We start from the raw sequence: 72,089 nt of genomic DNA, 5'->3' as shown, positions 1-72,089 counted from the left end.
GATGCCATCATCTTCATGCTGAACAGAGCTTACTCTCACCTGGAGGAGGCAGGCAGTCAAGTTCTTACTTTTCCAGTGCATTCAGCACCATCTGGCCTTACTTGCTCAGCGTTAAGCTATGGGACATGAATGTGGAGGCTTCACTGGTGGCCTGGATTACCAACTACCTCACAGGCCACCCACGGTATGTGAGGCTTCAAGACATTACATCCGACACCATCAGGAGCAGCTTGGGGGCACCACAGGGGATGGTCCTGTCTCGCTTTCTGTTCACACTCTGTTCACACTCTACACCTCAGACTTCATGTTCTGGTCACAGTCCTACCACCTGCAGAAGTTTTCGGATAACTCTGCCATTGCGGGCTGCATCGGCAGTGACCAGGAGGCTGAATACAGGAGTGTGGTAGACAGGTTTGTTGAGTGGTGTGGACTCAGGCACCTGCAGCTCAACATATCTAAGATGAAGGAGCTGGTGGTGGACTTCATGAAAGACCCATCCGAACCCAGTTACCATTAATGGAACTGAAGTGGACAATATGTACTACTACGACTTCCTGAGTGTCCACATAGACAACAAACTGGACTGGACTGTAAACACAGATGCTGTGTATAAGAAAGGTTAGAGCTGACTGCACTTCCTCAGGAGGCTCAGCTCTTTCAATGTCTGCATCAATATGCTGCAGATGTTTTATCATTCAGTCATCCCCAGCCTCATCTTCTATGTTGTAGTGTGCTGGAGCAGCAGGCTGAAGGCAGCTGACATGAAAAAACTCAACAAGCTCATCAGGAGAGCTGGCTCTGTCCTGGGGGTGGAGCTAGAGTCTGTGGTGGAGGTGTCAGAGAGGAGAATGTTGAGAAAACGGCTCACCATCCGTGACAACACCTCCCACTCCATGCTGGGGGGTTCCCATGATGCACTGAGTGTTTCTTTCTCGTTTTGCTCTGTATGCACCACTCTGCATTTAATCATTAGTGATCGATCTCTGCTCCCCTCCACAGCATGTCTTTTTCCTGGTTCTCTCCCTCAGCCCCAACCAGTCCCAGCAGAAGACTGCCCCTCCCTGAGCCTGGTTCTGCTGGAGGTTTCTTCCTGTTAAAAGGGAGTTTTTCCTTCCCACTGTAGCCAAGTGCTTGCTCACAGGGGGTCGTTTTGACCGTTGGGGTTTTACATAATTATTGTATGGCCTTGCCTTACAATATAAAGCGCCTTGGGGCAACTGTTTGTTGTGATTTGGTGCTATATAAAAAAATTGATTGATTGATTGATTGATCTTGTGCAAGTGTCTTAAGTCATTTTGCACAAACATGTTGTACTCACTGTTCTCACTTTTTTAAAAAAAAGCAATGTTTAGGGCCCCTTCACAGATACACAACTGAAGCCAACTGGTGCACGAAGGAGGAATCACATGCCACTATTGAAAAATCGGAGCCGCCTTGAATGCCTCGTACAGCTGTCACCACAACCATTCGCGCACAGCACATGCACTCGACATTCATGTGCTGCTCACACCTGCAACCCACTCAAACAGCAGGCAAGATGAGGTCGCATTGTCAGCTGATCGTGTTCACAGCATTCGCACAGCATGTCATACTCAGGTTAGACATATCTTGCCATGGCACAATATGCTGCACAAAAATCATCACCCATTTCAGCCAGAGTCCAGCTGCCACCCACAAATATCCAACACCACTCTCAGGGCACTTAGAAAAGGCAGGGCTATTCATGCAGCTGGCACGAGAGTAGAGAGCAGGTGACCACATTCGAGCTGTGCTGTGCAAATATCCAAGTACCCCACGAGTGTGCCATAATCAAGCAACACATATGTCATGCAAGTGTGCCCCCCAACACATGTGGCGCGGGAGTGTGTCACGTGAGCCCCCGCAACATGTGATGTGCGAGTGTGCCACACCCCCCAGCACCACAGATGTGAGGAATATGTGGTGAAGGTGGCTGGGCTGCGATTACTGTCCAGGGCAGAGCAAATCTGAACGGCTGGAATGTCCAGCTGAGACAGGTGGCCGCTGTTTACTCACAACTCAGCTGGAGGACATATGTCGTGCCATCAACAACATGAACAAGACTCCATGTACTGTACATGTGTGGGTGGGCTCCCATGCTCTCATGAGATGGTGATAATTATGTACAGAAAAGATCACATGGGGACCGGCCAGCCACGTCTGAGCACGCACACAGCACGGTGTGAACTTTGTCATCAGCCGACCAGCCAGGCTAATGAACCTTCTACCACATAAATTGTACTCTACTTGACAGACAGAAAGAGTGGAAAATAAATATAACAGGAGGAAAGGCGTGAATTATTATATTTAATATGATGCAAGCGTACAAAGCTCTTCTTTCATCCATGATTATTTCCCATCTTTAACTTCATAATGAAAGTATCTGGTATCAGACTAGTATCACGTGTCGTGGCAGACATAGTGTGCTTGACAAACTGATGGTATTATTTTCTATCTGGACTGGGATGAACAAATTCATTCAACTCTATTCTATAAATAGTCTGATCCTCTTCTGCATTTGTTTTGACAAATATTGACTGCACAAATGTGGGACTGAGTTTGAATAAATGTAACAGCATAGTAATAGCATGGAAAATGCAGATTTATGGTGAAAGTCTCTTGGAATCATTGATCATGTCCACACTGATTTCTATTTATGTCTGGTTGTCAGATGCTAACCAAGATGATGGCGTTCTGGCAACAGCCAGTGAATGAATAGATCGGCCTGGTCCTCCATCTAGTGATTCAATGGATACCTATGATTGCAATACTCAAGTATCATCATCATTAATGTGCAAAAGAGTCCAGGCAGTAAACTGGGATGTGGAACATTATGTAAGAGCTGCCGCAATGCAAGGTTTATTCCACAGTTCATGCAGTGGTGGAGTGTGACGTGTGATGATGGATGGTGGGTGCAGAAAGAGGAGGGACTATTCAAAGAGTAGCCGCACTGCCTGAGGATGGAGGCTGTGGGCCAAATGGTGGTTCTGGCATGTAATGACCTATATCTCCCCCAGAGGGCAGCATGTGAAACAGGTGTTGTGCAGGGTGGTGCCAATCACACAGTATGCTGCCCACATGATGTAGACAGCGAGTGGTGTAGAAGGTTCTTATCTCCAGGAGACTAGACCTGATGAAGAAGTACCAGTCTAGCTAAAACTGTTTCTAATCAGAAATTACAGTGGGAGTGCAATCCCTGTAATAAGTAATTATATTGTATGGCTGCGACGCTACACCAGCTCTGATTGGCCGATCACCAGTCGGATATTTTCCCATATCGGACCGGTTACCATGACAATCGGTCCGCAATGTGTATTTTTGTTACAAACCAGAAAGCTAAAAACACAATTCCAAAAACCAAGTCGGACATAAACAAACTCCATAAATATCTAAACAGCATCAGAAAAAAACACACAGATTGAAAGATTACCAGCTAACGACCAGGCCATCTGTTAAGCTAGTGGGGGTGAAGAAAGCAACCAAGCCCAACACTGTCAACAGCATATTCAGGTGATACTGAAAGTTTGCATCTTGGCTTGGGACTCCGACGAGGGCGGGCTCATCTCCTCCACTCTCCCTTATCTCTGCTCTCTGCCTTTAACCTTCAAGTCCCTACTTCACCAGACTGTGAATTCCTCAAATTATATTGGATACTGGCTTTATTGGACTACTATTGGATTAACCATGGAATTGATCAGCTTGTCGATGAACGCTACTGACACCATCTTTTCTACAAGAAGGTCAGGACCGGGGGATCCTACCTGCCCAGAAGGAACGTATCCTGTGGGCTATGTTCTCGACTCCTGGGGGTCTTGGCGTATTGCATGCTTTGCGCCTTACTCTGTGGAGGACGTCGAGGATTTATTCATATTTGGTCTTATGGTAGCAGGGCTGGTACTTTCTGGCTTATGTGCTGCCCTGATCTACCAGAAAATTGGCAAGACAGACGGCGGCAACAAGAACCACGGCCCCTCGCTTCTCTGTCATGATTAATGAGTTGGGCAAGGCAATGCATTCTCAGACTGCGATGACTCTTGAATTCAGATGCAAATTGGATAACATCTTGGAGCAGATGAAGTTGAAGATTTCAGAGGCCGGGGAATATTCTTAATTCATAATTGGGAATATTCTTAATTCATAATTGGGATTTGGTTGTTCAAGTGAAGTTGTAAAAAATGTTTTTCACTGCTCAAACCACAACACAGCAGGCTTATCAGCCTGAAGGACAAATTACCCTGTTGTTTCTGTCCTCCAGAGGAATGTCTTCGGCCTTGGTGAACATTTGGCTGTTTCTTATCTCAATTCACAAAGACAATAAACTGTTTCACAGGATTGAAGCATGCTCCACTCCCTCTCCCCACCCCCCTCCTACCCCCATCACACACACCCCACTCCGGCTTCTGCTCACGTCATCCCTTCCCTTCTGCAGGGGCGGCATGGCTTTAGCTGCAGCAGGTCCCCCCCCCCACCCCAAAGCTGATGGTGGCACGACTCAGGGTTGCTGCGAGACCTTCACCCACTTGCCTCAATTCGGATAATGGACGTCTTCAAATTTAGTGCACATAAACAATGTCAAATGTGTATGTGCTGTCTTTAATTCTGATGTGTGCCATTATTACGGTAAACAAGTAATAATTGTGGACTAATTGCTGTCTGAGGTAACTGGAGTGTAAACATAATTTCTCTACTGTGAGATCAATAAAGTATATCTCATCTCATGTTTATATATATATAATAGCCATATAATAAACAAATTAACCTCGCTTGCTCAGTCTGTATGGGGATATCAGACCCCAGTGTTTTTCGCACAGACATTGCTGATGCTCCATCAGTACCGTTAACACATCGGTCTGATATTTCCCCGTACAGACCAAGTGAGGTTAATAATCCTTTAATATTGTCTGACCCCATTTCAAACTGCATAATTAAATTAGGTTTTGTGCAAAATTCAGTTTTATTCAGAACTCCAACATATCAGCGACGCTATTAAGTGCTCAGTCAGTGCCACAAAAGAGGTGTCCTTGTTAAAATGTTTTTACATATAATGTGCATGTGGGGGCAAAGCTCTTGAATTACCAATTGATCTACGTTCCGACCCTCTCTATGGTCATGAGATTTGGCTCATGACTGAAAGAACGAGATCGCAAGTTCAAGCGGCCGAGATGAGTTTCCTCCGCTCCCTTAGAGATAGTGTGAGGAGCTCAGTCACTCGGGAGGAGCTCGGAGTCGAGCCGCTGCTCCTCCACGTCGAAAGGAGCCAGCTGAGGTGGCTCAGGCATTTTTTCCGGATGCCCCCTGGACGCCTCGCTGGAGAGGTGTTCCGGGCACGTCCCATCGGGAGGAGGCCCTGGGGAAGACCCAGGACACGCTGGAGGGACTACCTCTCTCAGCTGGCTTGGAAACGCCTCGGGGTTCCCCCGGAGGAGCTGGGGGAAGTGTGTGTGGATCAGGAGGTCTGGGCGGCTTTGCTTGAGCTGCTGCCCCCGCGACCCGACTCCGGATAAAGCGGAAGAAAATGGATAGATGGATGGATAGATGTGTATGCCCATGGGGATTAACAAACTCCAAAATGGGCAGTGTTTATAAAATAGGTAGCTGAATTTTTTCAAGGGTGGTAATAAGTTATACAAAGTTTCTGCAATGAGTTGGAATGGTGTGTGAGTCCAGAATGTTTTTAGAACCTTAGACCTTAGATGATAACAATTTTTAGAAAAAGGACTCAACCCTTTTATTTCCTGTTAATTGTGTACTTTTTGAATGCAAAATTACAGTCTTAATGTATTTATAATGTGTTTAGGTTCTTGTTATCATATTATTATTATCACACTGTTATTATTATTAATTTTGTCATTTGATTTTTAAATGGAAATAAGCATTTTCACTTTCTTGTGTCATTCATGTATTTTTAGCGCACTTACAATTATATTATATACTTACATTTAGCTTACTAAATAAAATCACGCATACATGCACTCACACTTTTAATGTAAAGATGATTTACCATCCCCTGCTGGAATGGCTTGTTAGTCCAGAATGTAATTAGCAATATTAGCTAATATCCGTAGTTTCTCCAAAAATATTAGTCCTATCAACATACCGTTTTCACAGTATTCATCCTTGACCCAAAATACATAAGCATACCAAACTGCAAATGTCAGCGCTCCAGATTGTTTGTGATCAAAGTTATATATACACACACATGCACACATGGAGAGTTTTTTTTTTTTTCCCCATTCTGCCAAAAACAGGTGCTTCTATTTTAGACATGCACAGATATGATGACAGAAGACATCAAATGCAATACACTTTTCACTCATGGTAAAAGCAACATGACACTTAACTAAACTAACTAAACCAACTGAACTACAAACACAATAAATAAATAACACTAACAATACTGTTCAACTAACATGAACCACAATAACAACATTTAAAACCCCCAAACTCCCATGGTGCATTGCACCACAGCGTCCATTGTTTACTGGTTAGCTAAACTTGTTAATTTCTTGAAAAATATTTGTCTTATCAACTTTCTGTTTTTGCACCATTCATCCTTGACCAAAAATACATAAGCATACAAAAGGGCAAATGTTAGCTCTCCCCAGTTTCTCTATGATTGAAGCCATACACACACATACGCAACACAGAGGGCACTTGGCTATTATAATATAGATAAAAAAAGAATAATATCATTGGAGAATGTTAAACTACAGTGACAATAATTAACTGAAATGTTAACATATTTCTTAACACAAACTTTCATCATCCAGTATTTTCAGCATTCTTATGGTCAAAGTGTTGAATGTTCAGTTGTGTTTAATGATTTTAAAAGAGGAAACAGAAGTAATAAACACAGAAAAATTGTTCATGTCTCTTTGTAGTGCCGAGAGCATATAATGAAAGGGGAATCAGAACTTTTAATAGAGAAATTTGCCTTGCTGACATTTTCCCATTTATCTACAAAGATGACAGACTGCACTTTGTTTGCCTGTTGGACTACTTCCTCTGTCAGTTTGAGGTGGTTTGACAACAAATGCTGGCACCAAGTACTAACTGACAGGCGCCCAGGAAGCAGGGGCATAGGTTTTCATATGGACCATAGGGACAAGTCACAACCAATATTTTGGGATGGCAAAATAGTCCCTACCAATATTTAGCATTTTTGTTTATATAACAAAATCATTCACTATTTTTTTTTGCGAACTCGATACTATAATTTTAGTTGTCACGTTTTGTGTTTTCGACGTGCCAGAGTGACAGGGTTACCCATGTTGCAATTTCATTGGCTCACGTTCTTCTCACATGGACGTAAACAAAGCGCATCTCGTGGCAGGCAGTGCTTAATTTGTAAAGTGGGAGGTCCCGGAGCACAGAGGATGGGTGGCTCCGGTGCAGTGTTGCCAGATGTACGATAATTATCGTATTTGTACGATAGTTTTGCCCTCTGTACGATGTACGATCAATAATGGGAAAACATCCAATATGTACGATAATTTCAGTTGTTTGCCCAAACACGCATCTCTCTCTGACACCCAAGAATCATTTTGCAGGCGTTGCACTCAGGCGGCATCAAAGACACAACACACACAGCTTTGGCCGCCCGGAACAACGTCATTTGAAAGCCTGCCCCCTCTCCATACAAACGAATGAGTTCCCATCCAATCTGTGCCGTGACAGGAAGATTCCCCAACCAACATCTTTTTTTTTTTTAAACTTTATTTCAACAAATGCAACAACAAACGAACAAAACACAAGAGCAAAGAGATATACAAGAAAAATAAAAAAAGTTCAAGTTCCTTATGGAGGTGTCAACATTTTTTCTGTGTTCAACAAAATCTGCACAAGTGGCCATGGCATCGGATGACGACAGCCACCTCGAGGTTGAATTTGACTCTTTCTAGTCTGGTAATTAACACGTTTGTGTTGGGAAAGTGTCGGTACACGGACCCACAACAGGGGGCGCAAAGGAACGGACAATGGAGTAGGTCAAATAACAACACTTTACTGTTGTGAATGTGCACAACAAATACAACAGATTACAACAATAGATCAGAATCAATTCACAAAGGTGTCGTGTGGGCAGGCTCGAAGATAGGAGACACCTGTCCAAAGCAGAACCGGAACCACACGATTTCCTCCGCCACCAGACCCCGGGAATACTGGAGCCGCCAAGTCCCAAACTCCCAGGTGGCCACTGCCTCCGCGTGTCGGACCTGGTACTGCTGGCGAGGAACAAAAACACAATTAAAGGTGGGTGCGTTTGCACCCAGTAATCCGCACGGCAGGAAAGCTACCTCCACCTCTCGTTGGAAAAAAGGTCTGTTATCACTCACAAAAATCACAAAAGGTTACTGTCAAGCAGTCAGCTGAGAATATTACCTTCCAGGTAGAACGATATCTCGGCAAAGAGGTGGAGACGTCGTCCTGCTGATGTACCCCTGCTGATTGGTAACAGCTGTTGCAGGTGATGCGTGTCAGCTGTCACCCCGGCTGCTCCTGTGAGGCGGCTGCGCCCTCTGGTGCCTGGAGCCCGCACTCCAGGCAGGGCGCCCTCTGGTGGTGGGCCAGCAGTACCTCCTCTTCTGGCGGCCCACACAACAGTTTGTGTCCCTTCACAGAAAAAAAAAATATTTCTAGTAGTGCGTTCTAGTTTCCCCATTACTATAATTACTGTTTAAAAATGTGACATAAAATTCTTTGGAAATTAAAAAAAACAAAAAAAACGCTAAAATAGCTACATTGTATGCGTTTTGTTTGTGTACGATCATTTCTCCCAAAATACGATAATTTTGAGGTTTTGGTACGATAGTTTCATATTTCATATCTGGCAACACTGCTCCGGTGCAGAAAAACAAGAAGGGCGGGGTGGAGGGCTTGCGAACAATGCTGTGCGCCACACTTAAAATAAACTGCACACCCACACACACCTTCACAAATGACACTAACATCCTGCCTTTTCCTCAGAAATTACTACATTTATGTTTGCTGTCTGTCTCTGTACTTTTTTGTCACTTTTGCGCTCTTTTTCATACTTTTGCCTCGTTTCAAAAGTCACCGAACGCACTTTACCGTAATATATGCAACATATAGCATGCTGTTGGAAAGCACGGGTTCTTGGCTTGCTGTCAGTGTTAAATTTTTCAGAGTGAGGGCTTACATGAGAACTTACGGTAATGAGAATCAGCGGCGCATTAGTGTGAAACTTCCGTGTTTTTCCTCTGCGTTATGACATCACAGGCTTCATTTACCATAATACACCATATATATCATTGGAAATCCCTTTTTTGTTTTTTTTTAATTAGGTTGCCAGATACCTACAACTGCATTATTGATGAAGAGAATAAATTATACATCTTGGTTGCAAAAACTTTTTTTTTTTTGTTAGCTCCACAAGTATTTTTTTGTTGTCTTGTTCTCTCAGGTGTAGGCCTATCGAATAGATTCGTGATTTTGGGTGCAATTTTTTTATTTAAGCTATTTGTTTGTTTGCCTACACGCTTAATATTGTAAATAAAGTGTTAAATTATTCAGCATTATGTCGTCATATGTTATGTATTATGCTGTACTTGTGCGTCTAATGGTATGAGTGGGTTAGGGGGCGGTGGTGGTGGGCAGGGGGGCCGGGGGGGTGGTATTGTCCCTACCAAAGCTGAGACCAAACCTACGCCCTTGCCAGGAAGTCTAAGGATCCATCTTCAGGGTCCAATAATAATTACAGTTTTTTTGTTTGTTTTCGTTTATATATACATGTAATTTGGAGGTGACAATGGGCTCTACACAAGAAAGGTGAGTGTGTCACTTATGGATTATTCATGTTATGCAGTTGTGTTGCAGGTGTAACAGTGATGGGCATGTTCTCCTAAAACAAATCACCACAAACCAACGAATGTGCCTGGATGTTATTATTATTATTATTATTATTATTATTATTATTAATTGAGCATAATTAAAAATGATAGCTGATACACTTAGCTTGGGCTTTTTAACATTTACTTTTCATACCATTTCAAACAATTTTTTAAACAAATCATCTCCAATCCACATAGGATCACAATTATATCTACAGGCACAAACATATTCATATACCCAACTAATACTTGGTAAGCTGACCAGATGCAAGCTTCTGGCATATTTCTGGTTGGATATTTGACCACTCTTCTGGGCAGAATTGGTAGACTTAATTTAAATTGATTGGTTTCCTGGCGCTGCCCTGGCATTGTCCACAAATTTTCAATCAGCTTTAGGTCACGGCTTTGGCTAAACCATCCAAGATGATTAATGCTAGCCTGCTTTTTCCAACCCACAACCAGTTATGATGCATGTTTGAGATCATTGTCCTATTGGAACACTCAATTTTGGCCACGTTTCAGTCATATAGCTTTTGATTTAAGGTGACTCTGAAGAATTTGGAGGAAGTCCTCCTTCATTATTCTGTTCACTTTGTGCAATGCACCAGTACCACTGGCAGCAAAATAGCCCCAGAGCATGATGCTACCACCAACATGCTTGTTATTTGGCATATATACGGCATTTTGAAAGCCTCACCTTTTATGAAGATGCTATGGAGGAGCTTGGCATTTTTATGAGGGTGCTATGAAACAGGGGTTCGTGTGTCACGAAGGCTCTCTGCTACGCCTCTGCTACGTTCACAGGTATGCGCACATGTAGCCATATTCTCACCTGCAACAGTCACTGATGACATGCAGAATGAACAAAATCACACACAAAATTAGGCTACTGTTCAGTACAAATATCCACAGACATAGGCTATAGGCTACATGTATATGGGAGAAAATGGCCATGGCAGGCAGAGGAGAAATTCTTTCACTAACCATTGTTGTCTTTATAACAGCACAATACGAGTTCTGTTAGAAAAGTATCGGACCTTTTTATTTTTTGGAAAAACTATAGGGATTTGAATCATGTGTGCTTGCATCAGCCAAGCTTGAACCTTCGTGCGCATGCGTGAGTTTTTTCATGCCTATCGGTTGCGTCATTCACGCGTCGGGACGAAGCCGCAATGGCGGAGAACAAAAGCAAGTCTGTGTTGGAAGTCTCATGGGACATGTTGTGACATGCCCAGCTCTCCAAAATTTCTCGGATACTCACTCGACTAAGCATGAATATTTCATGAAATATTCATGCCATTGAAAGAATGAAAAAATATTCATTATTTGTTTTATAGAATGGCAAATACAGATCCTTGTCATTTGATATTTTATTAATTTATAAACAACAGAAAAGGGACTTACATTTTGCTGTACATCACTGGTGGTTTCACGTCAACAGTCCAACACGAACTTTAGGAACCCCTTCACACGTAACACAATTGAAGCCAACTAGCGCACGAAGGAGGAACTGCATGCCAGTCATGAAAAATCGGAGCCACCTCTAGCACCTCGTACACCTGTCACTACAACTATTTGCGCACACCAGTGACCGAAAGACAGAGAGTGTCCTGTGAGAGTCCATTTGATCCCTCTCGTGGCAGGTGTCAGCCAAATTCCAGGTGACACACATGAACATCCAACACTGCTTGCAGGACACTCACCATTCGCGCTGTCAGCACAAAAATAGTGAGAACACGACCACTTTTGAGCTGACTGTGGAATTTGTCTAAGTGCCCCCACGATTGTGAAATTACCAAACAACACACATGCGACGTACCAGAGTGTTGGCTCCCCCCTCATCACATGTGCTGTGCGTGTGTATCGCGCATGTGTTGCACCCCCCTGGCCGCAACACGTGAATGTATGTACAGATGGGGAGCGGCCAGCCAGAATGCACACAGCAAAGCAAGGCACCTCTCAGCTGATTGCTGGCCAGAGACTCACTGACAGCTAGAAATGATGGCTCAGTGCACACGATGTGTCACTTTACAAACACAGAGACCACAGCCAGGACAGGTAAAGAAATAATTACTACAACAACTACATACACAATTAAATGGTTAAATAATGAAAAACAAAATGATCACATAACACAGAAACAGAGAGTGACACTTTGGTCTTTGCACTGAACGGACAGGGGGTGTGGCTGGCTGCCAACAGCAGCAGCTGTTGAGATGTTTGGTCCTGGATGGTACAGCTGTAGAACACGTACCGTGTTTTGACGGACATGACCTTACAACTGTCCACTGTGACGCACGTGTGTGTCTGTGCACGCGCTTGCTGTTGTCACACGGAAATACATAAAACATATATTCTTCTGTGATGGGCTGGAGCGCGCACATTGACAGGCTGTCTCAGGTGAAATGGACTGTCAGATCATGTGGACACGCAGCAGGCGATCTGAATGTTACATCTGTCCGACAGGACACGCTAAAGTGCATGTTCAAATCCTGTGAGTGGCATTTTTATTTAACCAGGGTTATTTAACTACAGGGTTCTGTATTGGGTCCCCTTTTATTTATTATTTACATCAACCCAGTGATTTTCACTAATTATACGCCAATATCTAATCTATCAGTGTCCGATGATTGTAGTAATTATTTATATACCCGGCTGGACATGATAAGACATAATGAGCACTGCTTCATTCATGTCATTTCATGATTGTACGTCTGTGACCATGGGTCATATACAGCAGCACAAAGGGATCATACTTGTATTGTCCGGTCGATAAGAGGGATTAAATATTGGACATTGCAATGTTTTTTTATGATGTGTAGTTTTTATTTCTTTCATCTCCACAGCAGCAGCGCAATGTGGTTCCACACATTCCAGCTGCTCACACTGTGATCATGCATGCGCACAGCGGGAATGTTCACGCTTGCCCGATAGAGTGTCCCCCCCGACGTCGGCTTGATGTTTTTGTGGTTCGCTCATTCGGGCTGTTTTGCCGTGATTCACCCTGATTCCCACTTATTCATGCTATGTGTGAAGAGGCCCTTGCACTGACTTTGTATACAGACTGCCATCTGCTTTCCTCACTCCAGCGAAAATTCGTGTCAGGAATTTGTCCCGCTTTTCATCCTAACTTCATCCTCTTCATCCTAACAGCTCTTCATGCCTCCAGATGGCTTAGAGCGTGGTGGATTGTTTTTTTGGGTTTGAAGAATTAGCACTGTCAGTTAGCTCCTTCAAATCGTCGTCTGCCCCCAAAACAATTTCCGCCATGTTTAGCTAAATGCAAGCATGTACAGTGGTCAGGGCGTGCAATAGCACATTTCATATAGCATCAAAATTGCACACTAAAAAGAACTATTGCACGGTCAGTGAAAATGATATGAATAATCCATGTCACGTGACATACCAGCCACCAATCAAATGACAAGGATCCACTCAACAGTTATGTAATTTACATTACATCATAATCAAACATGCCCCACTCACTCTCATATTTGAAAGTAAAGTGCAGACTGGACCTGACAAAGTTTGATCCAGCTCTGATCCAGATTATGGATTTTGTGGACATTTGAATTTAATATTGAAAAGCCAATTTGATGTACAGTTTGCATTTTATCTCTCAGAAGTGCCTCAATCACTCCCTGGTGCAAACTGGCACTCCCAATGAAAAGACTAAGTTTGATCCACATCCGATCCATATTGCGGATTTATCAGATATTTCAGATTAACGTTGAAAAGCCCTTTTGATCTACATTTTGTATTATATTTTTGATTATGAAAGTTACTTCTAACAAGAATTTGACCTTGAAAATTTTACCAAGGTAAAAATTTGTGGAACTGGAAACTAGTGTTGGCGGAGGTTTATGCGCTATGAGTGCGATGCTCAAGTTTAACAAGTGACAAGAAGTAGAGGTTACTCGAAGATGTTTTATTTTTCAAATTAATGTCAAAGAAACATATTGGATGTCTGCATTTGCAAACAGTTTTATGAGATCTATTAATAATTACAATCCATTTCAGGGTTGTGGGTATGCTGGAGGAGCTGTTTCAGAGGTTGTTTGGGTTGTCCAATTAATTCCAATGCAGTTGATCCCACTAATAAAACTCTCATGCTAAGGAGAAATGTTGAGTTTTATGGTTCTTGACTTTTAAGATACAAAGGTTTGCTGGAAGGATGTATGTAAGGATGCAATTTCTCTTGATAGGCAAAACTGACAGATGTGAATAATCAATGAATGCTAACATAAAAGTGACTTTAGAAGTCATTTTTTGAAGAAATGTAAAATGTATCATGTTCATGTTCGTAGGTACACGTCAACTGTGAGAGACAAAATTTAAAAAAAAATCAGAAAATCACATTGTATGAATTTTAAATAATTAATTTACATTTTATTGCATGAACTAAGTATTTGATCACCTACCAACCAAGAATTCTGTCTCTCACAAACCTGTTAGTTTGTCTTTAAGAAGCCCTCCTATTCTACACTCTTTACCTGTATTAACTGCACATATTCGAACTTGTTGCCTGTATAAAAGACACTTGTCCACACAATCAAAATTCTCTGGTCTGATGAGACAAAGATTGAACACTTTAGCGCAGTGGTGTCCAAACTATTCCAGAAAGGGCCAAGAGGGTCCAGGTATCCTTTGCAGCCACCGACTCCAGCAGGTGATTTCACTGATTAACATCCCTTTGAGCAGGTGGGATGAGTTCATCAGTGAAATCACCTGCTGGAGTCGGTGGCAGCAAAGGATACCTGGACCCTCTTGGCCCTTTCTGGAATAGTTTGGACACCACTGCTTTAGTGTGAATGCCAGGCATCATGTTTGGAGGAAACCAGGCACCATTCCTACAGTGAAGCATTGTGGTGGCAGCATCATGCTGTGGGGATGTTTTTCAGCAGCAGGAACTGGGAGACTAGACAGGATTGAGGAAAAGATGAATGCAGCAAAATACAGAGACATCCTGGATGAAAACCTGCTTAGATGGTCTCTGAATTTTATTTCATTTGATTTTTCTATCTCATGTTTTAATGTGAAGGTGATGAAGCAAAGATAAGGAAGCTAATTTTATCTCAACAGCTCCAGCATTTATAACGTAAACTGTTTGAGTTTAAATTGAGTTTAGGAGGCACCTGTGCAGTGATAAATATCCTGAAGCATTGTAGGCCCATAAATATCTCAGCAAGTACAATTTTATTCTGATAAGACGCAAAAACGTGAATTGCTGAATTGCTTTAAATTTTATTATCCATTCAAAGACATGCTGGAAGTAAAGGTTTTCATTGCAACAGTATATGATAGGATGTAATAAACTTTATTATTGCACTGCAATTGTTTCTGCAATACAGCTGCTTCAAAAAAAAAAAAAAAAAAATCACAAAATGGATGATAACATTTAAAATGCCCACTGGCAATGTTGAATGTTGTTGGTTGCATTCAATACAAAATGTGATTGTATTATTAGTCTCAGACAAAACACTGCACTATATAAAATATGCAATATAAAATGTGCATAAAAAGGCATGATTAAAATGTAAAAGAAAGTCTGCAAACCTGTTCACCAATACATAAAGTATGCAAAAAGTGAATAAAAAAATTCCAGCTAATATAAAAATCCATGATGTAAACATCAAGCATATGCTACCTATACAAATATATAACAAAATGCATTATTAAAAAGTGTGAAAGGTCTGAAAGTCTTTTCTGCAAGTATATGAAATTAATAATATTTCAAAATCAAATGTCTCCCTATACAAAATATAAATGTGCATACAACACATAGATGAAAAAGATGCACAATGCGGCACAAAAAGGTGCATGAAAATTGATCATTAAAAAGGACAAAAAGTATGTATGTATTTGTACAAATATATGGTGTACACAATGACACAATCATAATAAACTATATGTAAAACATAAAAATGCATACTAAAGATCCAAAATATGACAATATTGCATAAATATATAAAGCACATAAAAACATTATTCCCAATACAGTCACATACATACACAAACACACACACACACATCTATCTCTCTCTCTCTCTCTGATATATATATATATATATATATATATATATATATATATATATATATATATATATATATATATATATATATATATATATATATATATATATATATATATATAAATTCATTTAAAAAGACCATCTATGCTACATATTATACTACAATTCAAAAACATGCTACCTACAGGTTACAAAAAATGCATTATTAAAAATGTGAAAAAAGTGTCATATTTTTCATAAATATATAAAGTGCACAAGAATACAACAACACAACACAAAACACTCTATGCAAACTATAAGGGTGTGTACATAGTACAAAGAAATAAGGTTTATATAAATATATAAGATTCATCTATATCCATCATTAAAATGAGAAAAAAAAAGTTTGCTAAAAAAATCTATGACTTTCCACAAATTCATAAATACATTTATCACAAACGGTGTCAAAATGTGCCACACATAAACTTTTGAAAATACAGTTTAAAGTATCCAACGCTTGAGAATGGCCAAAATCATAATGTACTGCAAAGTTACAATAGCATGTTGATGATTTCAGGTACATTTAGATTATTATTAGTAGCTCCAGTAATAATGATAAGAGTAGCAGAAACACAGTGACCTCCAAAAAAAAAAAAAAAAAAAAAGAAAAAAAAAAAGAAAAAGAAAAAAAGCAGACTGGAAAAAAGCAAGTTAACATTAAAACAATTCGGATTATGTTTACTCTAAATTCCTCCAGTATAACATAGTGAGTTTCTTTTAATCATTTTGAACGCATCTATTATATTAGATTTTTTTTTTTTCTAATGTGACGCAGTGTTTCCTGTGGCTAATAAGAATTTAGTTACTCGCGTATAACAAACAATAATGTCGTTTATAAGGTATAAAATCACGCAGGACTTTATCGTGATTTCGACTCGGAACACTGCTGAAAGTTTCATTTGTGGTGCTCGTACGAACATGATAAAAACGTGTGAAGCAGATTTTCACAAATCGACTTTAAAGTGTCCAAACGGGAAGCAGACAGACAGACAGACAGACAGACAGACAGACAGACATACGGGCTCCTGATCGTCACCGACGACGGATGTGGATTAAGTCACTAATGTCATTAGTCTGACACAGAAACAAAACCATTCAACAATTAAGGGTTTCATCTTAATCCGTTAAAGACAGAGCACAGGTCCGTGCGATGCCGTCATAAAATAATAGAATGACTTGTTTTTGCCTTCAGGTTGACTTTATTATATATACAAATTAATGCCAAAGTAAATGAAATAAGCAGTTGCGTTGATATACTATTTTTAGGTTTTCTCGTTTGCAGATGATAACCCTTAAAATTTCAAATGTGAAAAATACTAAATTAGAAATACTAAGAATTATTTGTTTACATTTTTGCCGTACATTCCTGTATTTTATATTTTATGTAAACTTGGGGCCCTAAATTAATCTATTTTATTTCGTTTTATTTGCTTTAATGGTTTTAATTACTGTCCTTAATATTTCCTTAATGTATTTCCACAGGTTTCAGCGTTAAAATCCTGTTTATTAACGCTCGTAATTCTTATCAGGTCCGGTTTCACCCCCACCCCCAAAAAGACACCTTTCACATTTATCTCGCCATAAATACCTCAAGTCTTTTAATGCAACGCGTAAAATCAAAACGCATCTAATGAGGAGTATTTCCAATAAATCCTCATTAATTTATGTCAATTAATGAATTAAATAATTCTCATTATTTCAAATAATTCACAATTCATTTTATTGTGTGTATAAATACGTATATACAAAGTATAATAAAAGCACACCTCAATACATTAAAGTGATACAGAATTTAACACTTGCAAGAACATTAGATTTAAAATCACTTCAATGGCATTATTATGATTAAGAGATAAATAATCCTCATTAGAGGCGATTTGAAAGGTCGCGGCTGTCGCTGTCGCGTATAATAAATAGTTTATATTGGAAAAGTGCCGAAACATTTAATACTTATTAGGAAGAACCTCCGGAAGTCAGGTAAAATAAAATTAAAAAAATGTACGTCAAGTTTAAACTCCCGTACGATATGTAAGTGTGTGTGTGTATATATATATATATATATATATATATATATATATATATATATATATATATATATATATATATATATATATATATATATATATATATATATATATATATATACATATATATATATATATATATATATACACACACATATATATATATATATACACATATATATATATATATGTATATATATATATATATATATATATATATGTATATATATATATATATATATATATATACACACACACACACACACACACACACACACACGTGTGTGTGTGTGTGTGTGTGTGTGTGTGTGTATGTGCTAAAAAAATTCTAAATATAACGAACGTGTAAGTACCTACGTGTTGAGGAATCCTGTGAGAATGTTTAGTCCTGTAGAAAAAAAAAATCTTTTCTAAATATTATTTTATATAGGTGCGTTTACAGGTGCTATTAAAACACGCTCGCCCCTGTGCGTGGGCCTCCTCCACCCTCTCCTGCACCCACGGGCCCTCTTCTCCCTCCCACTCCCTCCACCTTGGCCTACCTCGGCGCTGGGCTGCGTCACGTGTCTGCGTCCTGTACAAATTTTGCAGTAGAGCCTCGGATCGGCGCATATCAGCGATTATCAGCGGCAGAAACTGTCTCCAGATAGAGCGGCAGAAGGAAAAAAAGAAAACACACACGCACGTAAACACGGTAAACTTTTACGCACATTTTGGAGATTCTCCCCACCCGCCTCTCTCGTCTTACTTTCTGTGCGCACTGAAGAAGTTTGCGCACTGCGCTCCTGTACGGAGGACCGGAGCGCTTTATCACCCGACCGTCCTTATCTGGTGAGATAACTCTCTGAGAGCCTTTGGAAAGAAACTGTTCCTCCTTTGCGACTATTATCGCCGTTTTATGTGATTCGACTGATTATTGGTAGAAAATATGTGCACAGCAGATATGGACCGGAGCTCGCTATCTGCGCTTTGATTGAGGTTCCGTTCTGGTTTTTAGAGGCGGTGCGGTTCCGCCGGATATCTGGGGGTCGCTGATAAACGCGCCGCCAATCATAAATGTCGTTTTAATCCACTTTGATCACAATGACGCGTAAAATATGAGTGATGATCGATTAATGAACTGTTTTCTGTGCTCACTGAAGTCATTTGATTTGTGGATTTTACGCACGCAGTGAGACCTGCATGCGCGTAAAAACGCGAATATGTTCGCGACAGTTTGACATTCAATATGGTCTCATATCTACACTGTGTCATTATTTTGTGTTTTATTTCTTTCACAGGACAGGAGCCTCCACATTTTTTGCGCAATCTGCCCCAAAAGACAGGTTTTCTTCGTGGACGTCCCTGTTACGCGTGGACGATACCGCAGCACTGACAGCCTCATAAATATTTTTGGTCAATATTTTCATATAAACGGGACGTGAATCCGTTTTTTAAAATGTACCAAAGCCTGGCTCTGTCCTCCAATCAGTCACCCTACGCGCACGACACGGGGAATTACATCCACCCGTCCGCCAGCTCTCCAGTTTACGTCCCCACCAGCAGGGTCCCAGCCATGCTGCCCACGCTGCCCTACCTGCAGACCTGCGACTCTCCCCATCAGTCCCACGGCCTCAGCGCGCACCACGGCTGGCCTCAGAACGGCGCCGACGGCTCCTCCTTCACGCCCGGCAGTCCTCATCCCCCGCCCGGCTTCTCCTACTCGCACAGCCCGCCGGTCAGCACCAACACCGGTCGGGACGCGACCTATCAGAGCCCGCTGGTCCTCGGAAACGGATCTCGTGCGGATCAGTATGGAGGCGCTCTGGTGCGCTCGGTCGGGGGATCCTATTCCAGCCCGTACGCGTACATGAGCCCGGACATGGCCACGTCCTCGTGGACGCCGGGACCGTTCGAGAGCGGAGTGATCACGCTGCAGGGACGACAAGGAGGTCTGCCTGGACGCAGGTCCAGTCTGGGTATGTATAGATCCAAAACTCAGCCACAAATATAATCAAGTTAGACAATATATGCAAATCAACTGTCCCCACCTACAAAACAAATAAATAAATAATACATTAAGAGTGGTTTATTTTAACAGCGTTAAATGATTCAAAACACTTCAATCAATGCTTGACAATTATTTTGTAGAAATTAAATATGTTTTATGATTATGACTTTATTTCATTTTGTCACTCTCACAATAAAAGTAAAATGTCGAATATATTAACATTAGTTTATTTTAACCGTGTTAAATGACTCATACGTATCAATCACGTTTTGGCAATTCTTTTGTAGAACTGAATAATATATTTGTTAATTATGATTTGATTTGATTTCGTCACTCTCACAATGTCAGTAAAAATGCTCCACGATTTTAAAAAATAAATATGCCACTCTTAAAGGTTCTGACTTCGTATAACGGCCTTAAAAATAGTCTTACGGCTTAACAGCTCCGGAGATTTAATCAAAAGTGTCAAACAATTTGATTTCTACAATACACATTCTTCACAATAAGTAACAAACAAAAAGCATTCAATTAAAATGTAAATTTAATGGTCCATCCGCGGCGCGGGGCTTTGACTTCAGTCCGCACTGAGACACGAGACACTGCGGCGACAATCAGAGCTGAGGTCACGTGATCAGACAGACAGAAGCCTTTATTAAGTCACTGAGCAACACAGCCGTGTGAAGTCCATCAACACACCAAAACACAGAGACACGGCGGCTGCTCCAAGACAGTTTGTGGATTTGACCTAAAAACACAGTTTTGACACACTAACAAATTAATTATGGAAAAGCTCGTTTTTTTCTTTTTTTTTTCTTTTAAATTGCTAATAAATATTCCACTTAAAACAGTTAGAGCCATTCCAGTGTTTAATATGAATTTTAAGGGAAGTTTATGAAAATAAATGTAATTATTATTATTTATTTATTTGTAATAACAATTACTGCCCCCCCCCCCCCCCCCGCCTCATCTTGGGTAGGCCTTGAAGATGAGTGTATTTATAAAACAGTCTGATGGCATAAACAACGTAAATAATAATAATAATAATAATAATAATAATAATAATGCATTTAATGTTTTTTTTCTGCTGAAGAGAAGTATAGTTTTATGGCGTTGTTTCCAAACAGTAGTATAAATACACATCAATGTCTGAAAAATGTTTATTATTTGTTAGTTGATTGTTAATAATAACATATAAATGTCAAATATGTCGTATTAAATTAGGTAATTTATGAACAGTTCTTCTGATGAGCTTCAAAGTGGTGAGGCCACACTTCAGTTTCTGTTTTTCTCATTCAATTTTCTTTGATATTCCAGCTGTGTATACACACAGATTGTAAGAGGGATATATAATAAACACTTTGTGAATATTTTATTTTACATTTTTAAAGCTGTGCAATGTTTTTGTAATAGTGGTATAGAGGTGGAAGAGGTGTGTTAATCAGTAATCAGTTTACTCCTAATTGTTACATAATTAAGTAACTTTCATTAGTAGTTAAAAAAAAAAAATATTTCTAAAAACTGTTGTCATCAAGACAGACAACAAAAACATTCCAAAACATAAAATAGTGTATAATTACAGTTTACAAAAAAAAAACAACATTATTTTGAAAATCTGTTAGGTCACAAAAATAACAGAAAGCATGTCAGTGGTTTATGATAATTAAATCACGAGAACAATGATGACATCACATTTAAGATGGGATGATGACATGAAACAAACAGCAGACTGACATAAACTGAGTGAAAACAAACAAACAAACATAAAAAAAAACAGTGACTTCATTTTCAGGTATGTCTGCAGGATGTTTGTGCACAATCAGGAGCAAACATAAAAGTTGCTTTTACGTCGTTCTGTTGTCTGTCACTTTGGAGACTGATAAGAAAATCAGTCCAGGGAGCACAGAGAGTCATTTTTCACAAATGTAACAGCAATTACAACATTTGCTGACATTTCTTTGAAGAAAATAGCATTACTCTGAGTTTTAAGTGTTTTTGAAGGTATATAGAAACCTGTAATATTTTATTTTTCCTCAAAACAATTTGTATAATCTTTTTTTCTGATATTATTATTGTTATTGTTGTTATTATTATTATGTTTATTATTATACTGTCTAATTGGGGGGAGGGCATATTTATTTATTTATTTATTTATTTATTTTTGGCCCTGTCTGAATTGAAAGATGAGGAATTTTGGCAATTAATGCCAGGAGTCTGTCGTGTGTCAGGCTGTGATGGATGGTGGGATCTTTGAGGCAGATAACAGACGGCCCCTCCCCAAACACATCCCTCCATCAGTCTGTCTGATTCATTCAGGGGTTTGATCTCTCTTCATCAGGAGGTTTCAAATTCCTCCCCTGCTTATTTATCACACAATGGCCATATGTTTACACTTTTAAAAGTTTGTCCAGGAAACTTTAAAAAGAAGCATTAGTAATACTAGTATATGTGTTCCTTTGCAAAAAACATTTCAAAGAAGCAAACAACTTACCACAAACTAAACTAGATGACGAGAATTAATGAACACACTTACATAAAAGGACCGGAATACAGTGATGATGTCATCAAAATGCCACAGAGCACTAAAGCGGCATAAATATGTGACAGAATGGTTTCAGAGGGATGTCACTGGAAAATATGATGAATTTCACCACCTGAAAAGTTGATTAAAACATCAATACAGTTCAAACTTCAATATAGTATGATATTATAATAAATCACATTGAATGTATGAGCTGAATCTTGTGTAAGTCAAAAGTTGTCTGGTGGATTATGCTTTAAAAAGTTTGTCTTCTCTGCTCAGAACTGATGGATGACTTGCCGACTGAGGGCAGGGAGTGTGTCAACTGTGGCTCCGTCTCCACGCCGCTGTGGCGTCGAGACGGAACAGGGCACTACCTTTGCAACGCCTGCGGCCTGTACCACAAGATGAACGGCATAAACAGACCACTCATTAAACCACAGAAACGCCTGGTAAGACAAAAAAAAAGAAAAGAAAATGTCTTTTGTACCCAAATGGCAATGGCCTATCTCACACTGAAACAAAGATCACACATGTTGAGTCAATGTGACTTTTTTTTAATTATTTTTCCTACATCTTATTAAATGTCAAAATTTTAAGTAGCAGGGCACATGTAAAACTACACACTACAACCAGTGTTTTAAATGTTATTGTGCAATGTAGTCTTTTAAAATGTTTGTGTTCCCTTTTCTAGCAGCACCACAGCATATTCCAGTTCAGACTGTCTTTAGACAAATGTCTGTAAAAAATTATATGTTGATCCGGTGAATTGTGTGTGTGTGTGTGGGGGGGGGGGGGGGTACCTTCCTCACAATATTTTCCAAACACTGAGTTGCTGTCCAGTGCTGTTTGTCACTTCACATGGTTTCGTAAGCTTCAATAATTCCAAGATCCACAACTCGACATGATGGTGATTAACTGTCGCTCAGCCCAGTTTCACGTTTTTTTTTCGTGCCACTGTCACGAAAAGCGTCAGATTTTTGTGACACATTTTTTTGTTTGTTTTCCTATATTCCATTACCATAGTGTAAGTGTCTGCCCTCCCCTAACCTTAACCATAACCCCCCAGACCCCCTGTCACAAAATGACTTTGTGCCCCCATCACAAAAAGGACCCCCGTCAAAAACCCATAGATTAATGTTTCTGTGTGGGCTCTCAGTTGTCCAGGTGGTTTCCACAGTAGAGAAGCTTGAATCTTCGCCTGGACTGGGTTGCTTGATGTGAGGACGTTTCGCTTCAAATCACAGAAGCTTCCTCAGCTAAAATTCTTGCTCTGGTAGTCTGACTTCTGTCTTGACTCTTGTAGAGAAGAATAAACCAGAAGCCAACAAAAGCTGGAGTTTTTTAACCTAACCAGACCCCTCCTACCGAGAGGCCGACTGCTATAGGCTAGTGACTAAACAATAGCTCTAATGAGTCATTCACGTCATCAGGAGAGTCGTCAAGGGAGCCATCAGGGGAGGCTTCCATCCCGTTGTCACGGTCTGAGATTACCACCAGTCTGAATTTACCAGGTAAAATGAGACTGTAGCAGCCACAATCTGAATTTACCACCAGTCTGATTTTACCATCTTGGTATATTGAGACTTGTGTGTTACTGACCCTGGTCCAAATTTGCCAAGCAAATATATAATTTTTTTTTTTAATTGGAACCACAAGTAAACCCTGTCACTTTATATTGATGCTTATTGATTTAACCATTATAATTCTGGTTACTAGTTACCTAGCTATTCTGAAATTTCCAGCCTGCAAGTCTGAATTTACCAGCTTAGACTATATATACCAGTCTGAACTTACCAGGGCAGCATAGTATGGGATTTTATTGGCAAATTAATAACAGCTTGGTTGTTCAATTGTCGGTGGTAAATACTATCATACGGGTGGATTACAGTTCGTGTATTGTACCATTCCACAAGAAGTAAACAAAAAGATATGTACTTACTGTCCCTCATCCCAAACATGCTTCTTGGACTGGTTCCTGATGTTGCGATGGTCCTTTTTGTCTGTATCACTGGAGTACTTCCCAGTCTGTAGGAAGACTATCAGTTGGGACATTTTTTTCCTGAATGTTGAAAATCGCTGGTTTCACTTTTCTTTGGGGTGTGCGTTTTCCTGACATTCATTTTGAGGCTCAGAAACAAGTGATTCCTCCTCCATATTGAAGATCGCCGCAAGAAATGGTAATAAAAAAAAATCGATCACAAATATAGTCCCGCTTCAAATTTTCTGAATCAAAAGTGTGTGTTTCAAAATACGTCTGCTCGGTTGAAGATCGCCGCAAGAAATGGTAATTCTAGACCTCCCGGAAGTTGACCGCGAAAAAAAATCAATTTGCGCATGCGCGTGTGAGCAAAATAAAACAGCCTATTTTCTAATGCATGTGAAAATTAATCTGGATGTTCTCCAAAATTTTAAATATTGTACCTACAAGACACACACAAACTGAGGTTTTCTTTAAATGTATTGCTTTAACATCCCTAGCCCAGCAATTTAAAACTTCATGTTGGATTCAAGCTTTTATTATGGCTTTGCCCCAAAATGGAATGATGCCAGACTAATCATAAATGTTTCAGATAATGTCTTCATTAGTTATTGAGCAAATTTTATTTTGATATTTTATTTGCAATGCATTCAACAGTAGACCTCAGTGAGAGTCATCTGGGAAGTAATGTCTTTTTGTGCCGTTGGTACTTCACTCTGCTGTGAAGCTTTGCAACATGTCTGTGTTTTTGCAGCTGTGTTAATTTGCAGCAGCCATGAAATTCAATTCTTGTATGTATTATGAGGTTATGTTTTGTCTGTCTTTGCAGGTCTTTTTTTTAATTTGCAAGACATTTTTTGATGCAACTACATGTAGTTGAATTGGCATTGTGACTTTTTGTTTTCAATTGTCAAATGTTTCCTGTATTTCCTTGTGTTTTCTTAATTTGCAGGTGTTGTGGCCTCTTTCAGCCACCATAAATATTCAACAATCACACACATTAACCACTACTACATAAACTATATTGTAAGCAGATAGGCTCAACAAATAACACAACAGCTTATTGTAAAAATAGTCACTGTATACTGTAGATGGAGAATGTATGAATATACATTAATAATAAAAAATGACAATATAGATCAGTTTAAGCATTAAATATCTTGTCTTTGTGGTGTATTCAATTAAATATAGGTTGAATAGGATTTTTAAATCATTGTATTCTGTTTTTATTAACATTTTACACAATGTCCAAACTTCATTGGAATTGGGGTTGTATATATAGCAAGATGTGCTATAATTCAGGTCAAAACAGAGGAAAATATTTTTGGGGGATCAGGGTGTATTTAGAGTAAATATGTCCTTGTTGGAGTTTCAAGGTTTCACGGCTGTATGTTTCCCAGGAACTCACCTCTACACAGCAGCTGTGACTTACCCAACAAACTCTTTCTGCGAGTGAGCTGTTTTTATTTGTCCTTCGGTGGCCTTGCCCTTGGACGGGTCATTTATAGACGATGCATTCCGGAGCAACGTGACTTTCTGTGTTTTGTATAATAGACACATTGCAGTGTGTAACGGACAGAAATACTCATATGCGTTGTATTATAGTGGACATGGAACAGTTAAGCCACAGTTAATTAAACTATAATTCAAAGATAGTATCTCACTAGGCATGCTGACAAAACTCGTAATGTCAACAAAAAGCACATCCTATTTATTTGATCCTATATCAACAAAAATGTTTAAGGACCTGTGGCCCACTCTTGGGCCGACTGTGCTAGAAATGATTAATCTTCCTTTAACTTCTGGATCTGTTCCTAAATGTTTCAGATCTGCAGTAATTAAACCATTACTTAAGAAACCTAATCTTGACCCTAGTGTATTGACAAATTATCGGCAGATATCAAATCTATCATTTTTCTCTAAAATTCTGGAAAAAGTGGTGTCACGGCAGCTCGTAGACTATCTTACTGAGAATAATCTCTTTGAGCCACTGCAGTCTGCTTTTAGAAAATATCATTCCACAGAGACAGCTCTCACTAAAGTGGTGAATGATCTTCTGCTTACAGTGAATTTGGACACCACTACGGTTCTGGTGCTGTTAAATCTCAGTGCTGCGTTTGATACCGTGGATCATCATATTCTACTTGATAGGCTGGAAAATCATTTTGGCATTACTGGGAGTGCCCTTGCATGGCTGACGTCATACTTGACCAGTCGTTCTCACTGTTTTGTACAGTAACACTACCTCTAACCTTAGTGACATGAAATTTGGGGTTCCATGGGGGTCTGTCTTAGGCCCCCTGCTTTTATCCCTTTATATAGCACCTCTTGGGAACATATTGCGGCGTTTTGGGATTACCTTTCACTGCTATGCAGATGATACTCAGTTATACATGCCGATAACTGCTGGTAATCTCGTTCACATAAAATCCTTAGAAGATTGCCTTGCAGCAGTGAGAAGTTGGGTGTCTAGAAACTTTCTACTTTTAGACTCTGATAAGACTGAAATGATGGTTCTTGGTCCAGTGAGACATCGGCATCAATTTGACCAGTTAACGCACAGCCTCAGCTCGTGTGTCATACATCACACTGACAAAGTGAGGAACCTTGGGGTAATTTTTGATCCTTCAATCATTGCTTCTCCTGTTGTGTCAGCAGCAGATGACTTCCCGCCGGGCCGGATTGTGCTGCACGAACTGCCACACCAGCACCACCACACTGTGGAGACGGAATGCAGAGGGAGAACCTGTGTGTAATGCCTGTGGCCTGTACATGAAGCTGCACGGGGTAGGTTCCAGCAGCCACAACACGTGGCCATGTGCATAAAGTTCTCACGTCCTTGTATGCAAAGCGGCTTGGGGCTGCAGCAGGGAACAGCTCTGTGTTTGCCCTGAGCTCCGGCACCTCCAAGGGCACTGTGGTCATTGTTATCAGAGCAGCAGCGTGGGAGGGAAAGCTGTGTGGGTTGTCATGACACCGCTGCCTGTGCTGTATCAGGAACCGGGAGGTACACTCAGCTAATGGGTGTTTTTTTTTTTCTTTTTACTCTTTACAGGTGCCCAGACCTCTAGCCATGAAGAAAGAGAGCATTCAGACGAGGAAACGCAAACCCAAGATGCCTAAGATCAAAATAGCCACAGGTAAAGATGATAAAGAAGATGATGAGTTACATAAAAGATAAAACAGATTGCACTGTACCATTTGCCAAATTAAAGGTTACTGTAAAATAGCCCTTTTGTGAATCAACACCTTAATGTAGTGGAGGGGGTTTGTGAGCTCCAGTCGTCCTTGAAGCTGTGTTGTCTGGAGTATCAGCTCCTGGAAGGTCTTCCCATTTTTGTCCCAGTTGAGGAGACAGACTAAGTATGAATCAAAAATGACCCTGTCATAAGTTAACTCGTCTGGATTAGATAAATTGAGGACTCCTGCTCGAGACAGGTTCTGGCCAAAGGGGAAGGGAGAGCTAGCAGGTGAGCACCAGGTGGCTGGGCCTACAGCCATGGGGCTCGTTCAGGCTCAGCCCATACAAACAACATACAAATCTACATGTGGACCCACGGCATACAAGCACGGAAAGAAGGGTCTGGTACACTGCTTGGTGGGCACTGCTGGACATAAGCCTCGTGGCCTAACGCTTAATTATGGTTCACAACTCTTGGAATTTGGAACGTTTTGTCAATTTTATGGATTTAAGTCAATCAATCAATCAATTTTTTTATATAGCACCAAATCACAACAAACAGTTGCCCCAAGGCGCTTTATACTGTAAGGCAAGGCCATACAATAATTATGTAAAACCCCAACGGTCAAAACGACCCCCTGTGAGCAAGCACTTGGCTACAGTGGGAAGGAAAAACTCCCTTTTAACAGGAAGAAACCTCCAGCAGAACCAGGCTCAGGGAGGGGCAGTCTTCTGCTGGGACTGGTTGGGGCTGAGGGAGAGAACCAGGAAAAAGACATGCTGTGGAGGGGAGCAGAGATCGATCACTAATGATTAAATGCAGAGTGGTGCATACAGAGCAAAAAGAGAAAGAAACAGTGCATCATGGGAACCCCCCAGCAGTCTACGTCTATAGCAGCATAACTAAGGGATGGTTCAGGGTCACCTGATCCAGCCCTAACTATAAGCTTTAGCAAAAAGGAAAGTTTTAAGCCTAATCTTAAAAGTAGAGAGGGTGTCTGTCTCCCTGATCTGAATTGGGAGCTGGTTCCACAGGAGAGGAGCCTGAAAGCTGAAGGCTCTGCCTCCCATTCTACTCTTACAAACCCTAGGAACTACAAGTAAGCCTGCAGTCTGAGAGCGAAGCGCTCTATTGGGGTGATATGGTACTACGAGGTCCCTAAGATAAGATGGGACCTGATTATTCAAACCTTATAAGTAAGAAGAAGAATTTTAAAATTCTATTCTAGAATTAACAGGAAGCCAATGAAGAGAGGCCAATATGGGTGAGATATGCTCTCTCCTTCTAGTCCCCGTCAGCACTCTAGCTGCAGCATTTTGAATTAACTGAAGGCTTTTTAGGGAACTTTTAAGACAACCTGATAATAATGAATTACAATAGTCCAGCCTAGAGGAAATAAATGCATGAATTAGTTTTTCAGCATCACTCTGAGACAAGACCTTTCTGATTTTAGAGATATTGCGTAAATGCAAAAAAGCAGTCCTACATATTTGTTTAATATGCGCTTTGAATGACATATCCTGATCAAAAATGACTCCAAGATTTCTCACAGTATTACTAGAGGTCAGGGTAATGCCATCCAGAGTAAGGATCTGGTTAGACACCATGTTTCTAAGATTTGTGGGGCCAAGTACAATAACTTCAGTTTTATCTGAGTTTAAAAGCAGGAAATTAGAGGTCATCCATGTCTTTATGTCTGTAAGACAATCCTGCAGTTTAGCTAATTGGTGTGTGTCCTCTGGCTTCATGGATAGATAAAGCTGGGTATCATCTGCGTAACAATGAAAATTTAAGCAATACCGTCTAATAATACTGCCTAAGAGAAGCATGTATAAAGTGAATAAAATTGGTCCTAGCACAGAACCTTGTGGAACTCCATAATTAACTTTAGTCTGTGAAGAAGATTCCCCATTTACATCAACAAATTGTAATCTATTAGACAAATATGATTCAAACCACCGCAGCGCAGTGCCTTTAATACCTATGGCATGCTCTAATCCCTGTAATAAAATTTTATGGTCAACAGTATCAAAAGCAGCACTGAGGTCTAACAGAACAAGCACAGAGATGAGTCCACTGTCCGAGGCCATAAGAAGATCATTTGTAACCTTCACTAATGCTGTTTCTGTACTATGATGAATTCTAAAACCTGACTGAAACTCTTCAAATAGACCATTCCTCTGCAGATGATCAGTTAGCTGTTTTACAACTACCCTTTCAAGAATTTTTGAGAGAAAAGGAAGGTTGGAGATTGGCCTATAATTAGCTAAGATAGCTGGGTCAAGTGATGGCTTTTTAAGTAATGGTTTAATTACTGCCACCTTAAAAGCCTGTGGTACATAGCCAACTAACAAAGATAGATTGATCATATTTAAGATCGAAGCATTAAATAATGGTAGGGCTTCCTTGAGCAGCCTGGTAGGAATGGGGTCTAATAAACATGTTGATGGTTTGGATGAAGTAACTAATGAAAATAACTCAGACAGAACAATCGGAGAGAAAGAGTCTAACCAAATACCGGCATCACTGAAAGCAGCCAAAGATAACGATACGTCTTTGGGATGGTTATGAGTAATTTTTTCTCTAATAGTTAAAATTTTGTTAGCAAAGAAAGTCATGAAGTCATTACTAGTTAAAGTTAATGGAATATTCAGCTCAATAGAGCTCTGACTCTTTGTCAGCCTGGCTACAGTGCTGAAAAGAAACCTGGGGTTGTTCTTATTTTCTTCAATTAGTGATGAGTAGAAAGCTGTCCTAGCTTTACGGTGGGCTTTTTTATAGAGCAACAGACTCTTTTTCCAGGCTAAGTGAAGATCTTCTAAATTAGTGAGACGCCATTTCCTCTCCAACTTACGGGTTATTTAAGTAACAATGTTTCATTTGATTTAATTAATTTCAACTACAATATTGTTTTGCACTTAATTGACAATGTTATGTGGAAAAAGTTACCTTAACTTTATCAATTAAATTCAACGTTTTATTTCTTAGAGTGCAGAATTGGACAAGATTCACCTTAAGATGCTGAAGTCTCTGGATGGTTTATTGCTGTCATGGTGGTGCAATGTTGCATGGAATTCTGGACAGTACCTCTTAATTTGAAAACTAGTGTGGTGGTTCTCATATTTAAAAACAGGGATGAGAAAGCATGTTCCACTTATACAGAAATCACATTTCTCAGCCTTCCAGAGAAAGCCTGTTCTAGAGCAATAGAGAGGAGAGTCAGACCGATGGTCAAACATCCAAGCAGAATCACTTATCCCCACTTGATCTTGTTCACAAGTGGGGGTAAGAGTTTGTTTTCCCAAGTAGTACTTTGGCACACCTTGTGAATTAGGTGGGAGGTGTCTGATAGGGTGTTGGCTAAACCTGTTTGAGTTTTGAACTCCCACTCGCCTGACTCATGTTCAGCTCATGCCACTTGACACCAAATTTCATGTTGGTGGAAGGATTTCATTCCAGTTTGAAAATGGCCCGTCAAGCTCTGTAAAAAAAAAAAAAAAAAAAAAAAAAAAGACTTGTGTAAAACTTTTGCTAAGTGGTGTGTCTGCATGTAAGGACCCAGCACCTAAAGTGGACAGGTACTGCTTGAGGAAATCAGCCGAGGTGCACAGAGTTGTAACTTGGCTCATTCCAGCAAGAAACAGCGCCACAGCTGGCCATGTGTTTGTAGTAGTTATTTAGTGCAATTAAATCAGATCACATCAAAGGGCACACATTAGGATTCCATATTCAAATGAAGAAAACCACCTTTGCACATCACCATTCTCCACATAGTATATGTCCTTTCACACTGGGTGGATGGTTATTTTAGAGTGAACTCCCTAACTTACATGTGATGGTGGGAGGAAACCAGACTTTCCAACCTAAAAGCCACACTGATAACATGCAATCTCTCCCCAGAAATAATAACGACTTTAATGGAACCAAATGCATAACCTTCTTGGTGCTAGATAAGTGTGGCAACCACCATGCTCCACTTTATCAGCCATCAAATAAAATAAAACTAACTGAAAACAAATGAATTGATCATGAAGCAAACTGGAAACTAACAACTTAATATAAAGGTAGTTTAAAGATAAACAAATCTAAAACTAACTGAACAAAAGCTAATAGAAGCTAATGGAAAAATAAAATATATAACATGTTTAAACCTAACTGAATCTTAATCTGTCTGAATATGAAGCTAATGTTACAATTATCCCAGTACATGATGACTTAGTGGTTAGCACCGTTGCCTCACAGTGAGAATATCTTGGGTATGAATTCAATCTAGTCCTATCTGTGTAGAATGTTTAGATTAGATTTAGATTCGATTAGATTACATTAGCTAGAATTTATTGATCCTTGTATTAGCAGCACCACAGGGTAAGAAGCATGCAGAGTATCAAAACATAAAGGTATAAAAAACAAGAGTTTGCAATATAAATATAAATACACAAATATAACTACCAGGCATACTGAACAATACTGGTTTACTGGTTACTACAGTTTCCTCTCCTTCCTGTCCTCTGTCTTCTCTGTTACTCCTCCAACCCTTAAGTGAGGAGTTGTACAGTCTGAGGCCTTTTTGTGGGTTCTGTAAATGGTGTTCCAGTTTCCCCAGTTCTAGTCCACCCAGGTTAGATGGACTGGAAACTTTAAATTGACCATAGGTGTGAGTAAGCATGTGGATGATTTTGTCTATATGCGTACCCCTGTGAGATACCGGCAGGGTGTATCCCGCCTCTCAGCCAGTGACTGCTGGGATAGGCTCCAGATCCCCCTTGACTCATAATTGGAATAAGAGTGCTTAGAAAATGTGATGAATGAATGAACACAAAAATTTGTGAAATCATTAAATAAGAAAGTAAAACATTCTCACAAATTTATCTACAGCAGGCTCAGCTAGGGTTTGTCAATGGGAATATTGGAGAATCTTACCTTGATATTCGTATTTAAAAATGACTTTTTCTCTTCTACTCTATCATGAAGCTGTGGTTGGCAAAAAATATATAAAAGCTACTGTACGAGGTCTGTTAGAAAAGTATCCGACCTTATTATTTTTTTCAAAAACCATATGGATTTGAATCACGTGTGATTACATCAGACATGCTTGAACCCTCGTGGGCATGCAAGAGTTTTTTCACGCCTGTCGGTTACGTCATTCGCCTGTGGGCAGTCTTTGAGTGAGGAGTCGCCCACCCTCTCGTCGTTTTTTTCATTGCTTAGGAATGGCTCAGAGACTGCTGCTTTGTTTGATAAAAATTTTTTCAAAAACTGTAAGGTACAACTGAGTGGACACCATTCGATAAATTCAGCTGGTTTTCGGTAAAAATTTTAACGGCTGATGAGAAATTTTGGTCTGGTAGTGTCGCTTTAAGGATGGCCCACGGCGCCTGACGGCAATCTGCGCTTGAAGGCGGCAGCGTCTCGCCGTTTCAAGTTGAAAACTTCCACATTTCAGGCTCTGTTGACCCAGTAAGTCGTCAGAGAACAGAGAACTTTCAGAAGAAGTCAGCATGAGAGTTATTCGGACATTCCATTGTTAACCGACATTTTGTTATGAAAGAACGTGCGGGCAGAGTCTCATGTCGGGCCGGACCGACCGCGGGGGGCCGCGACAGGAAAAACATCTCCGTTGGAAACCTTAACGGGCAAGTTAGAACATGCCCAAGCTGTTAAACAATTTCTCAGTTACTCACTTGTTGAAAGCCATCAAAAGCCGCATGAAATTTACAAATGGCTTTCAACACGGAGGTGTTTTTCCTGTCGCGGCGTACACAGATTCGTGACGACTCGGCGAATTTGCACGCAGTCTTTCATTACAAATGTCCTTAAACAGTGGAATGTCCGCATAAAGTCCTCATGCCGGCCTCTTCTGAATCTTCTCTGTCCTCTCACGACGTCCTGGGTGAATTAAGCCTTAAATTAGGATGTTTTCAGGTCGAAACAGGCCGAAACAGCTCGAAACAGGCCGACGACGGCGCCTGGAAGCGCTGCGCGACGTCCCGCTCCGTGGGAAGTCCTTACAGCGACAGAAATACCCTATAATCTCTCATCAGCTGTTAAACTTTTCACCGAAAACCAGCTAAATTTCTCGACTAGTGTCCACTCGGATATTCCTCACAGGTCCAGAAAAAAATTTGATAAAGCAACGCGCGCCGTCTCGAGCAGCGTGTGAAATAAAGGAATTCAGCCGAGAGGGCTGAACCACATCTCACTCAAGGCCTGCCCACAGGGAAATGACGTCACCGACACGCGTGAAAAAACTCACGCACGCGCACAAGGGTTCAAGCATGATTGGTGTAATCGCACGTCATTCAAATCCATATAGTTAAAAAAATAAATAAAAGTGTCGGTTTCTTATCTACACTAAAATATAAACGCAACACTTTTGGTTTTGCTCCCATTTTGTATGAGATGAACTCAAAGATCTAAAACTTTTTCCACATACACAATATCACCATTTCCCTCAAGTATTGTTCACAAACCAGTCTAAATCTGTGATAGTGAGCACTTCTCCTTTGCTGAGATAATCCATCCCACCTCACAGGTGTGCCATATCAAGATGCTGATTAGACACCATGATTAGTGCACAGGTGTGCCTTAGACTGCCCACAATAAAAGGCCACTCTGAAAGGTGCAGTTTTATCACACAGCACAATGCCACAGATGTCACAAGATTTGAGGGAGCGTGCAATTGGCATGCTGACAGCAGGAATGTCAACCAGAGCTGTTGCTCGTGTATTGAATGTTCATTTCTCTACCATAAGCCATCTCCAAAGGCGTTTCAGATAATTTGGCAGTACATCCAACCAGCCTCACAACCGCAGACCACGTGTAACCACACCAGCCCAGGATCTCCACATCCAGCATGTTCACCTCCAAGATCATCTGAGACCAGCCACTCGGACAGCTGCTGAAACAATCGGTTTGCATAACCAAAGAATTTCTGCACAAACTGTCAGAAACTGTCTCAGGGAAGCTCATCTGCATGCTCGTCGTCCTCATCGGGGTCTCGACCTGACTCCAGTTCGTCGTTGTAACCGACTTGAGTGGGCAAATGCTCACATTCGCTGGCGTTTGGCACGTTGGAGAGGTGTTCTCTTAACAGATGAATCCCGGTTCACACTGTCCAGGGCAGATGGCAGACAGCGGTGTGGTCGTGTGGGTGAGCAGTTTTCTGATGTCAATGTTGTGGATCGAGTGGCCCATGGTGGTGGTGGGGGTTATGGTATGGGCAGGCGTCTGTTATGGACGAAGAACACAGGTGCATTTTATTGATGGCATTTGAATGCACAGATACCGTGACGAGATCCTGAGGCCCATTGTTGTGCCATACATCCAAGAACATCACCTCATGTTGCAGCAGGATAATGCACGGCCCCATGTTGCAAGGATCTGTACACAATTCTTGGAAGCTGAAAATGTCCCAGTTCTTGCATGGCCGGCATACTCACCGGACATGTCACCCATTGAGCATGTTTGGGATGCTCTGGACCAGCGTTTACGACAGCATGTACCAGTTCCTGCCAATATCCAGCAACTTTGCACAGACATTGAAGAGGAGTGGACCAACATTCCACAGGCCACAATTGACAACCTGATCAACTCTATGCGAAGGAGATGTGTTGCACTGCATGAGGCAAATGGTGGTTACACCAGATACTGACTGGTATCCCCCCCCAATAAAACAAAACTGCACCTTTCAGAGTGGCCTTTTATTGTGGGCAGTCTAAGGCACACCTGTGCACTAATCATGGTGTCTAATCAGCATCTTGATATGGCACACCTGTGAGGGGGATGGATTATCTCAGCAAAGGAGAAGTGCTGACTATCACAGATTTAGACTGGTTTGTGAACAATATTTGAGGAAATGGTGATATTGTGTATGGAAAAAGTTTTAGATCTTTGAGTTCATCTCATACAAAATGGGAGCAAAACCAAAAGTGTTGCATTTATATTTTTGTTGAGTGTAATAGACATCGTATGTATGCATAGTATCTGCAGTCACAGCCACTGATGATTGTATTTTATTAAGTTTTTGTAAAATGCCTTGGTGGCTTCTTCACCAGTGTCCCTCATGCATAGTCTTAGTGCCTGACTGAATTGAAGTCCAATAGATAATAAGTGACTTTCACATCTTTTTGTTATATCCTTTCTGACCTGTCTCAAGCAAATTGGCTATAAATGTGTTGAATTCTCAATTTAGATCATACTATGGGTGGAGCTTTATTTTCACTTGGAGGTCAGAGAGAATTTATTATTATTATTATTATTATTATTATTACTGGCGTGTTGCCCATGGGGATCCATGAACTCTAGATTGGGTAGTGTTATAAAATAGGTAGCTGACATTTTTCAAGTGTGGTAATAAATTATGCAAAGTTTTATATTGAGTTGGAATGGCATGCAAGTGCAGAATGTTTTCAGAACCTTAGACCTCAACAGTTTATAGAAGAGGAACTCAACCCTTTTATTTTCTGTTAATTATGTAATTTTTGTAATGTTAATTTACTGTCTTAATTTTTTTATAAATTGTTTAGGTTTTTGTTATCATATACACACTGTTATTATTATTATCACTATTATTATCCATATTATCATTTTTTATTTTATTTATTACTTCTATTTTGTCATTTGATTTTTAAATGGGCCATAATGGAAATAAGTGTTTTCACTTTCTTGCACATCCATGTATCTTTAATGTATTTACAATTTATTGTTTACATTGAACTTACTAAATAAATCATGCATGCACCCACGCTTTTAATTATAGATGACTTACCACCCCTGCTGGAATGCTGTGTGAGTCCAGAATGTAATTATCAACATCCATTGTTCAGTGCTGTTAGCTAATGTCCATAGTTTCTCCAAAAATATTAGTCCTATCAATGTTCTATTTTGGCAGCATTCATCTTTGACCCAAAATACATAAGCATACCAAATGGCAAATGTGAACTCTCCCCAGTTTGTCTGTGATCGAAGTTAAACACACGCACACGTGGAGCTTTTTGTCTTTTCTGCATTCTGCCGCAAGCAGGTACTTTTGTTTTTACACACCCACAAACAGAGATGGTGGCGGAAGACATCAAATGCATTACACTTTTCACTGATGATAACGGCAACATGACTCAACTAAACTGACTAAACCAATTGAACAACAAAACCACAATAAATCCATAACACTAACAACACTGTTAAACTAACTTGAACCACAATAACAGCATTTAACACCCCCAAAACCCCAACCTCCCATGGTGCATTGCAACACAACATCCATTGTTCAATGTTATTAGCTAATATTGATAATTTCTCAAAAAAAAAATAGTCCTATAAACTTTCCACTTTGCAGTGTTCATCCTTGACCCAAAAGACAAGCACACCAAATGCCAATGTCATCTCTCCCCAGTTTCTCTGTGATCGAAATCATGCACATGCCACACACATGCACACACAGACCACTTGTCCATTATAATATAGATTATTATTATGATTATTATATTATTATAAGATCAACAAGTCCCTAATTTTAATGCTGATGTCATAAAACAAGAAACTGTAAATTGTAAATGGCTGTTTATTATGAGCACAGTATATTTCTCAAAGGATTATTGTAACAATTATTTTCAATCAATTGACTCATATATGACTATCCAATTTATTTGTTTTTTTCTAGGAGGAATCACTGCTTCTGACACCAGCTCCCCACCCTCCCTCTCAGAACACGCCTCCACCATTAAGAGTGAACCCAACATGACCCCTTCATATGCTGGACAGACAGTCACATCCGGTGCTCCGGTAAAAATAAATAAATAAATAAATAAATAAATAAAAATCCTCTGTTTACAACAAACAAATCTTTTATGATGCATGCTGATACTCAGCTTGTATACAGTTTGTGATTTAAGAGAAACCACTGCATTGTTCAAGTTCATGCAGATGTCTTAAATTGATTTTTCAATTAAAATTTTAAATGTCTTTGATCTCTGCAGACGGCTTCTCAGTTAGAAAGCACAGGATCAGGACACGTGGACATTAAATATGAAGATTATCCCTTTACCCAAACGTCCATAGCTCCACAAAACTCCTGGTGTGCCCTATCTCAAGCATGAACAGCGCCCCCAATGCTGCTCAACCAGCAAGACTCCCATGCAGAGACAACATCACTGTGGAAGATGCGTCTCCATCCTGCAACTGTCGATCCAGATTATTGCAGGACTTTATCCAAAGTTTGGAAAATGTCTTTGGTTTTAGACAAACAACAAGCAGACAAGCGGCAGTGTGATGGTGTGAGGCGGACAAGACATTATAGACTAATATAATGTGTCAGTCTGGATCATGACATTTTAACAAAGTTTTAAAAATGGATCAGTCACCCACATCATTGCAATGGCTCAGTCAGAGTGAAGAAGAGAAACAGAACTAAACACCCTGATCCTGGAGTTCCTAAACCCACAACAACTACCTACTCAGAGAAACACTCAAATTCTCAATGCAAAGACACTCAATGCAAAGACAATCATGTGAATGTAAGAACGTATCCTTTTTGTAGGTGTCTGTTTGTGTGTGGTGTGTGGTGTGTGTGTGTGTGTGGTGTGTGTGGTGTGGTGTGTGTTTGTGTGTGGTGTGTGTGTGTGTGTTTTAAGACCGGAGACAAATTCTATGTCTTGTCATTACAGAAAGAAAACAGGAAAATGGAGAGAAAATACCTGTTAGACACGTTTCATTACCATTGTGTAGATGATTAACTTTTATAGACACATTATTTATGTTCAGATAAGGACAGTTAAAAGTCATGGCGGACACTAAAGCCAGGCTTTTATAGCCCACTGCTCACTGTTCCCCTGTACAATGGCCTCAAAGCTACAACACACACTTTTATGTTGGTCATTTGTTTTACAGGATGCCTTGGATACAAGGAGCTTTAGAAGCAAACTGTCTGGTGTGTGATTTATTTTAAAATCAGGACCAGTGCTTATGATTTACAGGCCATATCAAAAGGTCATAGCAATTTTACTGTTTTAACATTTGACATGAATGAAAGTGCAATGACTAAGTGCTCTTTAAAAAAAAAATGAAGGCAAAACCAAAGGGCTGAAATTATTCTAAACATAATAATCTAAATTTTATTGTCTGTATTTGTCAAAATATAAGGGAATTTTATTGTGGATACGTTCTAAAGAACTTTACTTGTTTATGCCTGTGTTTCCTTTTGTTTTCTTACGCTCTTTGAAATTTAATCAGGTTAATAAACTGATTAACAGCTGACTGATTTTATATTTCGCAATTTAAATTTTGAAAGTGGCAGAGGTGCCGATGTTATTTGTAACCCTGGTTACAATTCTCTTGAGATGATGACCTCACTTTTTGTGTTCATTGATGGAGTTTGATTTTTAATGATGTTTATTTGTAATTCTAGTTTTGTGAATGTTAATGTTTTGTGGTGTGACAGCTAATGGAAAGTCTGAAACCTTCACACTGGCAGTAACAAGTTAAGACCAAAGTTTTGTCTAAAGTTATGCATAAAGGGAGACTGATTGGACCTGCAGTACATCGAGTTAATCTGATAATCTTGCACCAGGTCAAATATAGGACTTTTTTTTTCTGGAGCTTAAGTAGTGTCTTAACTATCCAAATTCTCATACATGAACACTATGAAAACGTAATCATTATTTTATACTGTTACTTATGGTTTGGATCTTGCAACCACTAGGACAGATGTTGTGTTTCTGTCAACATTTATGCTAAAACACTTAGGCACGAGCAAAGAATATTTGGAGTTATCCTTTCCTGTGTACTGTGATTAAACAACAACTGGGCCAAGTCAGCAGCATGACAATGAAATTCAAGTCCATCCTGATTTATCCAACAGTTCTCATGCATAAGCTAATGTTGCAGTCAAACCTACGTAAACCTCGACCAAGTCATGACTGAAATCAGAGTGTTTCAAGATCAAGATGGGACCAAGACTTTGAGGAGTTTAACCAAGTCAAGACCAAGGCAGGATGGTACCAAGCAGGCTTTTACACAGACACTTGTGTTCACACAATAGTAATATAACCTGAGGGAATTCCTGATCGTTTTACAGAAGATAAAAGGTACACAATACATGGATGTGTGCATTCAGAGATGAGATTAGATTTTTATTAATCCCTTGGGAAGACTAACTCAGGGAAATTGAGGTTCCAGCAGAATTGTATAGTAGCACAAAGGGTAAGAAGCACACAAAGCATCAAAAGTAAAATAAAAATCAATTTGCAAAATGTAAATACATATATAAATACCAGAAATACTGCTCGCTACTGACTTACTGGCTACTACTTGCTCTCTCATTCCTGTTCTCTGTCTTCCTGTCACTCCTCCTCCCCAACTGAGGAGTTGTACAGTGTGATGGCCCGAGGGACAAAAGAGTTTTTCAGTCACTTTGTCCTGCACTTGGGAAGGAGCAGTCTGTGGCTGAAGAGGCTCCTCTGGTTGCTGATGATGTGTGCAGAGGGTAACTGGCATCGTCCATAATGTGCAGCAGTTTGTCCAGTGTTCTCTTCTCTGCCACCATCACTAGAGAGTCCAGCTTCATGCCAACCACAGAGCCAGCCCACCTGATCAGTTTGTCCAGCCTGGGTGTTTCCTTCTTGGATGTGCTGTCCCCCAGCACACCACGGTGTTAGAAGAGATGTATATATATAATATAATATATATATATGTATATATATATATATATATATATATACACACACACACACACACACACACACACACACGTATGTACATACGTGTGTGTGTGTGTGTGTGTGTGTGTGTGTATGTGCTAAAAAATTCTAAATAACGAACGTGTAAGTACCTACGTGTTGAGGAATCCTGTGAGAATGTTTAGTCCTGTAGAAAAAAAAAATCTTTTCTAAATATTATTTTATATAGGTGCGTTTACAGGTGCTATTAAAACACGCTCGCCCCTGTGCGTGGGCCTCCTCCACCCTCTCCTGCACCCACGGGCCCTCTTCTCCCTCCCACTCCCTCCACCTTGGCCTACCTCGGCGCTGGGCTGCGTCACGTGTCTGCGTCCTGTACAAATTTTGCAGTAGAGCCTCGGATCGGCGCATATCAGCGATTATCAGCGGCAGAAACTGTCTCCAGATAGAGCGGCAGAAGGAAAAAAAGAAAACACACACGCACGTAAACACGGTAAACTTTTACGCACATTTTGGAGATTCTCCCCACCCGCCTCTCTCGTCTTACTTTCTGTGCGCACTGAAGAAGTTTGCGCACTGCGCTCCTGTACGGAGGACCGGAGCGCTTTATCACCCGACCGTCCTTATCTGGTGAGATAACTCTCTGAGAGCCTTTGGAAAGAAACTGTTCCTCCTTTGCGACTATTATCGCCGTTTTATGTGATTCGACTGATTATTGGTAGAAAATATGTGCACAGCAGATATGGACCGGAGCTCGCTATCTGCGCTTTGATTGAGGTTCCGTTCTGGTTTTTAGAGGCGGTGCGGTTCCGCCGGATATCTGGGGGTCGCTGATAAACGCGCCGCCAATCATAAATGTCGTTTTAATCCACTTTGATCACAATGACGCGTAAAATATGAGTGATGATCGATTAATGAACTGTTTTCTGTGCTCACTGAAGTCATTTGATTTGTGGATTTTACGCACGCAGTGAGACCTGCATGCGCGTAAAAACGCGAATATGTTCGCGACAGTTTGACATTCAATATGGTCTCATATCTACACTGTGTCATTATTTTGTGTTTTATTTCTTTCACAGGACAGGAGCCTCCACATTTTTTGCGCAATCTGCCCCAAAAGACAGGTTTTCTTCGTGGACGTCCCTGTTACGCGTGGACGATACCGCAGCACTGACAGCCTCATAAATATTTTGGTCAATATTTTCATATAAACGGGACGTGAATCCGTTTTTTAAAATGTACCAAAGCCTGGCTCTGTCCTCCAATCAGTCACCCTACGCGCACGACACGGGGAATTACATCCACCCGTCCGCCAGCTCTCCAGTTTACGTCCCCACCAGCAGGGTCCCAGCCATGCTGCCCACGCTGCCCTACCTGCAGACCTGCGACTCTCCCCATCAGTCCCACGGCCTCAGCGCGCACCACGGCTGGCCTCAGAACGGCGCCGACGGCTCCTCCTTCACGCCCGGCAGTCCTCATCCCCGCCCGGCTTCTCCTACTCGCACAGCCCGCCGGTCAGCACCAACACCGGTCGGGACGCGACCTATCAGAGCCCGCTGGTCCTCGGAAACGGATCTCGTGCGGATCAGTATGGAGGCGCTCTGGTGCGCTCGGTCGGGGGATCCTATTCCAGCCCGTACGCGTACATGAGCCCGGACATGGCCACGTCCTCGTGGACGCCGGGACCGTTCGAGAGCGGAGTGATCACGCTGCAGGGACGACAAGGAGGTCTGCCTGGACGCAGGTCCAGTCTGGGTATGTATAGATCCAAAACTCAGCCACAAATATAATCAAGTTAGACAATATATGCAAATCAACTGTCCCCACCTACAAAACAAATAAATAAATAATACATTAAGAGTGGTTTATTTTAACAGCGTTAAATGATTCAAAACACTTCAATCAATGCTTGACAATTATTTTGTAGAAATTAAATATGTTTTATGATTATGACTTTATTTCATTTTGTCACTCTCACAATAAAAGTAAAATGTCGAATATATTAACATTAGTTTATTTTAACCGTGTTAAATGACTCATACGTATCAATCACGTTTTGGCAATTCTTTTGTAGAACTGAATAATATATTTGTTAATTATGATTTGATTTGATTTCGTCACTCTCACAATGTCAGTAAAAATGCTCCACGATTTTAAAAAATAAATATGCCACTCTTAAAGGTTCTGACTTCGTATAACGGCCTTAAAAATAGTCTTACGGCTTAACAGCTCCGGAGATTTAATCAAAAGTGTCAAACAATTTGATTTCTACAATACACATTCTTCACAATAAGTAACAAACAAAAAGCATTCAATTAAAATGTAAATTTAATGGTCCATCCGCGGCGCGGGGCTTTGACTTCAGTCCGCACTGAGACACGAGACACTGCGGCGACAATCAGAGCTGAGGTCACGTGATCAGACAGACAGAAGCCTTTATTAAGTCACTGAGCAACACAGCCGTGTGAAGTCCATCAACACACCAAAACACAGAGACACGGCGGCTGCTCCAAGACAGTTTGTGGATTTGACCTAAAAACACAGTTTTGACACACTAACAAATTAATTATGGAAAAGCTCGTTTTTTTCTTTTTTTTTTTCTTTTAAATTGCTAATAAATATTCCACTTAAAACAGTTAGAGCCATTCCAGTGTTTAATATGAATTTTAAGGGAAGTTTATGAAAATAAATGTAATTATTATTTATTTTGTAATAACAATTACTGCCCCCCCCCCCCCCCGCCTCATCTTGGGTAGGCCTTGAAGATGAGTGTATTTATAAAACAGTCTGATGGCATAAACAAAATAATAATAATAATAATAATAATAATAATAATGCATTTAATGTTTTTTTTCTGCTGAAGAGAAGTATAGTTTTATGGCGTTGTTTCCAAACAGTAGTATAAATACACATCAATGTCTGAAAAATGTTTATTATTTGTTAGTTGATTGTTAATAATAACATATAAATGTCAAATATGTCGTATTAAATTAGGTAATTTATGAACAGTTCTTCTGATGAGCTTCAAAGTGGTGAGGCCACACTTCAGTTTCTGTTTTTCTCATTCAATTTTCTTTGATATTCCAGCTGTGTATACACACAGATTGTAAGAGGGATATAATAAACACTTTGTGAATATTTTATTTTACATTTTTAAAGCTGTGCAATGTTTTTGTAATAGTGGTATAGAGGTGGAAGAGGTGTGTTAATCAGTAATCAGTTTACTCCTAATTGTTACATAATTAAGTAACTTTCATTAGTAGTTAAAAAAAAAAAATATTTCTAAAAACTGTTGTCATCAAGACAGACAACAAAAACATTCCAAAACATAAATAGTGTATAATTACAGTTTACAAAAAAAAAACAACATTATTTTGAAAATCTGTTAGGTCACAAAAATAACAGAAAGCATGTCAGTGGTTTATGATATTAAATCACGAGACAATGATGACATCACATTTAAGATGGGATGATGACATGAAACAAACAGCAGACTGACATAAACTGAGTGAAAACAAACAAACAAACATAAAAAAAAACAGTGACTTCATTTTCAGGTATGTCTGCAGGATGTTTGTGCACAATCAGGAGCAAACATAAAAGTTGCTTTTACGTCGTTCTGTTGTCTGTCACTTTGGAGACTGATAAGAAAATCAGTCCAGGGAGCACAGAGAGTCATTTTTCACAAATGTAACAGCAATTACAACATTTGCTGACATTTCTTTGAAGAAAATAGCATTACTCTGAGTTTTAAGTGTTTTTGAAGGTATATAGAAACCTGTAATATTTTATTTTTCCTCAAACAATTGTATAATTTTTTTTCTGATTATTATTGTTATTGTTGTTATTATTTGTTTATTATATACTGTCTAATTGGGGGGAGGGCATATTTATTTATTTATTTATTTATTTATTTTTGGCCCTGTCTGAATTGAAAGATGAGGAATTTTGGCAATTAATGCCAGGAGTCTGTCGGTGTCAGGCTGTGATGGATGGTGGGATCTTTGAGGCAGATAACAGACGGCCCCTCCCAAACACATCCCTCCATCAGTCTGTCTGATTCATTCAGGGGTTTGATCTCTCTTCATCAGGAGGTTTCAAATTCCTCCCCTGCTTATTTATCACACAATGGCCATATGTTTACACTTTTAAAAGTTTGTCCAGGAAACTTTTAAAAGAAGCATTAGTATACTAGTATATGTGTTCCTTTGCAAAAAACATTTCAAAGAAGCAAACAACTTACCACAAACTAAACTAGATGACGAGAATTAATGAACACACTTACATAAAAGGACCGGAATACAGTGATGATGTCATCAAAATGCCACAGAGCACTAAAGCGGCATAAATATGTGACAGAATGGTTTCAGAGGGATGTCACTGGAAAATATGATGAATTTCACCACCTGAAAAGTTGATTAAAACATCAATACAGTTCAAACTTCAATATAGTGATATTATAATAAATCACATTGAATGTATGAGCTGAATCTTGTGTAAGTCAAAAGTTGTCGTGGATTATGCTTTAAAAAGTTTGTCTTCTCTGCTCAGAACTGATGGATGACTTGCCGACTGAGGGCAGGGAGTGTGTCAACTGTGGCTCCGTCTCCACGCCGCTGTGGCGTCGAGACGGAACAGGGCACTACCTTTGCAACGCCTGCGGCCTGTACCACAAGATGAACGGCATAAACAGACCACTCATTAAACCACAGAAACGCCTGGTAAGACAAAAAAAAAGAAAAGAAAATGTCTTTTGTACCCAAATGGCAATGGCCTATCTCACACTGAAACAAAGATCACACATGTTGAGTCAATGTGACTTTTTTTTAATTATTATTTTTCCTACATCTTATTAAATGTCAAAATTTTAAGTAGCAGGGCACATGTAAAACTACACACTACAACCAGTGTTTTAAATGTTATTGTGCAATGTAGTCTTTTAAAATGTTTGTGTTCCCTTTTCTAGCAGCACCACAGCATATTCCAGTTCAGACTGTCTTTAGACAAATGTCTGTAAAAAATTATATGTTGATTCGGTGAATTGTGTGTGTGTGTGTGGGGGGGGGGGGGGTACCTTCCTCACAATATTTTCCAAACACTGAGTTGCTGTCCAGTGCTGTTTGTCACTTCACATGGTTTCGTAAGCTTCAATAATTCCAAGATCCACAACTCGACATGATGGTGATTAACTGTCGCTCAGCCCAGTTTCACGTTTTTTTTTTCGTGCCACTGTCACGAAAAGCGTCAGATTTTTGTGACACATTTTTTGTTTGTTTTCCTATATTCCATTACCATAGTGTAAGTGTCTGCCCTCCCCTAACCTTAACCATAACCCCCCAGACCCCCTGTCACAAAATGACTTTGTGCCCCCATCACAAAAAGGACCCCCGTCAAAAACCCATAGATTAATGTTTCTGTGTAGGCTCTCAGTTGTCCAGGTGGTTTCCATAGTAGAGAAGCTTGAATCTTCGCCTGGACTGGGTTGCTTGATGTGAGGACGTTTCGCTTCAAATCACAGAAGCTTCCTCAGCTAAAATTCTTGCTCTGGTAGTCTGACTTCTGTCTTGACTCTTGTAGAGAAGAATAAACCAGAAGCCAACAAAAGCTGGAGTTTTTTAACCTAACCAGACCCCTCCTACCGAGAGGCCGACTGCTATAGGCTAGTGACTAAACAATAGCTCTAATGAGTCATTCACGTCATCAGGAGAGTCGTCAAGGGAGCCATCAGGGGAGGCTTCCATCCCGTTGTCACGGTCTGAGATTACCACCAGTCTGAATTTACCAGGTAAAATGAGACTGTAGCAGCCACAATCTGAATTTACCACCAGTCTGATTTTACCATCTTGGTATATTGAGACTTGTGTGTTACTGACCCTGGTCCAAATTTGCCAAGCAAATATATTAAATTTTTTTTTAATTGGAACCACAAGTAAACCCTGTCACTTTATATTGATGCTTATTGATTTAACCATTATAATTCTGGTTACTAGTTACCTAGCTATTCTGAAATTTCCAGCCTGCAAGTCTGAATTTACCAGCTTAGACTATATATACCAGTCTGAACTTACCAGGGCAGCATAGTATGGGATTTTATTGGCAAATTAATAACAGCTTGGTTGTTCAATTGTCGGTGGTAAATACTATCATACGGGTGGATTACAGTTCGTGTATTGTACCATTCCACAAGAAGTAAACAAAAAGATATGTACTTACTGTCCCTCATCCCAAACATGCTTCTTGGACTGGTTCCTGATGTTGCGATGGTCCTTTTTGTCTGTATCACTGGAGTACTTCCCAGTCTGTAGGAAGACTATCAGTTGGGACATTTTTTTCCTGAATGTTGAAAATCGCTGGTTTCACTTTCTTTGGGGTGTGCGTTTTCCTGACATTCATTTTGAGGCTCAGAAACAAGTGATTCCTCCTCCATATTGAAGATCGCCGCAAGAAATGGTAATAAAAAAAAATCGATCACAAATATAGTCCCGCTTCAAATTTTCTGAATCAAAGTGTGTGTTTCAAATACGTCTGTCGGTTGAAGATCGCCGCAAGAAATGGTTAATTCTAGACCTCCGGAAGTTGACCGCGAAAAAAAAATCAATTTGCGCATGCGCGTGTGAGCAAAATAAACAGCCTATTTCTATGCATGTGAAAATTAATCTGGATGTTCTCCAAAATTTTAAATATTGTACCTACACGACACACACAAACTGAGGTTTTCTTTAATGTATTGCTTTTAACATCCCTAGCCCAGCAATTAAAACTTCAGTTGGATTCAAGCTTTTTATTATGGCTTTGCCCAAATGGATGATGCCAGACTAATCATAATGGTTTCAGATAATGTCTTCATTAGTTATTGAGCAAATTTTATTTTGATATTTATTTGCAATGCATTCAACAGTAGACCTCAGTGAGAGTCATCTGGGAAGTAATGTCTTTTTGTGCCGTGGTACTTTCACTCTGCTGTGAAGCTTTGCAACATGTCTGTGTTTTTGCAGCTGTGTTAATTTGCAGCAGCCATGAAATTCAATTCTTGTATGTATTATGAGGTTATGTTTTGTCTGTCTTTGCAGGTCTTTTTTTAATTTGCAAGACATTTTTTGATGCAACTACAGTAGTGAATTGGCATTGTGACTTTTTGTTTTCAATTGTCAAATGTTTCCTGTATTTCCCTTGTGTTTCTTAATTTGCAGGTGTTGTGGCCTCTTTCAGCCACCATAAATATTCAACCATCACACACATTAACCACTACTACATAAACTATATTGTAAGCAGATAGGCTCAACAAATAACACAACAGCTTATTGTAAAAATAGTCACTGTATACTGTAGATGGAGAATGTATGAATAACATTAATAATAAAAAATGACAATATAGATCAGTTTAAGCATTAAATATCTTGTCTTTGTGGTGTATTCAATTAAATATAGGTTGAATAGGATTTTAATCATTGTATTCTGTTTTTATTAACATTTACACAATGTCCAAACTTCATTGGAATTGGGGTTGTATATATAGCAAGATGTGCTATAATTCAGGTCAAAACAGAGGAAAATATTTTTGGGGGATCAGGGTGTATTTAGAGTAACTATGTCCTTGTTGGAGTTTCAAGGTTTCACGGCTGTATGTTTCCCAGGAACTCACCTCTACACAGCAGCTGTGACTTACCCAACAAACTCTTTCTGCGAGTGAGCTGTTTTATTTGTCCTTCGGTGGCCTTGCCCTTGGACGGGTCATTTATAGACGATGCATTCCGGAGCAACGTGACTTCTGTGTTTTGTATAATAGACACATTGCAGTGTGTAACGGACAGAATACTCATATGCGTTGTATTATAGTGGACATGGAACAGTTAAGCCACAGTTAATTAAACTATATTCAAAGATAGTATCTCACTAGGCATGCTGACAAAACTCGTAATGTCAACAAAAAGCACATCCTATTTATTTGATCCTATATCAACAAAAATGTTTAAGGACCTGTGGCCCACTCTTGGGCCGACCTGTGCTAGAAATGATTAATCTTCCTTTAACTTCTGGATCTGTTCCTAAATGTTTCAGATCTGCAGTAATTAAACCATTACTTAAGAAACCTAATCTTGACCCTAGTGTATTGACAAATTATCGGCAGATATCAAATCTATCATTTTTCTCTAAAATTCTGGAAAAAGTGGTGTCACGGCAGCTCGTAGACTATCTTACTGAGAATAATCTCTTTGAGCCACTGCAGTCTGCTTTTAGAAAATATCATTCCACAGAGACAGCTCTCACTAAAGTGGTGAATGATCTTCTGCTTACAGTGAATTTGGACACCACTACGGTTCTGGTGCTGTTAAATCTCAGTGCTGCGTTTGATACCGTGGATCATCATATTCTACTTGATAGGCTGGAAAATCATTTTGGCATTACTGGGAGTGCCCTTGCATGGCTGACGTCATACTTGACCAGTCGTTCTCACTGTTTTGTACAGTAACACTACCTCTAACCTTAGTGACATGAAATTTGGGGTTCCATGGGGGTCTGTCTTAGGCCCCCTGCTTTTATCCCTTTATATAGCACCTCTTGGGAACATATTGCGGCGTTTTGGGATTACCTTTCACTGCTATGCAGATGATACTCAGTTATACATGCCGATACTGCTGGTAATCTCGTTCACATAAAATCCTTAGAAGATTGCCTTGCAGCAGTGAGAAGTTGGGTGTCTAGAAACTTTCTACTTTTAGACTCTGATAAGACTGAAATGATGGTTCTTGGTCCAGTGAGACATCGGCATCAATTTGACCAGTTAACGCACAGCCTCAGCTCGTGTGTCATACATCACACTGACAAAGTGAGGAACTTGGGGTAATTTTTGATCCTTCAATGATGCTTCTCCTGTTGTGTCAGCAGCAGATGACTTCCCGCCGGGCCGGATTGTGCTGCACGAACTGCCACACCAGCACCACCACACTGTGGAGACGGAATGCAGAGGGAGAACCTGTGTGTAATGCCTGTGGCCTGTACATGAAGCTGCACGGGGTAGGTTCCAGCAGCCACAACACGTGGCCATGTGCATAAAGTTCTCACGTCCTTGTATGCAAAGCGGCTTGGGGCTGCAGCAGGGAACAGCTCTGTGTTTGCCCTGAGCTCCGGCACCTCCAAGGGCACTGTGGTCATTGTTATCAGAGCAGCAGCGTGGGAGGGAAAGCTGTGTGGGTTGTCATGACACCGCTGCCTGTGCTGTATCAGGAACCGGGAGGTACACTCAGCTAATGGGTGTTTTTTTTTTCTTTTTACTCTTTACAGGTGCCCAGACCTCTAGCCATGAAGAAAGAGAGCATTCAGACGAGGAAACGCAAACCCAAGATGCCTAAGATCAAAATAGCCACAGGTAAAGATGATAAAGAAGATGATGAGTTTACATAAAAGATAAAACAGATTGCACTGTACCATTTGCCAAATTAAAGGTTACTGTAAAATAGCCCTTTTGTGAATCAACACCTTAATGTAGTGGAGGGGGTTGTGAGCTCCAGTCGTCCTTGAAGCTGTGTTGTCTGGAGTATCAGCTCCTGGAAGGTCTTCCCATTTTTGTCCCAGTTGAGGAGACAGACTAAGTATGAATCAAAAATGACCCTGTCATAAGTTAACTCGTCTGGATTAGATAAATTGAGGACTCCTGCTCGAGACAGGTTCTGGCCAAAGGGGAAGGGAGAGCTAGCAGGTGAGCACCAGGTGGCTGGGCCTACAGCCATGGGGCTCGTTCAGGCTCAGCCCATACAAACAACATACAATCTACATGTGGACCCACGGCATACAAGCACGGAAAGAAGGGTCTGGTACACTGCTTGGTGGGCACTGCTGGACATAAGCCTCGTGGCCTAACGCTTAATTATGGTTCACAACTCTTGGAATTTGGACCGTTTTGTCAATTTTATGGATTTAAGTCAATCAATCAATCAATTTTTTATATAGCACCAAATCACAACAAACAGTTGCCCAAGGCGCTTTATACTGTAAGGCAAGGCCATACAATAATTATGTAAAACCCCAACGGTCAAAACGACCCCTGTGAGCAAGCACTTGGCTACAGTGGGAAGGAAAAACTCCCTTTTAACAGGAAGAAACCTCCAGCAGAACCAGGCTCAGGGAGGGGCAGTCTTCTGCTGGGACTGGTTGGGGCTGAGGGAGAGAACCAGGAAAAAGACATGCTGTGGAGGGGAGCAGAGATCGATCACTAATGATTAAAGCAGAGTGGTGCATACAGAGCAAAAGAGAAAGAAAACAGTGCATCATGGGAACCCCCCAGCAGTCTACGTCTATAGCAGCATAACTAAGGGATGGTTCAGGGTCACCTGATCCAGCCCTACTATAAGCTTTAGCAAAAAGGAAGTTTTAAGCCTAATCTTAAAAGTAGAGAGGGTGTCTGTCTCCCTGATCTGAATTGGGAGCTGGTTCCACAGGAGAGGAGCCTGAAAGCTGAAGGCTCTGCCTCCCATTCTACTCTTACAAACCCTAGGAACTACAAGTAAGCTGCAGTCTGAGAGCGAAGCGCTCTATTGGGGTGATATGGTACTACGAGGTCCCTAAGATAAGATGGGACCTGATTATTCAAAACCTTATAAGTAAGAAGAAGAATTTTAAATTCTATTCTAGAATTAACAGGAAGCCAATGAAGAGAGGCCAATATGGGTGAGATATGCTCTCTCCTTCTAGTCCCCGTCAGCACTCTAGCTGCAGCATTTTGAATTAACTGAAGGCTTTTTAGGGAACTTTTAAGACAACCTGATAATAATGAATTACAATAGTCCAGCCTAGAGGAAATAAATGCATGAATTAGTTTTTCAGCATCACTCTGAGACAAGACCTTTCTGATTTTAGAGATATTGCGTAAATGCAAAAAAGCAGTCCTACATATTTGTTTAATATGCGCTTGAATGACATATCCTGATCAAAAATGACTCCAAGATTTCTCACAGTATTACTAGAGGTCAGGGTAATGCCATCCAGAGTAAGGATCTGGTTAGACACCATGTTTCTAAGATTTGTGGGGCCAAGTACAATAACTTCAGTTTTATCTGAGTTTAAAAGCAGGAAATTAGAGGTCATCCATGTCTTTATGTCTGTAAGACAATCCTGCAGTTTAGCTAATTGGTGTGTGTCCTCTGGCTTCATGGATAGATAAAGCTGGGTATCATCTGCGTAACAATGAAAATTTAAGCAATACCGTCTAATAATACTGCCTAAGAGAAGCATGTATAAAGTGAATAAAATTGGTCCTAGCACAGAACCTTGTGGAACTCCATAATTAACTTTAGTCTGTGAAGAAGATTCCCCATTTACATCAACAAATTGTAATCTATTAGACAAATATGATTCAAACCACCGCAGCGCAGTGCCTTTAATACCTATGGCATGCTCTAATCCCTGTAATAAAATTTTATGGTCAACAGTATCAAAAGCAGCACTGAGGTCTAACAGAACAAGCACAGAGATGAGTCCACTGTCCGAGGCCATAAGAAGATCATTTGTAACCTTCACTAATGCTGTTTCTGTACTATGATGAATTCTAAAACCTGACTGAAACTCTTCAAATAGACCATTCCTCTGCAGATGATCAGTTAGCTGTTTTACAACTACCCTTTCAAGAATTTTTGAGAGAAAAGGAAGGTTGGAGATTGGCCTATAATTAGCTAAGATAGCTGGGTCAAGTGATGCTTTTAAGTAATGGTTTAATTACTGCCACCTTAAAAGCCTGTGGTACATAGCCAACTAACAAAGATAGATTGATCATATTTAAGATCGAAGCATTAAATATGGTAGGGCTTCCTTGAGCAGCCTGGTAGGAATGGGGTCTAATAAACATGTTGATGGTTTGGATGAAGTAACTAATGAAAATAACTCAGACAGAACAATCGGAGAGAAAGAGTCTAACCAAATACCGGCATCACTGAAAGCAGCCAAAGATAACGATACGTCTTTGGGATGGTTATGAGTAATTTTTTCTCTAATAGTTAAAATTTTGTTAGCAAAGAAAGTCATGAAGTCATTACTAGTTAAAGTTAATGGAATATTCAGCTCAATAGAGCTCTGACTCTTTGTCAGCCTGGCTACAGTGCTGAAAAGAAACCTGGGGTTGTTCTTATTTTCTTCAATTAGTGATGAGTAGAAAGCTGTCCTAGCTTTACGGTGGGCTTTTTTATAGAGCAACAGACTCTTTTTCCAGGCTAAGTGAAGATCTTCTAAATTAGTGAGACGCCATTTCCTCTCCAACTTACGGGTTATTAAGTAACAATGTTTCATTTGATTTAATTAATTTCAACTACAATATTGTTTTGCACTTAATTGACAATGTTATGTGGAAAAGTTACCTTAACTTTATCAATTAAATTCAACGTTTATTTCTTAGAGTGCAGAATTGGACAAGATTCACCTTAAGATGCTGAAGTCTCTGGATGGTTTATTGCTGTCATGGTGGTGCAATGTTGCATGGAATTCTGGACAGTACCTCTTAATTTGAAAACTAGTGTGGTGGTTCTCATATTTAAAAACAGGGATGAGAAAGCATGTTCCACTTATACAGAAATCACATTTCTCAGCCTTCCAGAGAAAGCCTGTTCTAGAGCAATAGAGAGGAGAGTCAGACCGATGGTCAAACATCCAAGCAGAATCACTTATCCCCACTTGATCTTGTTCACAAGTGGGGGTAAGAGTTTGTTTTCCCAAGTAGTACTTTGGCACACCTTGTGAATTAGGTGGGAGGTGTCTGATAGGGTGTTGGCTAAACCTGTTTGAGTTTTGAACTCCCACTCGCCTGACTCATGTTCAGCTCATGCCACTTGACACCAAATTTTCATGTTGGTGGAAGGATTTCATTCCAGTTTTGAAAATGGCCGTCAAGCTCTGTAAAAAAAAAAAAAAAAAAAAAAAAAAGACTTGTGTAAAACTTTTGCTAAGTGGTGTGTCTGCATGTAAGGACCCAGCACCTAAAGTGGACAGGTACTGCTTGAGGAAATCAGCCGAGGTGCACAGAGTTGTAACTTGGCTCATTCCAGCAAGAAACAGCGCCACAGCTGGCCATGTGTTTGTAGTAGTTATTTAGTGCAATTAAATCAGATCACATCAAAGGGCACACATTAGGATTCCATATTCAAATGAAGAAAACACCTTTGCACATCACCATTCTCCACATAGTATATGTCCTTTCACACTGGGTGGATGTTATTTTAGAGTGAACTCCCTAACTTACATGTGATGGTGGGAGGAAACCAGACTTTCCAACTAAAAGCCACACTGATAACATGCAATCTCTCCCCAGAAATAATAAAGATTTAATGGAACCAAATGCATAACCTTCTTGGTGCTAGATAAGTGTGGCAACCACCATGCTCCACTTTATCAGCCATCAAATAAAATAAAACTAACTGAAAACAAAATGAATTGATCATGAAGCAAACTGGAAACTAACAACTTAATATAAAGGTAGTTTAAAGATAAACAAATCTAAAACTAACTGAACAAAAAGCTAAATAGAAGCTAATGGAAAAATAAAATATATAACATGTTTAAACCTAACTGAATCTTAATCTGTCTGAATATGAAGCTAATGTTACAATTATCCCAGTACATGATGACTTAGTGGTTAGCACCGTTGCCTCACAGTGAGAATATCTTGGGTATGAATTCAATCTAGTCCTATCTGTGTAGAATGTTTAGATTAGATTTAGATTCGATTAGATTACATTAGCTAGAATTTTATTGATCCTTTGTATTAGCAGCACACAGGGTAAGAAGCATGCAGAGTATCAAAAATAAAAGGTATAAAAAACAAGAGTTTGCAATATAAATATAAATACACAAATATAAATACCAGGCATACTGAACAATACTGGTTTACTGGTTACTACAGTTCCTCTCCTTCCTGTCCTCTGTCTTCCTGTTACTCCTCCAACCCTTAAGTGAGGAGTTGTACAGTCTGAGGCCTTTTTGTGTGGGTTCTGTAAATGGTGTTCCAGTTTCCTCCCAGTTCTAGTCCACCCAGGTTAGATGGACTGGAAACTTTAAATTGACCATAGGTGTGAGTAAGCATGTGGATGATTTTGTCTATATGCGTAACCCCTGTGAGATACCGGCAGGGTGTATCCCGCCTCTCAGCCAGTGACTGCTGGGATAGGCTCCAGATCCCCCTTGACTCATAATTGGAATAAGAGTGCTTAGAAAATGTCTGAATGAATGAATGAACACACAAAAATTTGTGAAATCATTAAATAAGAAAGTAAAACATTCTCACAAATTTATCTACAGCAGGCTCAGCTAGGGTTTGTCAATGGGAATATTGGAGAATCTTACCTTGATATTTCGTATTTAAAAATGACTTTTTCTCTTCTACTCTATCATGAAGCTGTGGTTGGCAAAACAATATATAAAAGCTACTGTACGAGGTCTGTTAGAAAAGTATCCGACCTTATTATTTTTTTCAAAAACCATATGGATTTGAATCACGTGTGATTACATCAGACATGCTTGAACCCTCGTGGGCATGCAAGAGTTTTTTCACGCCTGTCGGTTACGTCATTCGCCTGTGGGCAGTCTTTGAGTGAGGAGTCGCCCACCCTCTCGTCGTTTTTTTCATTGCTTAGGAATGGCTCAGAGACTGCTGCTTTGTTTGATAAAAATTTTTTCAAAAACTGTAAGGTACAACTGAGTGGACACCATTCGATAAATTCAGCTGGTTTTCGGTAAAAATTTTAACGGCTGATGAGAAATTTTGGTCTGGTAGTGTCGCTTTAAGGATGGCCCACGGCGCCTGACGGCAATCTGCGCTTGAAGGCGGCAGCGTCTCGCCGTTTCAAGTTGAAAACTTCCACATTTCAGGCTCTGTTGACCCAGTAAGTCGTCAGAGAACAGAGAACTTTCAGAAGAAGTCAGCATGAGGAGTTTATTCGGACATTCCATTGTTAACCGACATTTTGTTATGAAAGAACGTGCGGGCAGAGTCTCATGTCGGGCCGGACCCGACCGCGGGGGGCCGCGACAGGAAAAACATCTCCGTTGGAAACCTTAACGGGCAAGTTAGAACATGCCCAAGCTGTTAAACAATTTCTCAGTTACTCACTTGTTGAAAGCCATCAAAAGCCGCATGAAATTTACAAATGGTTTTCAACACGGAGGTGTTTTTCCTGTCGCGGCGTACACAGATTCGTGACGACTCGGCGAATTTGCACGCACGTCTTTCATTACAAAATGTCCTTAAACAGTGGAATGTCCGCATAAAGTCCTCATGCCGGCCTCTTCTGAATCTTCTCTGTCCTCTCACGACGTCCTGGGTGAATTAAGCCTTAAATTAGGATGTTTTCAGGTCGAAACAGGCCGAAACAGCTCGAAACAGGCCGACGACGGCGCCTGGAAGCGCTGCGCGACGTCCCGCTCCGTGGGAAGTCCTTACAGCGACAGAAATACCCTATAATCTCTCATCAGCTGTTAAACTTTTCACCGAAAACCAGCTAAATTCTCGACTAGTGTCCACTCGGATATTCCCTCACAGGTCCAGAAAAAATTTGATAAAGCAACGCGCGCCGTCTCGAGCAGCGTGTGAAATAAAGGAATTCAGCCGAGAGGGCTGAACCACATCTCACTCAAGGCCTGCCCACAGGGAAATGACGTCACCGACACGCGTGAAAAAACTCACGCACGCGCACAAGGGTTCAAGCATGATTGGTGTAATCGCACGTCATTCAAATCCATATAGTTAAAAAAATAAATAAAAGTGTCGGTTTTCTATCTACACTAAAATATAAACGCAACACTTTTGGTTTTGCTCCCATTTTGTATGAGATGAACTCAAAGATCTAAAACCTTTTTCCACATACACAATATCACCATTTCCCTCAAGTATTGTTCACAAACCAGTCTAAATCTGTGATAGTGAGCACTTCTCCTTTGCTGAGATAATCCATCCCACCTCACAGGTGTGCCATATCAAGATGCTGATTAGACACCATGATTAGTGCACAGGTGTGCCTTAGACTGCCCACAATAAAAGGCCACTCTGAAAGGTGCAGTTTTATCACACAGCACAATGCCACAGATGTCACAAGATTTGAGGGAGCGTGCAATGGCATGCTGACAGCAGGAATGTCAACCAGAGCTGTTGCTCGTGTATTGAATGTTCATTTCTCTACCATAAGCCATCTCCAAAGGCGTTTCAGATAATTTGGCAGTACATCCAACCAGCTCACAACCGCAGACCACGTGTAACACACCAGCCCAGGATCTCCACATCCAGCATGTTCACCTCCAAGATCATCTGAGACCAGCCACTCGGACAGCTGCTGAAACAATCGGTTTTTGCATAACCAAAGAATTTCTGCACAAACTGTCAGAAACTGTCTCAGGGAAGCTCATCTGCATGCTCGTCGTCCTCATCGGGGTCTCGACCTGACTCCAGTTCGTCGTTGTAACCGACTTGAGTGGGCAAATGCTCACATTCGCTGGCGTTTGGCACGTTGGAGTGGTGTTCTCTTCAAGGATGAATCCCGGTTCACACTGTCCAGGGCAGATGGCAGACAGCGTGTGTGGCGTCGTGTGGGTGAGCAGTTTTCTGATGTCAATGTTGTGGATCGAGTGGCCCATGGTGGTGGTGGGGTTATGGTATGGGCAGGCGTCTGTTATGACGAAGAACACAGGTGCATTTTATTGATGGCATTTTGAATGCACAGGAGATACCGTGACGAGATCCTGAGGCCCATTGTTGTGCCATACATCCAAGAACATCACCTCATGTTGCAGCAGGATAATGCACGGCCCCATGTTGCAAGGATCTGTACACAATTCTTGGAAGCTGAAAATGTCCCAGTTCTTGCATGGCCGGCATACTCACCGGACATGTCACCCATTGAGCATGTTTGGGATGCTCTGGACCAGCGTTTACGACAGCATGTACCAGTTCCTGCCAATATCCAGCAACTTTGCACAGACATTGAAGAGGAGTGGACCAACATTCCACAGGCCACAATTGACAACCTGATCAACTCTATGCGAAGGAGATGTGTTGCACTGCATGAGGCAAATGGTGGTTACACCAGATACTGACTGGTATCCCCCCCCAATAAACCAAACTGCACCTTTCAGAGTGGCCTTTTATTGTGGGCAGTCCTAAGGCACACCTGTGCACTAATCATGGTGTCTAATCAGGCATTCTTGATATGCACACCTGTGAGGTGGGATGGATTATCTCAGCAAAGGAGAAGTGCTGACTATCACAGATTTAGACTGGTTTTGTGAACACTATTTGAGGGAAATGGTGATATTGTGTATGGAAAAAGTTTTAGATCTTTGAGTTCATCTCATACAAATGGGAGCAAAACCAAAAGTGTTGCATTTATATTTTTGTTGAGTGTAATAGACATCGTATGTATGCATAGTATCTGCAGTCACAGCCACTGATGATTGTATTTTATTAAGTTTTTGTAAAATGCCTTGGTGGCTTTCTTCACCAGTGTCCCTCATGCATAGTCTTAGTGCCTGACTGAATTGAAGTCCAATAGATAATAAGTGACTTTCACATCTTTTTGTTATATCCTTCTGACCTGTCTCAAAGCAAATTGGCTATAAATGTGTTGAATTCTCAATTTAGATCATACTATGGTGGAGCTTTATTTTCACTTGGAGGTCAGAGAGAATTTATTATATTATATTATTATTATTATTATTATTATACTGGCGTGTTGCCCATGGGATCCATGAACTCTAGATTGGGTAGTGTTTATAAAATAGGTAGCTGACATTTTTCAAGTGTGGTAATAAATTATGCAAAGTTTTTATATTGCGTTGGAATGGCATGCAGTGCAGAATGTTTCAGAACCTTAGACCTCAACAGTTTATAGAAGAGGAACTCAACCCTTTTATTTTTCTGTTAATTATGTAATTTTTGTAATGTTAATTACTGTCTTAATTTTTTTTTATATAAATTGTTTAGTTTTTGTTATCATATACCACTGTTATTATTATTATCACTATTATTATCCATATATCATTATTTTATTTTATTTTATATTCTTCTATTTTGTCATTTGATTTTTTAAATGGGCCATAATGGAAATAAGTGTTTTCACTTTCTTGCACATCCATGTATCTTTAATGTATTTACAATTATATTGTTTACATTGAACTTACTAAATAAAATCATGCATGCACCCACGCTTTTATATATAGATGATTACCACCCCCTGCTGGAATGCTGTGTGAGTCCAGAATGTAATTATCACATCCATTGTTCAGTGCTGTTAGCTAATGTCCATAGTTTCTCCAAAAATATTAGTCCTATCAATGTTCTATTTTGGCAGCATTCATCTTTGACCCAAAATACATAAGCATACCAATGGCAAATGTGAACTCTCCCCAGTTTGTCTGTGATCGAAGTTAAACACACGCACACGTGGAGCTTTTTGTCTTTTCTGCATTCTGCCGCAAGCAGGTACTTTTGTTTTTACACACCCACAAACAGAGATGGTGGCGGAAGACATCAAAATGCATTACACTTTTCACTGATGATAACGGCAACATGACTCAACTAAACTGACTAAACCAATTGAACAACAAAACCACACTAAATCCATAACACTAACAACACTGTTAAACTAACTTGAACCACAATAACAGCATTAACACCCCCAAAACCCCAACCTCCCATGGTGCATTGCAACACAACATCCATTGTTCAATGTTATTAGCTAATATTGATAATTTCTCAAAAAAAAAATAGTCCTATAAACTTTCCACTTTGCAGTGTTCATCCTTGACCCAAAAGACATAAGCACACCAAATGCCAATGTCATCTCTCCCCAGTTTCTCTGTGATCGAAATCATGCACATGCACACACACATGCACACACAGACCACTTGTCCATTATAATATAGATTATTATTATGATTATTATTATTATTATAAGATCAACAAGTCCCTAATTTTAATGCTGATGTCATAAAACAAGAAACTGTAAATTGTAAATGGCTGTTTATTATGAGCACAGTATATTTCTCAAAGGATTATTGTAACAATTATTTTCAATCAATTGACTCATATATGACTATCCAATTTATTGTTTTTTTCTAGGAGGAATCACTGCTTCTGACACCAGCTCCCCACCCTCCCTCTCAGAACACGCCTCCACCATTAAGAGTGAACCCAACATGACCCCTTCATATGCTGGACAGACAGTCACATCCGGTGCTCCGGTAAAAATAAATAAATAAATAAATAAATAAATAAAAATCCTCTGTTTACAACAAACAAATCTTTTATGATGCATGCTGATACTCAGCTTGTATACAGTTTGTGATTTAAGAGAAACCACTGCATTGTTCAAGTCTTCATGCAGATGTCTTAAATTGATTTTCTCAATTAAAATTTTAAATGTCTTTGATCTCTGCAGACGGCTTCTCAGTTAGAAAGCACAGGATCAGGACACGTGGACATTAAATATGAAGATTATCCCTTTACCCAAACGTCCATAGCTCCACAAAACTCCTGGTGTGCCCTATCCAAGCATGAACAGCGCCCCCAATGCTGCTCAACCAGCAAGACTCCCATGCAGAGACCACATCACTGTGGAAGATGCGTCTCCATCCTGCACTGTCGATCCAGATTATTGCAGGACTTTATCCAAAGTTTGGAAATGTCTTTGGTTTTAGACAAACAACAAGCAGACAAGCGGCAGTGTGATGGTGTGAGGCGGACAAGACATTATAGACTAAATAATGTGTCCAGTCTGGATCATGACATTTTAACAAAGTTTTAAAACTGGATCAGTCACCCACATCATTGCAATGGCTTCAGTCGATGAAGAAGAGAAACACGACTAAACACCCTGATCCTGGAGTTCCTAAACCCACAACAACTACCTACTCAGAGAAACACTCAAATTCTCAAGCAAAGACACTCAATGCAAAGACACTCATGTGAATGTAAAGAACGTATCCTTTTTGGTAGGTGACGGTCTGTTTGTGTGTGGTGTGTTGTGTGTGTGTGTGTGTGTGTGTGTGTGTGGTGTGTTGTGTGTGTGTGTGTGTGTGTGTGTGTGTGTTGTGTTGTGTGTTTTTTTAAGACCGGAGACAAATTCTATGTCTTGTACATTACAGAAAGAAAACAGGAAAATGGAGAGAAAATACTGTAGACACGTTCATTACCTTGTGTAGATGATTAACTTTTATAGACACATTATTTATGTTCAGATAAGGACAGTTAAAAGTCATGGCGGACACTAAAGCCAGGCTTTTATAGCCCACTGCTCATGTTCCCCTGTACAATGGCCTCAAAGCTACAACACACACTTTTAGTTGGTCATTTGTTTTACAGGATGCCTTGGATACAAGGAGCTTTAGAAGCAAACTGTCTGGTGTGTGATTTATTTTAAAATCAGGACCGTGCTTATGATTTACAGGCCATATCAAAAGGTCATAGCAATTTTACGTTTAACATTGACATGAATGAAAGTGCAATGACTAAGTGCTCTTTAAAAAAAAAATGAAGGCAAAACCAAAGGGCTGAAATTATTCTAACATAATAATCTAAATTTTATTGTCTGTATTTGTCAAAATATAAGGGAATTTATTGTGGATACGTTCTAAAGAACTTTACTTGTTTATGCCTGTGTTTCCTTTTGTTTTCTTACGCTCTTTGAAATTTAATCAGGTTAATAAACTGATTAACAGCTGACTGATTTTATATTTCGCATTTAAATTTTGAAAGTGGCAGAGGTGCCGATGTTATTTGTACCCTGGTTACAATTCTCTTGAGATATGACCTCACTTTTGTGTCATTGATGGAGTTGATTTTTAATGATGTTTATTTGTAATTCTAGTTTTGTGAATGTTAATGTTTTGTGGTGTGACAGCTAATGGAAAGTCTGAAACCTTCACACTGGCAGTAACAAGTTAAGACCAAAGTTTTGTCTAAAGTTATGCATAAAGGGAGACTGATTTGGACCTGCAGTACATCGAGTTAATCTGATAATCTTGCACCAGGTCAAATATAGGACTTTTTTTTTCTGGAGCTTAAGTAGTGTCTTAACATATCCAAACATTCTCATACATGAACACTATGAAAACGTAATCATTATTTTATACTGTTACTTATGGTTTTGGATCTTGCAACCACTAGGACAAGATGTTGTGTTTCTGTCAACATTTATGCTAAAACACTTAGGCACGAGCAAAGATATATTTGGACAGTTATCCTTTCCTGTGTACTGTGATTAAACAACAACTGGGCCAAAGTCAGCAGCATGACAATGAAATTCAAGTCCATCCTGATTTATCCAACAGTTCTCATGCATAAGCTAATGTTGGCAGTCACACCTCACGTAACCTCGACCAAGTCATGACTGCAATAAGAGTGTTTCAAGATCAAGATGGCGACCAAGACTTTGAGGAGTTTAACCAAGTCACGACCAACGGCAGGATGGTTACCAAGCAGGCTTTTACACAGGACACTTGTGCTTCACACACAATAGTAACTAAACCTGAGGGAATTCCTGATCGTTTTAGCAGAAGATAAAAGTTACACAATACCTGGATGTGTGCAATTCAGAGATGAGATTAGATTTTTATAATGCCCTTGGGAAGACTAACTCAGGAAATTGAGGTTACCAGCAGAATTGTATAGTAGCACAAGGGTAAGAAGCACACAAAGCATTCAAAAGTAAAAATAAAAATCAACTTTGCCAAAATTAAATAACATATATAAATACCAGAACTACTGCTCCTGCTACTGACTTTTTCTTACTGGCCTACTACTGATCCTCTCATTCCTGTTCTCTGTCTTCCTGTCACTCCTCCTCCCCCAACTGAGGAGTGTACAGTGTGATGGCCCGAGGGACAAAAGAGTTTTTCAGTCACTTTGTCCTGCACTTGGGAAGGAGCAGTCTGGGCTGAAGAGGCTCCTCTGGTGCTGATGATGGTGTGCAGAGGGTAACTGGCATCGTCCATAATGTGCAGCAGTTTGTCCATGTGTTCTCTTCTCTGCCACCAATCATAGAGAGTCCAGCTTCATGCCAACCACAGAGCCAGCCCACCTGATCAGTTTGTCCAGCCTGGGTGTTTCCTTCTTGGATGTGCTGTCCCCCCAGCACACCACGGTGTAGAAGAGGACGCTGGCTACTACGGACTGGTGAGAACATCCACAGGAGTTTCTACAGATGTTACAAACTACAGCCTCCTCAGGAAGTTCAGCCTGCTCTGTCCCTTCCTGTACAGGTGGTTGGTATGGGTTGTCCAGTCTAGTTTGCTGTCCAGCCACAGCCTGAGGTACTTGTAGGAATCCACAGCCTCCACCTCAGCTCCCTCAATCAGAACTGTTCGCAGTCTTGGCCTGGACTTCCCAAAGTCAATGACCAGCTCCTTTGTATTCGAGGTGTTGAGCTGTAGATGGTTTGTGTGGCACCAGGCAGCAAAGTCCCTCACTAGGCTCTTGTAATTCTCCTCTCTGTTAATCCTGATGCATCCAACAATGGCTGTGTCATCTGCAAACTTCTGGATGTGGCACAGCTCAGAGTTGTAGCAGTCCGAGCTGTACAGGGTGAAGAGAAGAGGGGCCAGCACCATGCCCTGGGTGCTCCGATGATGCTGATCACAGTGTCAGACATGAGTCCCTCAGCCTGACATACTGTTGCCTGTCGGTGAGGTAGCTGGAGATCCAAGTGACCAGGTGGGGGTCCACTCACATCCTGTTTCAGTTTGTGCTGAAGCATAAGGGGCTGGATGGTGTTGAAGGTGCTTTATAAGTCCAGAAAGAGAATCCTCACACTTCCCTTATGCAGGTGTGAGTGGACTCCGTGTAGCAGGTAATGGATGGCATCCTCCACACTAACACCTGCCTGATATGCAAACTGTATATAATACATTCCAGAGACAAAATATCTGGTAATTAATTCATCCCACCTTTGCATGTAAAACTATATAAAGCCTGCCTTGCCCAAATGATTTAAGCAATAAGGGATTTATCAATGATCCATGCGGCAGTGCGGCACTCATGATAAGAACAGGAAATGTTTTGCAGCTTTGCACATTGCACGATTCACATTCATCAATGAGGTGAGAAACCAGGCTTGTTTTAACCCAATGGTGCTGAATGAAATAAAGTCTGCATTATCCAATTTATAATAATTATATGACATTAAACAGTCATGCCGGTGATGATTGGTCAGTGGGCCTATGTCATTTGGACTCAAAATTCATGTGGCCATGTCTCTGCACCATAGACACACAACTTTTGGAAATCTGTCAATTGGGAAGCTCAGTGTAAAACTGTATGGGCAGCAAATGAGCCTTCACTCTGGACGAGATGGAACTCATCTGTATTTGATCGTTTCCCCACTTGGTGAGAACACTCTGCACGTCAGGCCAGAACTGCAGCCCAGCTCTGGTCACCCTAGTTAAACAAACCGGACTTTGTGGGTATAGCGTGGGCTGGGTGGTCCAGACTCTGGCACGTGTCTATGAGACATATATGATAGGCTGCATTGTGGGCAAACTGCATCAGGATGTGACATGTCAGTGTTGGTAGCATAGCGTGTCTTCCTATGGCGGACACGCTACCACAATGCTATTCAGGGACATTTTGCAGCAAACACATACTCCTTCATTTTCGACAAAAGAACCATAGTCCAGTACCACAGACAGGTCCCACATGAGTGACAGGAAATAGGTTGACAGTCTATAAATTTGTGCCACATACACACCACAATAATGTAACAGTGTTGGCACCATCATGCATGCGTGCGTCAGAGCGTTTCCCAATAGAGTCATATTTGTGACTGCAACTTTTTCCCCAAACTCCACCACTGACCATGGACCACCGTGTGATGGGGCTGCGACAGAGACTGTCAGCAGCAACACTCTTATCTTTGTGTGACCCCGGCTTGAGTCATAATCCCGAACAATCGTAAAACCAGACACACTGAGCTTCTCAAGTGCTGCAAACAGGGCATCCGCTGATTCTGCACAATGACCTGCACTATTCACACATGAGATCAGTTGGCCTTTACAAAGACTTTGCACCAGAGAGTTGGCAGTTTAAAGTCCATTTAATGGTTGGTTCCACTGATTTGGACATTTGTTCACTACCATACAACTCCTCTAGGTAATGTCCACAGTGCATATGTTAAAAGGGTGCAAATGTGTAAATATGAGGCACATTTGTAAAGTCTGCCTGAGACTGAAATTTGCTGTAGACATGCAGAGCATTTACATGCAGAAAAATGCCATTTTGTTGGGCAAATGGATCTAAACTACACCAAATTTAATGTGGCTTTGTGTTGTCTTTGTGATTCAGATCTCCACGCTGATACTTTGATTGTTGTGCCACATCCCTGCGTTTTCATCAGTGTGACCATAAACTGGTGTAAATCAGTATCTATTGTGTACTTTTACTCCAAATAATCTGTCCAGATTCATATGCATTTGCATGTGTATTTAGCAAGCGTGTGTTTGCACATGCACGTTGAATGCAGTCATCTATGAAATCATATTTTGCTGTTTGTGCAAGAAGGGCGTGTGCTCCTGTTTCTTGCTCAAGCCGATGCTGTCGACCAAAGGTTGTGTTCCAACACTGCTTTATGGTGGCTAGGTCCAAGTTGGCTGCACCGTGTTCAAGGAAAATAAAGAGTCAGCAACAAAGCTGCTGCTTTACTGCCACCACGGCGACATCCAGGCTCCACTACACCAACATGGCCCCACTTTATGACTGTTAGTCAAGATGCTGCCATCTTATCTGTTGCTGGGAGAAGGCTGTGAAGTGAAGCTGCACACACAGGTGTCCTCATCTGGCAGTAAGTAACGTTGCTGATTGAAACTAACCACGGGAGCTTGGAGAAGAGATGCAAAGCAGCTACTAAAAGCACATTGGAAAAGGTGTATGATGATGGTCTTGTCACACATTACAGCAGTTCTGAAACTGTAAGGGCCCTGTCCCACTGGGGAGAGGATTAATTGCGCATGAATTGAGTACACAAAGTACGGGCGTCCATTGTCGTCCGCAACAAAATTGGCCAAAAATGACAAATGTCCCAGTATGAATTACGGATATATTAATAATGTATAGGGAATATATGATGAACAATCAGGGTTATATAACGCATGTAGTGAGGAAACGGATCCGACACATTGCGATTATCACAGCAGTATTACGGGTGTATTATGAATACATCGCACACGTGTTGCGCATGCACGGCATCTGCATTGTGGTCATAAAAGAAGCGCACTCGGGCCTTTCGGCATCACTATTCACACCAACAATACAGCCTCTGGAGCAAGTGCTGGACTTGGACAAGTTGATCACAGAGTTGATGTTCATGTTGTCATGCAAGGGTTAACTGTTAATGAGTTTGGGGGAGCACTTGGGGTGTGAGACGGTGTTCTTTTTTTTTAATCAGAGAAAACAGAGACTTCAGCGTGAGTTGTGGCTAAACAGCAACTCTTCCTTTTGTTGGTTTTAAATAAAAGTCCTGAAGCAGACCCAAGATTCATGGCTGACTTCTCTGCAGCTGGGGATTTACAGTATGTTGTTGGATTGCAGCAGCTATTACATCTTTGTGGATCTACACAGCTGGACTGGCACTGACTGGCTGGTATGTTGATTTCTGCCTCATATAGTACTTTGGGTTTAAGTGACATGTTTGTTATGCATTCACAGATTGTCCGCAAATCAGCTGCAAAGCAGATGTAATACAAACGCTTTATCCGTGGCCAATCTGTATGCATTCACTACAACTTATTTTAGTTTGTGATGTGGATGTGATAGACACGTAGTATATCTGTTTTACACACTATCCCGGTCCGCTGCCAAGCCGCAAATTCCCGTCAGTTGCAGATATCAGCGGTTAACGGCAGATATACAGCGCATAGATTATGTATTGTGTATGTATTGAGTATGTATGAGTATGTAAGGTGGATGGCATCCACAGCCAAAATTTTGTGCAGCTCAAAAATCCTGGCAACAGAAAAACGTACCTCTGCAGATAATTGCGGACGTGTGTGGGTGTCGGCCAACTCATCCAAGCATGTTTCACGGATATTGCGGATGTTTAGCTAATACCAACCAATTTTGTGCGCAATTCATACGCGAATCTTCCTAAACGCCAGTGGGACCGGGCCCTAAGATACTGTGGCCAAAAAGGGCCCACAACATTTCCAAATTAAGACAGCACCAGGAAAAACAGAAAAAACACAAAATTAAAAAGAATTGTCATCAATTCACCACCACGCAATTGTGTCAAATGTCTTGCACATAAAAAAAAAATCTTTTAATTTAACCAGGTTAGTCCCATTGAGACTGAGACCTCTTTTGCAAGGGAGACCTGGACAATTCTAAAGGTTCCAATTCACCTAATCTGCATGTCTTTAAATGGTGGGAGAAAACCGGAGCACCCGGAGGAAACCCACACAAACAGGGAGAACATGCAAAATTCACACAGAAGGCCACAGGTGGGAATCAAACCCATGACCTTCTTGCTCTGAGGCAACAGTGCTAACGACTAATCCATCGTGCTTGCAACACAAACAATTTCAATTCAATTCAGTTCAGTTCAATTCATTTCATTTATATACCGCCAAATCACAAGAAAGCTGCCTCAAGGTTGCTTCACACGAGTAAGTAAGTAAGTAAGTAAGTAAGCTTTATTTATATAGCACTTTTCTCAGACCAAGGTCACAAAGTGCTTCACACGATATAAATAGGCAATAAAAACAACACATACAAATATAAAACAATAAAATAATTTAAACTAAAATGCCAGTTTAAAGCGCCTGGTGTTCGGGCCTTAGCCCATGGGGCCCGGCCGGGCTCAGCCCGAAAGAGCGACGTGGGCCCGCCCTCCTGTGGGTTCACCACCTGCAGAGGGGGCCATGGGGGTCGGGTGCAGAGAGGATTGGGTGGCGGTCGAGGGCGGGTGGCCCGGCGGCCCGGTCCATGCTCACAGCCCCTGGCTGTTGGGACGTGGAATGTCACCTCGCTAGGGGGGAAGGAGGTTGAGCTTGCACGGGAGGTTGAGAGATACCGACTAGAGATAGTTGGGCTCACCTCCACGCACAGCTTGGGCTCTGGTACCCAACTCCTGGAGAGGGGCTGGACGCTTCATTTTTCTGGCATTGCCCACGGGCAGAGGCGGAGAGCTGGGGTCGCATTGCTTATTGCTCCCCAGCTCAGTCGCCATGTGTTGGAGTTCACTCCGGTGAATGAGAGGGTAGCATCCCTACGCCTTCGGGTTGGGGACAGGTCTCTCACCATTGTCTCGGCCTATGGGCCGAGAGGCAGCGCAGAGTACCCGACCTTCCTGAAGTCCCTGGGATGGGTACTAGATAGCGCTCCAACTGGGGACCTCATTGTTCTCCTGGGGGATTTCAACGCCCACGTGGGCGGTGACAGTGAGACCTGCTGGAGGGGGGTGATCGGGAAGCATGGCCTCCCAGATCTGAACCCGAGTGGTGTTCAGTTGTTGGACGTCTGTGCTAGTCACAGTTTGTCCATCACGAACACCATGTTCGAGCACAAGGGTGTCCATAAGTGCACATGGCACCAGCACACCCTGAGCCGGAGGTCGATGATCGACTTTGTAGTCGTATCATCTGACCTTCGGCCACGTGTCTCAGACACTCGAGTGAAAAGAGGGGCAGAGCTGTCGACCGATCACCACCTGGTGGTGAGTTGGATCCGCTGGGAGGGGAGGAATCCGGACAGACCTGGCAGGCCCAAACGTATCATGAAGGTCTGCTGGGAACAACTGGCGGAACCCTCTGTTAGCGAGGTCTTCAACTCCCACCTCTGGGAGAGCTTCTCCCAGATAACGGGGGAGGTTGGAGACATGGAGTCCGAGTGGACCATGTTCTCCACCTCCATTGTCAATGCGGCCGCTCGTAGCTGCGGTCGCAAGGTCTCTGGTGCATGTCACGGTGGCATTCCCCGAACCCGGTGGTGGACACCGGAAGTAATGGATGCCGTCAAGCTGAAGAAGGAGTCCTACTTATCTTTGTTGGTAGGTGGGACCTGCCTCCTCGGATTCACGAGGAGCAGTGTGGTTTTCGTCCTGGTCGCGGCACACTGGACCAGCTCTACACGTTCCATAGGGTGCTCGAGGGTTCATGGAAGTTCGCCCAACCAGTCCACATGTGTTTTGTGGATCTGGAGAAGGTGTTTGACCGTGTCCCTCGTGGCACCCTGTGGGGAGTGCTCCGGGAGTACGGGGTCCGGGGTCCTTTGCTAAGGGGTATCCGGTCCTTGTACGACCGCAGCAGGAGCTTGGTTCGCATTGCCGGTAGTAAGTCAAACCTGTTTCCAGTGCACGTTGGCCTCCATCAGGGCTGCCCTTTGTCACCGGTTCTGTTCATTATTTTTATGGACAGAATTTCTAGGCGCAGCCAGGGTGTAGAGGGGGTCTGGTTTGGGAACCACAAAATCTCGTCTCTGCTGTTTGCGGACAATGTGGTTCTGTTGGCTTCGTCAAATCAGGACCTTCAGAGTGCACTGGGGTGGTTTGCAGCCGAGTGTGAAGTGTCCAGGATGAAAATCAGCACCTCCAAATCCGAGGCCATGGTTCTCGACCGGAAAAAGGTGCCTTGCCCTCTTCAGGTCGGTGGAGTGTCCTTGCCTCAAGTGGAGGAGTTTAAGTATCTCGGGGTCTTGTTCACGAGTGAGGGACGGATGGAGCGTGAGATCGATAGACAGATTGGTGCAGCATCTGCAGTGATGTGGTCGCTGTATCGGACCGTCGTGGTGAAGAGAGAGCTGAGTAGGGGGGCAAAGCTCTCGATTTACCAATCGATCTATGTTCCAATCCTCACCTATGGTCATGAGATTTGGCTCATGACCGAAAGAACGAGCTCACGAGTACAAGCGGCCGAGATGAGTTTCCGCCGCAGGGTGGCTGGGCGCTCCCTTAGAGATAGGGTGAGGAGCTCGGTCACTCGGGGGGAGCTCGGAGTCGAGCCGCTGCTCCTCCATGTTGAAAGGAGTCAGCTGAGGTGGCTCGGGCATCTTTTCCGGATGCCCCCTGGGCGCCTCGCTGGTGAGGTGTTCCGGGCACGTCCCATTGGGAGGAGGCCCTGGGGAAGACTCAGGACATGCTGGAGGGACTACATCTCTCGGCTGGCTTGGGAACGCCTTGGGGTTCCCCCGGAGGAGCTGGGGGAGGTGTGTGTGGATCGGGAGGTCTGGGCGGCTTTGCTTGAGCTGCTGCCCCCGCGACCCGACTCCGGATAAAGCGGAAGAAAATGGATGGATGGATGGATGGATGGATGGATGGATGCCAGTTTAAAAAAAATGTGTCTTTAGTTGCTGTCTAAAAACATCCACACAATCCAGTGTGCGAAGGGAACAGGGAAGCTCATTCCAGAGGCGAGGTGCCACAGCTTTAAAAGATCTGTCCTCTCTAGTTTTGAAACAAGTTTGGGTAACCATCAGCAGGTTCTGATTGGAAGACCTCAAACTCCTGCTAGAAATATCAGGCTGGATCAGGTCCTTAATGTATTCTGGTGCCTGTCCATGTAGAGCTCTAAAGGTCAGCACTAGGATTTTGTATTTTATCCTGTAAAAAACAAGGAGGCAATGTAAAGACTTGAGGACAGGAGTAATATGCATTCTCTTGTGGGCGCTGGTAAGAAGTCGTGCAGCAGAATTTTGCACTACCTGCAGGCGTGCCAGCTCTTTCTTATTGAGGCATGTAAAGAGACTGTTGCAATAATCAAATTGCAAAGAAACAAATGTGTGTACAATCATCTCTAGCTCATTAAAAGCCACCATTTTGCGTAATTTGGAAATGTTCCGAATTTGGAAAAAACAGTTAACGAGATGCCTAGTGTGATGTTCCAAAGACATCCCTCCATCCAAAGGACACCCAGGTTACGCAGGCTGCCTTTAACAGAGCCGCTCAGATTACCAAGGTGATTCTTAATGACAGACATAGAGACACTATCCAGCTCCAGACACTATCTGGAGCTACAATCAATGTCTTAGTCTTATTAGAATTCAACTTCAGGCTGTTTTCAGTAAGCCATTCTGTAATTTTAGTGAGACAACTAATGAGAGAACAAAGTAAGGTCTAACCTTACCAACCCCTAGAGCAAGAACACAGGTGACAAACAAATATAATGCCGGGTTACACATAACAACAACAAGTCACAAATGCCACGACTTTAGATTGAATCTAATGAATCAGGGCAGAGGCATCACACAACGTCATGAACTGTCATGACCCTGTTACCACACGTTACGATTAATGGCACGAATGGCTGGTGAATCATCATGAATCATTACGCACCATCACAAATACTGTCCCACGCTGTTGCACACTGCTGTGTGCCATTGCGAATCACCACGTGAAAGCGTGTGACAGTTTGTGTCAATTCTTGACAGCTTTCATGTCAATTTATAGCGACACGTGACAACATGGGCTCCAAGAACCATCAAGAATACACTACGAATGCTGTCACTCTCTATTTTGAATTATCACTAATCACCAAGAATCGACATGCTCTCTTGCAAACTCCACGAATCATGGGTGACTGATGACATTTGTGGAAGATTTTTTGGCAGCCAAAAACATGCTCTACAAATGTCACAACCTCATGTGAGGTTAAGAACCCTATTCAAATGCATTAAGTCACATTACGAATGTGCCACAAATGACAGGAAAATAATATTCATAACACATCATGCCTATGTGTAACCACAGCATAATCGGCAGGAGATCAACTACTGTATGCAATTTGGAAACATGTCAGCTGCAAATTCATACAACACACCCAAACACAGAAATGCTTTGAAAAGCTTCACATCACATTAGAAGTCATAACAACACAAAGGAAGTACTTAGAACATAAAAATATATGTGCCCAGACCTGTTGCACAATGGTCTGTATGTTAAGGCAGAAAAATGTGAATTCCATAGACCAACTGTATCTTTTTTAGGGTTTGTAATCTCAGAAGGGAGGATTCAGATGGACCCAGTTAAAGTGGCGGCAGTGCGCGAGTGGGCAGTTCCAATGAACAGTAAGGAGGTCCAGAGGTTTCTGGGCTTTGCGAACTTTTACCGTAAGTTCATCCGAAACTTCAGTACAGTCACTGCTCTGCTGCATAACATGACCTCGTCCTTACAGGCGTTCAAGTGGACCCCGGAATGTGATGAGGCCTTCAAGGTCCTAAAACAACACTTTACGTCAGCCCCCGTGCTACTCCTTCCTGACCCCGTATGGCAGTTCATGGTCGAAGTCAATGCTTCTGACGTCGGTGTGGGGGCAATCTTGTCCCAAATGAATCCCTCAGACAAAAGGCTTCATCCCTGTGCTTTTCTGTCCCGCAAGTTGTCTTCCGCCAAGCGTAACCCTTCCCACCAGTTTCTGAAGTGGATGTACCCAAAAATACTACAAAGACAATACAAAGGAATCTGCCCGAGGGCCCTCCAAGAGGCGGGATGGAACAAGAGACCACAGATAAACAGGTGACAAAAGCAAGGACCTTGGCTAATGACATGAAGGTTCTTAGGAAGTGAGTATGTGGATGGGAGAAGGTAACATCGCTCACGGGACTGTGCATCCACATGGGGAGATAAAGTGTGGTGGCAGCAGCCATAAGCAATCTTGCACTGCTCAGGCAGGTCAGACAAGTGGGATCCAAGGCCAGGTCCAAAACCACAGTGCCACCAGACCCAACAATGCAGAAGTGGTGCAGGAAGTGATGAGGGAGGTGGATGACCCCCAGGAGAGGACCCCTGAAACAAGACAAGATCCAAGCCAAGCTTAGAAGCTAAACGTCTGAAGGATCCTG

The 72,089-nt window shown here is 41.2% G+C and overlaps 2 protein-coding genes across 2 annotated transcripts; both read left to right on the top strand.

Moving 5' to 3' along the window:
- The first annotated feature begins 18,358 nt into the window (after positions 1–18,358).
- LOC117512136 (transcription factor GATA-5-like) lies at positions 18,359–38,176 on the top strand. Its single transcript, XM_034172115.1, has 7 exons — positions 18,359–18,792; positions 19,242–19,919; positions 22,752–22,921; positions 27,109–27,237; positions 27,506–27,590; positions 37,291–37,412; positions 37,607–38,176. The coding sequence occupies exons 2-7, from the start codon at positions 19,400–19,402 to the stop codon at positions 37,724–37,726; spliced, it is 1,146 nt and encodes a 381-aa protein (XP_034028006.1). The 5' UTR covers positions 18,359–18,792; positions 19,242–19,399; the 3' UTR covers positions 37,727–38,176.
- Positions 38,177–40,501: 2,325 nt separating this feature from the next.
- LOC117511453 (transcription factor GATA-5-like) lies at positions 40,502–61,214 on the top strand. Its single transcript, XM_034171478.1, is given in 9 exon segments — positions 40,502–40,933; positions 41,383–41,774; positions 41,777–42,058; positions 44,855–45,024; positions 49,190–49,318; positions 49,586–49,670; positions 59,391–59,512; positions 59,710–60,001; positions 61,171–61,214. Coding segments are annotated over 8 exon segments (1,359 nt in total). The 5' UTR covers positions 40,502–40,933; positions 41,383–41,539.
- Positions 61,215–72,089: the final 10,875 nt, after the last annotated feature.

The sequence above is a fragment of the Thalassophryne amazonica genome, chromosome 6 (assembly GCF_902500255.1).
Source record: "Thalassophryne amazonica chromosome 6, fThaAma1.1, whole genome shotgun sequence".
NCBI classification, from domain to species: Eukaryota; Metazoa; Chordata; class Actinopteri; order Batrachoidiformes; family Batrachoididae; genus Thalassophryne; species Thalassophryne amazonica.
Note: the sequence above shows the minus strand (reverse complement) of the source record. Positions and strands in the feature narration are given on the sequence as shown.

Bases quoted from the DNA above. Each gene is read 5' to 3' on its own strand.
- LOC117512136 (XM_034172115.1), top strand. From the start codon at position 19,400: ATGTACCAAAGCCTGGCTCTGTCCTCCAATCAGTCACCCTACGCGCAC. The intron at 22,922-27,108 runs GTAAGACAAAAA...TTGTGTCAGCAG, and splicing joins TTAAACCACAGAAACGCCTG to CAGATGACTTCCCGCCGGGC. The intron at 37,413-37,606 runs GTAAAAATAAAT...TGATCTCTGCAG, and splicing joins CAGTCACATCCGGTGCTCCG to ACGGCTTCTCAGTTAGAAAG.